This window comes from Nansenia antarctica (genome assembly GCF_963989245.1).
Source record: "Nansenia antarctica genome assembly, chromosome: 6".
NCBI classification, from domain to species: Eukaryota; Metazoa; Chordata; class Actinopteri; order Argentiniformes; family Microstomatidae; genus Nansenia; species Nansenia antarctica.
Window position 1 is genome coordinate 6,703,096 of NC_137676.1, and position 65,707 is coordinate 6,768,802.

The window sequence follows — 65,707 nt, forward strand, 5'->3', positions numbered from 1 at the left end:
CAGTGACTAATCCAAAACTATGTTGATGACAATTACATTATATTCAATCAAAGCATGTACATGTATAGAAAAATTTACAGCTGTGCTCGAAGAATTTGCATCATTATCAAAACAGATGGAAAAACACTGTGTATTATGTATTACATATGTAATTAACTACTATTTCCAATGGGAATGCAAATACATACAAATTGAGCTGAACCACATAGACAACATTTCGATTTTAAACAGGGTTTCAAGTCTCTAAGCACAGACTTGTTCGTACTGTCACATATTTTCTGAATAGAAGCAGCAACTTAGATCTTTTAATTAATGAAGCTGTCTGGAAATGTTTTGTCTTTTGTTCTACTTTAACGCGCAATAAAGTTGGTTCAAACCGGAAACAGGAAGTGGCTCTCATTGAGCTGCTAATCGATGCTGCCTGCCTCTTAAAAAACATTACATTTGTTTTTAATGTATTAAGTGTCATTGCATTTGGGATTTAACTTCATTCGGCAGAAGAATCGGTATGCTTTTCATGTATTGGTCAATTACCTAACGTCGTGGGTAGTTTTTGTTGCCGGCAGAATACTATTATAGAGTAGTGTGTACATACATGCTAGCTGCTCCTGGCTAATGACAGAGACTTGTTGTTGTGTGTTGTGCCACATCTGGACTTAAAGCAGCCATAGGTAACGGTTGGCTTTGCATGACTATAATAGTTATGTAATGCAACATAGGCCAAGGCATTTATATTATAGCTGAAGGTATAAACAGCTCTGCTAAGCAGGGAGCCTATTTGAGTAGCAGTTTTCTAGCTATCAACCTACGACATACGTGTGTTCAAGCATGAATGAATGAATGAATGAATGAATGGTCTTTATTGTCATTAATATAGTACAGGTACCAAACAACGAAATTTAGGAGGGGGGGCTCCCCTGGTGCTAGGAAAAAGACTAAAACCAAGAGAGCCAAGGGTAAAACAAAAAAGGGAAAAGAGCTGGTTTACATAAATAAAGGCTATGTACACTATCTATCTATTAATAAGCATGGGAGTTGTATCATAATGACTTGTTGTTGAATGATGCAACGGTCGCCAGTGTTAGTGTGTGTGTTTAACCTTTCTGCTGTTTTTGGTTGACCCAGAATTAAGTAGAGTAAGAAGAGTCGGATTGAACTATGGCAGATCCAGCTCGGATCAAGACTGAATGCACAGCTGAGAAGATCTTAGCCTCGGAGGAACGAACCAAAACAGAGCCTGAAGAGGACAATGAAGAAGATGGGCCCGGCACCGAGGATTCTGAATCCAAAGATCCTTCCTCGCAAGGCCAGGGCAAACATGAAAACGAACCGGTAAATTCTCCAAACGGAATAATAACAGCCAAGTTTCATTAGTCTCATGATGGTGATGATTGTGGGAAAAAGTGACCATGAAATACTTGAAGCTCTAGTCTAGCACCATCCCTCTGCAGGGCATTTTAGCTACATTAACCTTTAATAGATACTGTACGGTTGTTATCCTTGTATAAGTAAGTGTCATAGGATGTCATGTATTCCATGCTCATCACATTTCCACAACCAAGTCCTCTGTGTTAACCTTTCATGAACCTCTGAAGGAGTCAGCGGCCGGAGATGGAGATGGCGAGGAAGAGGGAACCTCGGGTGAACCTGATTCAAAGAAACTGAAAGTGGAGCCGGAAAAGAAGAAGGAGAAACGCACGCAAAAGGTTGACGAGGATGAAATACAAAAGATGCAGTAAGACAGAGATTTTTTTAAACCAAGACGTTTTTTTTTTTTTTTTTACATTAACTTCCCAAAGCCAAACGTCTGTACTTTACAAGCATTATTAACTTCATCCCCTCTCCTTACTGCCCAGGGTCCTGGTCTCCTCCTTCTCTGAAGAACAGCTGAATCGCTATGAGATGTACAGACGCTCTGCCTTCCCCAAAGCAGCCATTAAGAGGGTAAGCTTTCCAAGCATGATAAAAAACTAAAAGATGTGTGTCTGTGGCCGTGGGTGGTCCAGCGGTCTAGCACCATGGCCTACAGGGCACACACATGCCCGTGTCGGCGTGGATTTGGATCCGGCCCATGCCCTGCTGACACGCTTACTTTCCTGTCTTTCTTCATTATCTTTATCCGGTAAAAATGAAAAATATGAGAGTGGGACTGCCCCACTAAAAAAAAAAGAACCTTTAGAAGAAGAAAAAAAAAGATGTGTGTGTTTACTAAACCAATCTAAACTCACTGACGGAGCTCAGCTGTTTGAACGTCTGTGTTTCTCTGTTTAGCTGATCCAGTCCATTACAGGATCCTCGGTCTCCCAGAATGTGGTGATTGCCATGTCAGGCATATCCAAGGTCTTCGCTGGGGAAATAGTGGAAGAAGGTGAGTGATGGGTATCACTGTGTTAACTCATTCAGCGTGGAGGATGAATAAAGTCGCCCAAATTGTCAAGGGTGACTTTATTCACCAGAAATGCATAAATTACAACACTTCATTTTGTAGCCAATCAAAGTATTGTTGCTAGGTAAATAACACATAAAACACTTGGAACTCTAGGTGGTGGTTGAAGTGTTCCCGGAATCCTTTGGCAGTTAGTGAGTTAATGATGGATGATGATAATTAACAGACGATTGTTCTGGATTAGAAAATGTACTCTAGACAAAACATCTGTGTTGTTTCATATGCCAGCATGATTGTATGATTGATCTCCATCAGTGCCAACAAGGACCAGGATATTTCCTACTATTACGATAGTCTAATGTGTTTCGTCGTTTGCTACCTGCAGCACTGGATGTCTGTGAGAAGTGGGGGGAGACGCCGCCTTTGCAGCCCAAGCACATGAGGGAGGCCGTGAGGAGACTGAAGAGCAAAGAGCAGATCCCCAACACCAAACACAAGCACATCCTCTTCCACTGAGTCACACCCCATGCCATGTACCCAGATGGACATTCAAGCGAGGGTGGTGATACGCATATGTTCACCTTCCCATGCTCAGGCAATGAGTGGGTACTACTGGCTCTCCCTCCTCCAATGTTCATGATCATTGACATCAAGGTTTGGGCACGAAGGCCGCTGCAGTAACCAGGTTATTCATGATGTCCTCAACTGCACCTCTGAGGTAGCCCTACCCCACCTCCAACTTCTGTAACAAACGACGGTATTGTTTGGTTTCAGTTATATTTCATGACTTCAGATGTACTGATTTTTTTTTTTTTAAGTGTTTTTTTTCTTCCCTAACACCAGGGGAGCCACCCCTCCTAAATTTCGTTGTTTGGTACCTGTACTGTAGCAATGACAATAAAGACCATTCATTCATTCATTCATGTTCCTGTTGTAGGAACAGCATTTGCATCTATTCTGTATGTTTGTATAGTTGTTTTATTATGTTATTGGTTGACCAAGCATAGTAGCTGAAATGTGTATCCCTGACTGTTCTTGTGCCTCATGGGCAAAACAGTTTTCTGTCTCAATAAAGGTATTTTATTTCAGGCCTTGGGTTGTTACTTCTAAGCTGTAATTCAGTGATATTTTCTGGGTGACACATTTTTATGTTAATAAATAATTAATTTGTAAAAATGTGCAAGAAGTCTTTTCTTGTCAGTTTAATTCATGGTAGCTACAGTATCATCCTTCTAGTGCATTCTATATATCTATCTAGACGCCATTTCTTCTTCTAGAAGCAGTTTTCAGTACAAAGTCATTTTACATTTTAACCATTTAGCAGACGCTTTTATCCAAAGCAATTTATAATTATAATTACAGATTATAGGGACAGTCTCCCTGGAGTAATTTAGGGTTATGTTCCTTACTCTGAACTCATGACCTGATCACCAGTCCAACTCACTATCCACTAGACTAGACCACCACTACCCCAGTCATAACCCTACCACCATATTTCATACTGAGTAATACTGACATATGCAAGTCCTGCTCTCATTGGCCAAATAACTTTATAAATGAGCACACACAAGTGTCCATTTCATTCAACTTGAATAAAGACATGACGCGAGTCAACCATTTTCTTTCACTTTTTATTTTCACCTCTTGAAATATTTTCCACATACTAATCTGGTTCACAGAACCAATTTTTTTAAACGAGTCATATTCAATGATGTGATAACATTACAAAAACCTTTTTGAGGAATTCTAAGCAACGTGTTAAGAAGAAGAAGAAAAACGGAAAAAATACTGTCAAGAGGGCCTCCTGCATTTGCATAAATGAGAACGTGTTCATCTTAATTTCCAGTGAACGTACCACACGTACAAGTGCAAATATTCCACAAAGAAGCTTTAAAGCACAAAACAATCAGTTTGATTCATGCATCTATAGTCCTTTCATAAGCAATGAGGGAAAAAATCTGCAAAGTCACCCGGACGACGGGGGGGAGACGGAAGAGAGGGCAGCTCTCAGGGGCGAGGGGGTGTTGTGTCCCCGTCGCCCCGCCATCCCATCATCCCCAACCCCTCTTGCATGGCACACTATGGCTGAAGGGCTGCGTTGTCATGGTAACTCTGGCTGAGGAGCTGCTGTGCGAGTGTTACATGACAGGCGGGTGTGGAGAGGGAAGCCAGGGGGGCAACCATTTTGTCCTGGCAGAGTGGGCACCCCGCTGCGAACCGGGAGGGGGGACTTGGAGCTTTGTCGCGGTCACATAACCGCTTTCGCACTCTGGGACGTACATTTGTTCCCCCCCCCCGGTTCCACATCATTGACACTGACAGACAGACAGACAGACAAGGCCATGTGAAAAGAAAACAACAAAGATCAAAAGTAGAGGAGTAGTAGCCGGGAGGGTTGTTGTCGAGGACGTTGCTGAGGAACAGCGACAGCTCTGCTTTGTAACATTGACTTTGACCTTCAGGGCATTTTCCAAAAACCAAACATCCAGGAACAGGAACAACAACATGTAACAGACCCGACACTGCTTTTGATCAATAACCTTAGGCGTCGGTACTTAATAATATAAACAGAAAAACAGGTTACGGTTATAATTGACTTCCCCCCTATTGCGTCTCGCATTTCCACCCCTAGGCCACCAGAGAAACAGCCCCCCTGAGGCTTGATGCAGTGGCGTCGTATCGCCACCAGAGGGCTCTCACGTCCACTCATAAGACAGAGGAAAATGATGCTAAAAACTAAACAAGAGGTTAGTTAACTCGTGGGGGGACCACCACTCAAGGGACAAACAAGTTCCATGACCTCACCACTCAGAGAGAGTACCTCACCATTCACAGGAGCTGTGCAGAGTCTGAAATGTATCTTAACACCCCAATACCAATCTTCTAATACAACAGAAAAAAACATAAATATTACTTTAACAACAAAGGCTTTTGTTGAGACAACTACCCCCCCCCCCCCCACCCCCATATACTGTGACATAAACATTCTAATAAATGGAGAATAACATCCAAGACCAAGACGACATTAAAAGCAGCCTTGCTGATGTTAATAGAAAGGTACAGGTGAATACAATGGCAAATTGCCGTTAACGCACATGAAGCACACTGTTGTCAAGGTGACACCCAATTGGTATTGTACAGTGACTTAAAACATCTGAGTGATACACCACTAGTGTGTATAAATACAATACAGATTCAGTTAGTACCATTCATATTTGATCTGCTGGTTGTAGAGTGTGCTTAGTGTGACATAACTGCTTCTTCTGTCAGTTCAAATCAATAGAATAAACAACATTACTACAGCCACGCTGAGCACCGAAAGCAGACGCTCCTGGCCGTAGACGAACAGACCTCAATCCATTGCCCTCGGTCGACCGTGATATTAGTATAGACCACAGCTCATTTTCCAAGACAAAGATTCAGTGAGGTATTAATACCTATATGGTGTTTCCCAGTGCAACTAGGTGACTCGAGGAGATCGAGTTATGTACCTCCTGATTGCAGGAATCATAGCTCAAGTTTCTTTTTACCTTCGTACGAGATGCAGCTTTAGTAAGAGACTACTAACCCGGTTCAAGTACCGTGACCTCTGTGTGACCTTTCCACCACAGTGAGGACATGCCTCAGCTGAACAATTCAACATACACTCACTGAACACTTTATTAGGAACGCAAATACTAATACTGGGTAGGTAGGGCCTCCCTTTACTCTTTTAGAAGCCATTTAGAAGATGAGTACATTGTGGCCATGAAGGGACGCACATGGTCAGCAACAATACTCAAATAGGCTGTGGCATTCAAGCGATGACTGATTGGTATTAAACGGGCCCAAAAGTGTGCCAAGAAAACATTCCCCACACCGTTACACCACCTCCATGAATGAGAAGGTGTTCAGGTGTTCCTAATAAAGTGCTCAGTGAGTGTACGTCGCAAGTACAGTAACAAACGATTAATACTTCTAATATGACACGAAAGAAAAATTAACACTGGATAATGTTTTGACCTGGTGTCCAGGAAGGGACCGTTTCAGCTGAAGAGGAGAAAGCTTTCCCCTCAGACCAGCAGGACAAGGAGATGACGCGAGATTTGACACTCCATACACCCCCAGACAGGAGCTCTATGTCTACAGTGCAGTGCAGCTTCTTAAAGTCATTTTTCTTTCCCTACTCCTCTTCACCACCACAGAACGGTCCTAAAACAAATGACATGTATGCATCTAAAATAGCAGCTAATACCTACCTACACAAATACACATCCACCATATGCATGGACCGGGATCTATTCTACATTACTACCGAGTTTCTACTGATCTTTGAAGCTCGGTGGGTGTTGGTTTACTCACATTCCAAGAACACTAGTGGTTAGCATGCCAGACAAGGGAAAGGCTTCAACACGAAAAAACACAACAACATCAATCTATGGACTCCCTCAGCGACAAACTAAAAAGGACTGACTGGCAGCTGTCTGGCAGTGTCATTAGTGCATGTCAGACTCAGTTTTGGCTTGTGTTCTTCCATTCAAAACATAAACAATTGCTACGGCCACACGGCAATCAAGCCCGACTCACTGTCCACTGAGTGGACACCGAACCCTTTACGACGACGAGCTAGGTTCTACTTATTACGTCGGGTTTCTAACGGATACAAGCTGTTAATGGTGACTTTAGTACAGTAGTAACGAACATGCCATACTGCCAGATGACTGCAGTACCTGTAGTACACCTATATTTGTGTTAAGAGTGATTTTGAGAGGAGCTCCTTATTTCAGAGGCCCCCCTTTGCGTTCTCTGGAAGTGACACTGTTAGGTCGTGCAACAACGCATTGATGAGAAGACCTCGAGCTTCGGAACCCCTTCCGTCCTTCCGCGGTTCCGTCCTGGGTTCTTCGTTCTTTCTTAAAAATGTGTCAAACGTCTGCGAGACAAAGAAGCTCCGGAAGCTTCAGTTACTTTTTCTCCCTTATTGACGTAGTAGCGAGTCTCCCTCTGGTGGTCGGAGGAGGGAAGGCCGTCACAGGTGGAACGCGGGGTTGTACTTCCTGACCTCCAGGAGGAGGCACTCCCGCTCGGAGAGGGCTCGGGAGAGGGCGGACTGGGCCTCAGACAGCTGCTCCTCCATGGACGGAGTCTGGAAGGAGAGAGAGTTGATGGTTCTGTTAACCTTTAACCTCTGGATGAAGCGTCTCTGATAAGGCCAGGTGAAAACGCCAGTGGTAAACGACGTGGTCGTGTATTAACAGCTACGGTTGTATTTGATCACCTGACGCCACATGATGACCCTCTTACCCTTAATTGACAATTGTAACGGCTGACAGCAGGAGCAGAACGCATTCTGAAGGAAACAGACACATCTTGTCTGTTCGAGTACAAGAGAAATGCCTCGAAAATGTCTTGGATGGCGCTTCATCATTCGGTAAGACAATGACCCCAAACATACTGCCATAGCAACTAGGGAATCTTTCAGGGCCAAAAAAATCGGAAAGTGTTCGAGAGACGAAGTCAATCTCCACATTCTCCAGATTTAAATCCAACTGAACATGCATTTCATTTTGCTGAGGAGGGGATCGAAGGCAAAAGACCTCAAAACAAAACAACAGCTGACGATGGCTACAATCCAGGCCTGGCCACAGTATCAGTGTGTCGGTCGCAGACTTCATTAACATTTAGGCATTTAGCAGACGCCTTTATCCAAATCGACTTTACAACAAATACATCTCACTAAGTAAGTGAATCATCTATCCACCAGTCATAGCAGGAAAAAGTAATCTTTGCTCAGGCCTGGAGCCATCGGCGGTCGTCGTGCTAGAAGAAGGACGATTTTTTTTGGTTTGTTTGTTTTGTTTATACACTGGGGAACCAGTACAGTACGTGGGGGTAAGTCGATGTCTCAGGAGGGACGGTTCAGGGAGTTAACAAGAGCATCAAAGAGAAGTACTACAACTCTCTCTGCAGCAACACATCCTTCTACTGTTACATTAACTGTTACAACAACTGTGTGGTTAATGATTAACAACACAGGGTCTGTAACCCAGGTCAGCTGACAGTTAAGACGGCTGACAGCTGTGTGGTCAGTTTACCTCCGTCTAACCATCCATTATTAACCAGAACAACCGTTCAACGCCTGGGCCACACTGGATACCTCTACCTCAGCAGCACGTGTGCGTCACTTCGGCACCCATGTTAACAGGTTAGAGCAGCCACACAGCCCATGTTAACGGGTTAGAGCAGCCACACAGCCCATGTTAACAGGTTAGAGCAGCCACACAGCCCATGTTAACGGGTTAGAGCAGCCACACAGCCCATGTTAACAGGTTAGAGCAGCCACACAGCCCATGTTAACAGGTTAGAGCAGCCACACAGCCCATGTTAACTGGTTAGAGCAGCCACACAGCCCATGTTAACAGGTTAGAGCAGCCACACAGCCCATGTTAACAGGTTAGAGCAGCCACACAGCCCATGTTAACAGGTTAGAGCAGCCACATGCTCAAGTGGATTGCGTGGCTGCTCTAACCTGTTAACATGGGCGCCAAAATGAAACACACGCGCTGCTGTCGTAGAGGTATCCGGTGTGGCCCAGGCGCAGGTCCCTGTGAGTTAACCCTATCAAATGAGCTGCTTGTATATCCGCTATGCCCGATACATCTTGGGCCAGTTTCACAGAAGACGCTTAGGCCTAATCCTAGACTAAAAAGCATCTTCAATGGAGATTCTACATTGAAAGTGTCATTTAGTCCAGGACTAGGCTCAACCCTTGACTGTGAAAGCGGCCCCTTAATGTTAAAAGCCCACAAAGAGCCATACGTACAATACGACCGTTGTAGGAAATGTGCTGTCGTGACTAAAGGCGTTAAGCTCGCTACGCCTTTCATTTGACGTGACGTGACCGTGTCCACACACAGACTACACGTCCTAATAGCTGAAGCGAATCACAGGGACAACAGCGGTGACATTGTTCATCAACCGTGGGCCAATCTTGATGAGAATGGGTGAGTCAGTGCATCCAGGCTCTGGGCCTCTCCTATCTGGACCTCTCTTACCCTTACCGTTGAATAGGCGTGTGTGTGTGTGTGTGTGTGTATGTGTGTGTGTGTGTGTGTGTGTGTGTGTGTGTGTGTGTGTGTGTGCTGAAGAGTGGCATGGGTGTTGACTCTAAACTCATCACTGTAAGCTCACTCTGTCTCTGTGTGTGTGTGTGTGTGTGTATGTGTGTGTGTGTGTGTGTGTGCTGTGTGTGTGTGTGTGTGTGCGTGTGTGTGTGCGTACGTGTGTGTGTGTGTGTGTGTGTGTGTGCGCTGAAGAGTGGCATGGGTGTTGACTCTAAACTCATCACTGTAAGCTCACTCTGTCTCTGTGTGTGTGTGTGTGTGTGTGTGTGTGTGTGTGTGTCTTTGCAGAAGACTATATCAGGTCCCAGCGGGTGTGACTGTGTGTGTTTGGTAATGGCAGCCCTGGATGCTGATGTATGGGCTTCTGTACCGTGTCTAAGCAAAGCCCTGGATGTGTGGCTCAGTTGGTAGAGCATGGTGCTCACAACGCTTAGGACCGTATATACGCTGGGACGCTGGGGACCGCTGGGACCGTATATACTGAAACATTTTATGCACAATGTAAGTCACTTTGGATAAAAGCGTCCGCTAAATGGCATATACATATATATACATATACAGTATATGAACATGACACACTGTCTCATACTGTACCTGGCTCTCCTGCAGTGGGACGGGGCAGGAGGGGTCAGGTGTCTCCAGGCAGGCCACCGTACCACCAGAGGCCTGGCCCACCTCCCCTCCACCTGCTGCAAGGCAAGGTTGTGGTAAAGACGACCCATCACAACAGTAGAAAATTACTCAAGTTCTTAAATAATAATTTTAGTACACAATATATTTCATAGGATTCCACTGTTATTCAAAGCTGAGAGAAAAATAATTGTATTATTGTGATAATCATGTTTCTTTCTCCCCCCCATATTTTTCTTTTTATTTGACAGATACAGTGAAGATTTAGACAGGAAGGATGGGTGAGAGAGAGAGGAGGGATGACATGCAGGATATGTCCCCGGCCGGAATCGAACCGAGGACCCTGCGGTTACATGGTCAGCGCTTAACCCGTTACGCCACCTAAGCGTCCCCCAACCGAGACTTGTATTGACCCTCCCTCCACTACTGACCTCTGAGCCTGAAGATGCCGTCGTCGGCCCGCTCCAGGAGCAGCTGATCCAGGACGAAGGTGGCGGGGACGGGCTGGGGGGCGCTGGGGTAGATCTTTGGCCCGTCGTCCTACAGATGGAGGGAGAGCACCGCTTAGTCAACACAGAAGACTGTACTGTACTGTACTGTAGGGCACTGTGCTGTCATCCCTGTCCCAGAGGAATGGGAAAAAACGACTAGCTCTGAGAACAAGTTATAGAGAAACAAAATGGTCAGCGCTTTACACGAAGGATATTCACAGCTTTTAAAAAGCTGGCGGCGTCTTTTGAAGTCAACCTTGACTAAATCTCCTGTAAAAGCCGGCCCTTCGCGTTCCAGAGTAACGGCTTGTCTTAGCTTGCGAGACAAAACGCTGTTCTCAGGATTCCCATGAGAAAGGCCTGTCACCTGTGTCCCTGAGAGATGGAATGGTAAACGGACTGACTCATATAGCATAGCGCCTTATTCCCAAAGCGCTTTTACAACGGCCTCTCGTTCACCCGTTCACACACACATTCACACACCGAATGGCAGCAAGCTACCATGCGAGGCGCCGCCGGCCCGCTCGTTGGAAGCAATTCTGGGGTTCAGTGTGACAGTGTCTTGCCCAGAGGACACCTCGACACGTCGATCGGCACGTCGAACGGCTCAAACCTCCTGAGTCCTCCGATAGAGTGACGCCACCTCCAGCTCACAGCTCACCTTCAGAGTGACGGTGACGTCGTGCAGGTGGACCCTCATGGTGGGGGCGTCGGCGCTGAGCTCGTCCTCCAGGAAGGGCCCCAGGGTGGCCAGGGTGGAGGCCAGCAGCTCCACCCTGCAGCCCCGCACGCCCAGCTCCAGGAAGCCCACCGACTCGGCCAGGGCGGAGTGCCTCCCGGCGGACGGGCCCATCTCCGCCCGCATGTGCACCATGGGCGCCCCCCTGCCGCTGCCCGGCTTCTGGCCCGGCGTGGAGGCACCTGGAGCTGGGGGAGGTGGAGGAGAGAGAGTAACAGCTGGGTAACTAACCAGTGAGTGGGGGACCGACCGCACTGATTGATATGTGGCGGTGGTCTTAAAAAAAAGTGTCACTGAGAATCGTTGAGTGGTGACGTTTGGATGAGAAAGTGTGGCTATTACATGAGTGATTCGAATTTGCCCTTAGCACACGCTTTTAATCCAAAGGGATTTACATTTTACAGATTACAGGGACATCCCCTCTGGTGTAACTGAGGGCTAAGTGCCTTACACAAGGGCACACTAGTGGTGGTGTTCCCAGGTGGGATTTGAACTCATGATCCTTCTGATCACCAGTCCAACTCACTATCCACTAGGGCTAGGCCACCACTACCCCCGTGGAGATGTGAAGACGAGTATGACAAAGATGCACTATGTATGGTGGGAGAGAGAAGAATCGGGTGGGTGGGGAATGTTCTCTGACAAAAGGAACAGTTGTGATCGGAGCTGGAGAGAGAGAGAAAGAAAGAGAGAGAATGAGAGAGAGATAGAGAGAGAGGGGGGGGCTGAGTCCCATGTCAGTGAGACTGATGCTAGGTGAGGTGTGGTGTGGTGTGGTGTGGTGTGGTGTGGTCAGGGTGCAGGTAGACCAGGTGAGGTGTGGTCAGGGTACAGGTAGACCAGGTGAGGTGTGGTCAGGGTACAGGTAGACCAGGTGAGGTGTGGTCAGGGTACAGGTAGACCAGGTGAGGTGTGGTCAGGGTGCAGGTAGACCAGGTGAGGTGTGGTCAGGGTGCAGGTAGACCAGGTGAGGTGTGGTCAGGGTGCAGGTAGACCAGGTGAGGTGTGGTCAGGGTACAGGTAGACCAGGTGAGGTGTGGTGTGGTCAGGGTACAGGTAGACCAGGTGAGGTGTGGTCAGGGTACAGGTAGACCAGGTGAGGTGTGGTCAGGGTACAGGTAGACCAGGTGAGGTGTGGTCAGGGTACAGGTAGACCAGGTGAGGTGTGGTCAGGGTACAGGTAGACCAGGTGAGGTGTGGTCAGGGTACAGGTAGACCAGGTGAGGTGTGGTGTGGTCAGGGTACAGGTAGACCAGGTGAGGTGTGGTGTGGTCAGGGTACAGGTAGACCAGGTGAGGTGTGGTGTGGTCAGGGTACAGGTAGACCAGGTGTGGTGTGGTCAGGGTACAGGTAGACCAGGTGAGGTGTGGTCAGGGTACAGGTAGACCAGGTGAGGTGTGGTCAGGGTACAGGTAGACCAGGTGAGGTGAGGTGTGGTCAGGGTGCAGGTAGACCAGGTGAGGTGTGGTCAGGGTACAGGTAGACCAGGTGTGGTGTGGTCAGGGTACAGGTAGACCAGGTGTGGTGTGGTGTGGTCAGGGTACAGGTAGACCAGGTGAGGTGTGGTCAGGGTACAGGTAGACCAGGTGAGGTGTGGTCAGGGTACAGGTAGACCAGGTGTGGTGTGGTCAGGGTACAGGTAGACCAGGTGAGGTGTGGTCAGGGTACAGGTAGACCAGGTGAGGTGTGGTGTGGTCAGGGTACAGGTAGACCAGGTGAGGTGAGGTGTGGTCAGGGTACAGGTAGACCAGGTGTGGTGAGGTGTGGTCAGGGTACAGGTAGACCAGGTGAGGTGTGGTCAGGGTACAGGTAGACCAGGTGTGGTGTGGTCAGGGTACAGGTAGACCAGGTGAGGTGTGGTCAGGGTACAGGTAGACCAGGTGTGGTGTGGTCAGGGTACAGGTAGACCAGGTGAGGTGTGGTCAGGGTACAGGTAGACCAGGTGAGGTGTGGTCAGGGTGCAGGTAGACCAGGTGAGGTCAGGGTACAGGTAGACCAGGTGTGGTGTGGTCAGGGTACAGGTAGACCAGGTGAGGTGTGGTCAGGGTACAGGTAGACCAGGTGAGGTGTGGTGTGGTCAGGGTGCAGGTAGACCAGGTGAGGTGTGGTCAGGGTACAGGTAGACCAGGTGAGGTGTGGTGAGGTCAGGGTACAGGTAGACCAGGTGAGGTGTGGTGTGGTCAGGGTACAGGTAGACCAGGTGAGGTGTGGTCAGGGTACAGGTAGACCAGGTGTGGTGTGGTCAGGGTACAGGTAGACCAGGTGAGGTGTGGTCAGGGTACAGGTAGACCAGGTGAGGTGTGGTCAGGGTACAGGTAGACCAGGTGAGGTGTGGTGAGGTCAGGGTACAGGTAGACCAGGTGAGGTGTGGTCAGGGTACAGGTAGACCAGGTGAGGTGTGGTCAGGGTACAGGTAGACCAGGTGAGGTGTGGTCAGGGTACAGGTAGACCAGGTGTGGTGAGGTGTGGTCAGGGTACAGGTAGACCAGGTGAGGTGCGGTCAGGGTACAGGTAGACCAGGTGTGGTGAGGTGTGGTCAGGGTGCAGGTAGACCAGGTGAGGTGTGGTCAGGGTACAGGTAGACCAGGTGAGGTGTGGTCAGGGTACAGGTAGACCAGGTGAGGTGTGGTGTGGTCAGGGTACAGGTAGACCAGGTGAGGTGAGGTGAGGTGTGGTCAGGGTACAGGTAGATCAGGTTACCTGCTATCAGACCACTCAGCAGGTCGGAGATCGCCACGTTGCCAAGCTGTCGGGGGCTCAGTTCCTGGGCCTCTAGCGCCACCACCTGGTTCTCTCCCTTCATGTCCAGCACACAGGACAGCCCAGAGAGGGCCAGCAGCAGCACAGAGGCCTGCACAGCACCGTGACAACAGCACAGTTAATCAGTTACACTCTACTACGCCCTCAGCAGCTCCCTACATCCACTATCTGAAGCCCCAATACAGGGGTTCATACTGTCAGTCAATGTTTGATCTAGATGGATGGATCGATAGATCGATAGATAGATAGATAGATAGATAGATAGATAGACAGATACTTTATGATACATGAGGGGAAATTCAGGTGTTACAGCAGCTCAGACCACAAAAACAACGACAAAATAAAGAATCCAAGAGTAATTAAAACAGTAAGAAAAAGAAAAAGAAGTGTAGTGTCCGTGGTTATTTGGTTTAAACTTCGCTAAAGGTTTCAACAAACAGTATGAAAACGACAATAAACTGCTATAAATAACTGAAAGAAGATGGAGCCTGCTGTAACAGGCTGATAGTTCTATCGGCGCTTGATTATAAAGCTTTGTGAGCTAACATCTAACATTGACATGATACCATCTCACAATGCCTTTACTGGACGGTTGCTGCAGTGTGTGAGGGTGGGTGAGCGGGTCTGGAGCCTACCGTGTCCTGGCTGATGTCCTCTGTGCTCTGGGACAGGGAGCTGCTCAGGTCAGCTGACGAGCCTCCCTCCACACCCCGGCCGGCCATGTGGAGCGGGGTGCCGTTGGGCCGCATGGACTCCACACCTGACTCTGAACACACACACACACACACACACACACACACACACCAACAGTGGGACTCTGACTCATGGACCACACACCTGACTCTGAACACACACACACACACACACACACCAACAGTGGGACTCTGACTCATGGATCACACACCTGACTCTGAACACACACACAGACACAATGGGACTTTGACTCACAGACTCCACACCTGACACACACACACACACACACACACACACACACACACACACACACACACACACACACACACACACCAGGAGTGGGACTCTGACTCCACACCTGACTGACACCACAACAGGGAGGAGCCTAGATCTTCATTTCAGGAAGAAGCGTTGTGTTCCTAACACCTGACAAAAGGCTTCAACACCTGTAACCTTGACTCTTACAAGCGTGGTGTAGCGGTGAATAAAGGCAAGTGTTGGTAAATGCAAACGCCATAGTGTAGCTTTAAATGGAGGGTACACAATACGCACGGGAAGTATGTAAACAGTGTTTATATGCGTTCGTAACCCCTTTCCCTCCGTGATTCTTACAATATAATCATATCGGATCAAATGTGCAGAGCAGCGAATCCCAACGGGCCGCGAGGGTACTGCAAGTGGGCCGCCAAATCATGGGCAAAAAAAATAAATTATTGACGTTTTTTGTTGTTTTTGTTACAAAAACGTTTTAATTTTAAAAAGATAAAAAATCTTGGATTGAACAGCCTTGATCGTATTGTGTGTGGTGTGCGCCGCTGCATAGACATATTTCTAGCCGCCTCCAGCTCTGACGGTCGTATTTTCTACAAGCCTTGCACTCGGTGGATTTCTGTCATTTCTAACTGCAATTGCGGCATTGCGCCGACGTAGTGGTGAGGGCGCTGTTTCGCAAATAAGTTAGCTTTCGTGTTTGCTAGCGAAATAGCTGATAGTCGATGTTGACTGCTCAAGGAGAATACATATTTGAAAGTACAGAATGCCTGAGAGCCTTATATTGCATTATATTACATTACATTTTGAATGGTCATCTGGTGCCTGAGTATTGTGTTTTCCTTTACATAAATAATGACATTTCCACCATAAATTGATGCAGAAAGGGCACAAATTGCATCTAAATTCACCAAAATGCAAGAAATGAAGTGTTTGATGCTCGTTTAAGGACCCCCAGACAGCCCTGCTTCGGTCCCCCCGTGTATGATGAGGGTCCTCCCTCATGTATCAGACTGTAAAACTGATTATATTTCATTGACATATCACTATAGGTATAAATTCCATCCAAATTCAACTGTTTAGACTTTGTTTGCATCCACCAGTGCTCTCCTGCGCGCAATTGCTTTGCGCAACCGCCTCCATTTCACACCGTTCCATATTATTTTATGTTAGAGACCGACCCAGGCCCCCCATTACAGAAAGGAAAAATTATGTGGCCCTCACAGAAAAAAGTTTGGGGACCCCTGGTCTAAAACCTCTAATTCCACCCCAAAAAACCGAGCCCATCTGGCAACCCTGGTCAGGAGTCGGGAGTTGCCCACACACATAAGGATGTTTGGTCGTAAATATTGAACACATACAACATTTACGATCTTGGTATTTGATCACCTGCTATATAAAACATCGCCGCTCGGCTTTAATGGTTTAACCGCAATTTATTTTTTTGCCACGCTCCCTCTAGTTTTTGGTAAAATTACGTCGTTGTTTTGAGCGCTCGTGTGCGTTTCATGCGCGTGCACGCGAAAAAAAAATCGCGCTGCTGAGTGGGCCGCGAATACTGAAGAGATCTGTAAAGTGGCCCGTGAGTCCTAAAAGGTTGGGAACCGCTGGTCCAGTGTGTAATATTTGTGATATGTTATATGTGTATATGTTTGTGAATATGTGAATATGTTTTCTGTTTTTGCACCTTCAGAAGAACCACTACAATTTCATCGTATAGGCAACTGTATAAGGACAATAAAGTCTATTTTATATATATCACTGAATTGTATGGCCATTCTGTCCTGTTTGTGATGTCACACACTCACCTAAGAACATCCAACTCTGTCACGGAAACCATCACCAACGTTCTAGAACCCAGAACACTGAAGACCAGTCACACCTGTGAGAGTTCACAGACAACTGTGCCTATCTTACGTATAGCATAGCTGAGAGAACAAGAACACAACTAGTAATACTTTTGATGTTTCCTTCACTACAATGTCTTCTATCAATAGTAACCGGCGGGTCGATGGCCTCGGTAAGTCTTCTATTCTCTTCTAATTTTCATAGTTACAGATAACAAACATCTATCAGCAGGGAAATAATGAATGTTTGAGTCTGTTACAAGTACTTTTATAATAATAATAATAATAATAATAATAATAATAATTACATGAGAATGCAGCCTCACCAAATCTCTTCTTTTGTACAGAATCTCAATTTGAATTTCAGTTTATTTAAGAAAGGACAATGCATACCAATTAACTTTACCAATTAATTAATTAAGTGTAAATGAATGAATGGTCTTTATTGTCATTGCTACAGTACAGGTACCAAACAACGACATTTAGGAGGGGTGGCTCCCCTGGTGTTAGGAAAAAAGAAAAAAAAAACGTTTAAAAAAAAACACTTTAAAAAAAAACACTTTTAAAAAAAAACACAAGAAGGGAAGGAGCTGGTTTACATAAATAAAGGCTATGTACTCTATCCACTATACTATACTGTACAGATAGACGACTAGGGTTGTCATATTGCAATTGCCAGATTTAGCCAGGAGGCTCGTTTTCATCTGTGGTCCCTGGCCAAGATTGTAATGAATGTTTGAGTCTGTTTCAAGTAGGCCTACTTGTATGTACCAAGGAAGGTTAGATAGAAGAACTGTAAAATGTACTGTATGCCTAGTTAGGAAGTGCTGTTATATTATATTATATATATTAGCTACATTATATAACTATAATGTTGTCCTATTTTGTCCCAGCAGCCCGCAGACAAACACGACGACACAATCCTTTGGCGGTGCTTGGTGTACGGGGGGCTAGCGTCAGGATGTTGGCTGGACGTCCTCGAGGCATCACGACCCCTCTGATGCGGCTGAGGATGCTGCTGGGCTCAGCACGCCACGCCACCCTGGACAGCGACGGCGAGCACAGCGCTCCTGACGACGACGATGACTACGTCGATGACTACGTCTCTCCTGTCGCCGTCAGCACCAGAGGTGACGAAGAGGAGGAGGAGGAGTACAGCTGCTCCTCCTGTGCGTCCGATGACGACTCGGACTCTGACGATGACTCTGACGATGACTCTGACGATGACTCGGCACGCCACGCCGGCTCCTGGGCCCCCCCACGCCCTCCCTCTCCCTACGTCCCCTCCTCCTCTGAAGACGAGGACTCGTCTGAAGACGAGGACGACGACGACGATGACTCCGAGGAAGAGGAAGGGAAGGGCGATGCCCCTGGACGCCCTGGTGGCGCCCGTCCTCGGGCCCCTCCTCCACGCCCTCCCTCTCCCTACCCTCGCTACGTCCTCTCCTCCTCTGAAGACGAGGACTGGTCTGAAGACGAGGACGACCCTGATGGAAGCATACGGGCCAGACTGTTGGGCCTGTGTCGCCCTTCTGCTTGTGGTCCCGCTGGTCTCCCTACTGGACACTCTGCTGGTGTCTCTATTGGACACTCTGCTGGTCTCTCTACAGGACACTCTGCTGGTCTCCCTTCCGGACACTCTGCTGGTCTCCCTCCTGGACACTCTGCTGGTCTCTCTACTGGTAGGTCTGCTGTCCTCTCCATGCTTTTAAACGAGGCCTTAAAACCCACCTTTTTAATAGAGCCTTTTTTTTGCCTTTTAATTGAAAATGTGTATTGCTTTATCTTCCTGTGTTTAATTGTAGCACTCTGAGATTTCCTATGTAAAGTGCTTTTATAAATAAAATGTATTATTATTATTATTAGAGGGAGGAGACGCCATGAGGCCCCAGACGACTCCCCTCCCACACGTGTCGGCCCCTGTGAGGGTGGCCAGGGCCCCTATGACGGCGGCACCCAGGCCCAGCGGTAGAGGTAAGAGGACCAGGGACGACGCCGGCAGCTGTTCCTCAGACTCAGACTCAGAGGAGACCTCAGCCAAGAGACAGAGGAGATAAGAGCGCTATAAGGAGCGCGATTCACACGAGATGTACATCTAACGTTAGGCTGATGTGTGCATGATAGACGCGCATGACATATTTCCATGTTTTATTTACAGCTATGGCATGTATTAAACCAAAACAACCCGCAATCCTATCCGAGCAGTTGTTATTATGTAATATTGTTGATGGGTTATATAATTTAATGTTATTTCAATGCATTATAGACCTTTTCTTTACAACAAGCATGACCAAAAAAAAATCGCTTTTATGTCGGTGCTGTGTCTAACGTTACAGTAACGCAACGCTGCATGACAGTCGAGCATTTCAGAGATGTACAATCATAAATCAATTATTACCTGTGGCGTTTGACAGCGGATGATGGTACACATATGTAAAGTTATCTATCAAACGTTCGTCTGACTTGTACATGATGCGCCTTTTGACCTATTTACATGTAGCAATCTAATCCGAGCAGTTGTTATTAGGTAATATTATTAATGGGTTGTATCATTCATTTAAATGCATTATAGACCTTTTCTTTATAACAAGCACAAACAACAACAACAAAACGTTATTATGCCGATGTGCTGTGTGTCTAACGTTACCAGCTGATTTGTGCATGACAGCCGCGCATTGACATATTTCTATGTCTGATGTCTAATGTCTAATGTCTGATGTACTAATGTCATTTCAATGCATTATAGACCTTTTCTTTACACGCTTCGCACACTAGGTGGGCCGCGAATACTGTAGAGATTTGTAAAGTGGGCCGTGAGTCCAAAAAGGTTGGGAACCGCTGGTGTAGAGAACACATCCGGCTTTCTCTTGATATAACACGTGGTGTGTACGGGAGGTATGGTGGGGTTGGTGTGTAAGCTGTGTAGTGGTGCGGTACCTGCGTCCATGAGGATGACAAAGTTCTCGCTGGTGTCGCTGTCCACCGAGAGGTGGTCATCAGGCAGGCTGCCGTCCATGATGGCGCTGTCAAAGGAATGCTGGGAAGGAGAGTTCTTCATGGACTGCATCCGCAGGCTGGCTGCCAGGGAGGGGGAGGACTCCTCAGAGCGCAGGGCCGGCTCCCTACACAGACAGACAGACAGACAGACAGGACACACGGGTGGGAGGACAGGTTGTGAGTTCAAATCCCACCTGGGAACACCACCGCTTTGTTTTTGTTTGCTATGCACCGTGGATGAGAGGGAAACGCAATTTCAGCCCTCTGTATGTCTGTACATATATTGGATTGACAATAAAGCTGACTTTGACACTAGTGTGCCCTTGAGTGAGGCTCTTAGCCCTCACTCTAATTGTAAATCGCGTTTGGATTAAAAGCGTCTGAGTTAAATGGCAAATTCTAAAATTACAATTCTCGAAAAAACAGCCTTTATTTTCATATTTCTCATCAGTGAAACCACAGACCCCCCCCCCCCCCCCCCCCCATCCAGAACAAACACATTCTGGTGCTTCGAGAGTGACTGGATGGAACATTAGGAAAACATATGGTGTCGAATGCTAAACAGCCCAGCAGGAGAGCAGGGGCCAGGGGGGGGAACTCACTTTGGAGTAAACAGCTTGCTCATTCCCGACCCGCGGCTCATGAAGCTGAAGGCGTCTTTGGTGATGGAGAACGCCCCGCTGAGGGCGTCTTTGGTGGCGTCCTTGGTCACGCTGAGGGCGCTCGACAGCTCCCCTTCCAGGCTGAAGGTGGAAGGGTCTCGGGACAGAAGGGCGACGGGCCCCGGGGAGAGGGGCGGGGAGAGGACGTCGTCCCCCTGGTTTCCCTCCTCCCCCCCCTCCCCCAGGGCCTCCACGGCCTCGCACGCCTCCTCCACCGCCCCGTCCGCCTCCTGCTCGCAGACGTCGGGGACGGAGGAGGAGGTGGCCGTTCCCGTGCCGTTCCCTAACCCGCTGTCCTCCAGCGGCCCTGGGAGGGCGGGGTCCCCGGGGTCCCCCTCGGTGGCCTGGTGGGTGGGGGACGTATCCGAGTCGCTCAGGCTGCCGGAGGCGCTGTCCGTCTCCGGGGTGCGGGCCTCCTCCTCGGGCTCGTTGGCCACCGGGGGCAGCAGGAGCCCCAGCTCCACCTGGGCCACCAGCAGGGCCAGGCACAGAGTGGGCGGGTCCGGCCGCCGCTGGCCCCCCCCCGCCCGGGCCTCCGTGGCTCCCCGCGTGTCCCGGCCCAGCTCGGCCCCCAGCCGGGCCAGCGTGTCCTTCATGCGCAGCAGCGCCACCAGCTGGTAGTGGTTGAGCCACACCTTGACCGGCGTGATGGCCTGGGTCAGGAAGTGGAAGGAGGCCTGCGGGGGGGGAGGAGCCGCCGCCTCCTCCTCCTCTGGGCTGGAGGGCGGTGGAGGGAGGTGGCGCCCCTGGTGGTGGGGGTGTCTGGGACTGGTGGTGGTGGTGGTGGCAGCGGTGGGATCCGCCGGAGACTGTTCAGACGGGGGGGAGGAGGAGGAAGAGAGAGAACCGCCGTGACCCTTGAGCGCGGCGGCCGGGCAGCACATCCACACGGACACGGCGAAAGGCTCCACGAAGGGGAGGCTCCGGCCCGGGGGGCCCCGGCGGGCGCCCTCGAGGGCCAGGGCCAGGCGGGACAGAGACAGGGCCCAGACGTCCTGAGCCCGGAGCGGTCGCCTCTCGGACGACACGGGGAGGGGCGGGTCCTCCGCCTCCAGGGCGTGGCGGAGGAAGGCGGAGGGCAGGGCGTGGAAGGAGCTCTGGTCCCTGGGGAAGGGGAGGCCGGGCGGGGGGGCCTGGAAGAAGGGGCGGGAGGAGAAGCTGCCGTGGGTGGTGCGGAGGTCCGCCCGGGTGCCGTGGGGGGAGTGGCGGGTGTTGCTGAGCGCCGTCTGGGGCACGCTGACGCTCAGGGCCTGGGGCCGGTCGGGGTGGTCCCCGATGGAAGACTCCAGGGGGATGATCAGCTGCAGACAGAAGAGAGAGGAGGGAAGGAGAGAGAATGAGAGAGAGGGAGATGGAGAGGGAGAGAGAGAGAGAGAGAGAGAGAGAGAGGGAGGGAGAGGGAGAGAGAGAGAGAGAGAGAGAGAGAGAGAGAGGGAGAGGGAGAGAGAATGAGAGAGAGGGAGAGGGAGAGAGAGAGAGAGAGAGGGAGAGAGAGAGGGAGAGAGAGAGAGAGAGGGAGAGGGAGAGGGAGAGGGAGAGGGAGAGGGAGAGGGAGAGCGAGAGGGAGAGGGAGAGAGAGAGAGAGAGAGATTAATCTCAAATCCAGACAAAACCAGTGTCAGCAAAGGAAGGCCAAGACAACATCGGCATGAGGATCATCCAAAAACAAAATGTGTCCCTTTTTCCTCTCAGATGAGCAGATAGATAGCATGCAACAGATGCATTAACCAACAGTGTTACCCAATAGTGCTAACTCATCACTAAACAGAGCGTTTGTTTGTTTCTTAACAGTCCTGAGGGGGTTAGAATCTGGCGTGCTGCGCAGGTTTTTAAGCAGCCATCCATATTTAATGAGAACACTTAAGGCGACACTTCCAGTAAACTGTGTAGAACGTAAATATCCTAATCTCCATGGCCCAAAGGGACAGTGTACAGTATATAATACAGTATATATAGCCTTTATCCAAAGCGCTTCACAATGGCCTCTCATTCACCCCTCCACACACACATTCCCACACCGATGGCGTGCAAACTCATTTGGGAGCAATGGACATATCACTAAGCCACGCCCCCTTTGAAAACTCAGACAAACAAACAACGCTTCACTGACGGTGACTGACTGACCGACCGTGACTGAATGACATTCAATGACTTACAATGGCGGGAGTTGGCAAATTTCTGATTTCTGATTTACCACAGCAAGTAATAGACATGTTTTTTTAAAGATGACAAGATAGTCTAGAAGCTTTTCACCATCAGATATTAGCGAGTTGTTTGTCTGAGTTTTCTGCCTGTAGTGACTTTTGCTGTGATATGATTGGACAATTTCTATTTTGGTGGCGTGGCTTAGCGATAGGTCCGTTTGGGGTTCAGAGTCTTGCCCGGGGACACCTCGACACGTGGACAGGAGGGATCGAACCAACCGACCGCTGACCTTGCGGTCATTAGAGGTCTATCCTGTAGGGTGGCCTCACCTTGAGCTGGGAGGCGTCCATGCGTACGTCCACGTGCTCCTCGGCCTTGCTGCTGTCCTGGAGGTGGTAGAAGGCCTTCACCTGGTCCAGGGTGCACAGCAGGCCTCGGGCGAACAGGTTGACCCACAGCAGACTGGCTGGGTCCAGGCACAGCTGCAGGCCGTTCAGCTGGCCGTACAGGTTAGAGGTAGGCACTGGGAGGGGTGGGGGAGGGAGGGAGGGGGGGAGGGAGGGAGGGAAGGAGGGAGGGAGGGAGGGAGGGAGGGAAGGAGGGAAGGAGGGAAGGAGGGAGGGAGGGAGAGAGGGAAGTCATGGAGAGAGGGGAATAGTTCTTCAATGATGTGAGATGAGATGACACTTTAATAGCTAGTTTCTTTGCGGTTGTCTCATCATCATCATCACCACAAGAAATCTCCCTGAAGCGAACAACAACATCATTAACTTTGGAAGAAAAAAAAAGATCAAGGAATACTAGTCCGCAAGAGAAATGCAGTACATTCCACTTGTGTTTTGCTCATCCAGTACATACACATACCAGGTAAACCAGGGTTGTCAGGGAAGTAGTACTCTGTGAACTGCAGGTGGATGGCAGGTACGTTGTCGGCCATATGCAGGGCCTTGCGGTTACAGGACACCAGGGACTGTGTCTTCTTACTGTGACGCCCCCCTGTGGACACCTAAGACACCGACGGAGGGGATGATGACAATAATAACACACTGAACTCGTTGTCATGTTCATGAAACCAGTTTGAGACAACGAAGTGTGCCAAGAAAACATTCCCCATCATTACACTACCTCCAGCAGCTTGGACTGTTGACAGGTGTACAGGTGTAAAGTGTTCTCTGGGTGGATATTTTCTTGTGTTCTGTTTTCAGTGTGTTGTTTTGTAATAATATTTGTATTGTAAACAGACCTGCAGGCTTAGTTATCCCTGGATAAAGAAAGGTTAAATGAAAGAATCTCCATGTAATCACAGTTATTGGGGTAATTATATTTGAAAATAATTGTTATCACACCTACGACTATGTCCTACACTGAGCATCCTAGTGAGGTAACAACAGCTTGTTTTTACTCTGGACGTCAGAGTTCGAGGAGCAGTAACGACTTAATGCGCTACCGACGGCCTCCCATCACATGAGACACAACAACATTTCATGTTTTCGTTTTCGTGCTTTTTCAAAGCAAAAGGGGAACTCTGCCAGCTGCCAACTTCAAAAACTAAATAAACCCCGACGCCATGCTGCTATTTGGTGAAAGGTGTAACATTTACATAACAGATAACGACTCCTACTTCCTCTAGGGCTGTACAAGCAGAGACTGCTTTTTAATGTTAATCTGAGGTGGCAGGGGTTTCCACTGTCTCGGTTGAGCAGGCTTGGGGGCGGTGGAGTGTGTCAGTGTGTGAAGGCTGATTCTATTCTTGCTGTGGTATTGTTAAGACTATAGTGCCAGGTCAGAGGTTCAATGAACAGTTCCTAATGGGGGATTTCATTGGTTTTCCACCCCCCGTACAACTAACTCACTACATATCCTCCTGGCCCAAATGCCCAACCCCAGTGCCCGGTGAAAACCCATCACAACGATAACCTTTATAAAAAAAAGAACTCACTTTTTTTCTTCTTTTTTTTGGTTTACTGGATTCATTTCAAAAGAACTAATATCAAAGGAGACATTTCTAGAGAGCTAGTGGGGGGGGGGGGCGGCCCTCTCACCTGGTGGATGTCCAGGTCGTCCACCCTGACCACCACACAGCTGGAGCGGAGCCTCTTCAGGGGCGTTCCTGGCGGGGGGGCGGCCACTGAGCTGCGCCTGGAGGCCTGCTCCCTGTCAGGGGGGCTCGTCTTGGGGGTGGGCTGGCCGTCTGCTGGACGTCAAGAGGAGAGAGGGAGATCCAACCATTTACATTCACATTTTGGAATTGGAATAGTAGACGCCTTTATCCAAAGTATCAAATACAGTTGTCTAAGTAAGTGAATCATCTATCCTTCAGTCATTGTAAAAATAAATAAATAAAGAAATAACCTATGCTATGGGGGCCATTAGCAGTTACAATACTAGAAGAACTTTTTTGTTGTTGTTTTTTTAATAGTAGAGAACCTGTACAGGGGTGTAGTGGGGATGAGGAGGTCTTTAGGAGGGACAGTTAAGATGTAGCCTGAAGAGATGGGTCTTCAATCTACGGCGGGAACATGTCAGTCCCACTCGTTGACGAGAGCTTGTTCGAACAATTTAACACTCCACTCACACCATGTGGCCTGATACTGCCACCTAACATTCGTAATATTGACACTCTCTGCACTTTCAAATCCAGTCTTAAAACACACCTTTTCACAAGGGCTTATTTGGTTTGATCTCCTGTATTTTGTTTGTTGTTATATCGGACTTTGCTGTTTTTATCTCACTTTGTTTTGTTGATTTTATAATGTTTTGATATGTGATCTTAACTATGTAAGGTGTCCTTGAGAGCCTTGAAAGGCGCCCATAAATAAAATGTATTATTATTATTATACTGCTAACTGATCAAAACCTGCGGTGCAGCAGCTCTACTACAAGATGTTTGGTAATATTCTCTCCTCCCTGCACGTCTATAGCTGGGTTTCCGTTAACCGGCAATTGCCGGTCTTTGTCCGGTAAAATTTGGTGAAGTCCGACAAATTGAAAAGTCGTCGGACATATTGTCCGGTGAAAATAATTCCCTTTGAATACAATTCGCTAAAGCTGGCTGGGTGCGTTCGTAAACACGCTCTGGAAATCCGATCAGCACTCGCGGAACGCCTCTCGTCCAATCGAACGACTCGGTCGCTCTGTGACATCGAAGCCAGCGTGCGCTCCGGCGCTCTCAGAGCGTGTTTACGAACGCACCCCTAGAAGTTTCCAGCCAGCTAGCTGAAGCTGCTACACACACCAGAGCCATGGCGACCGAACGGCAAGTTAAACAACATACTATAAAAGTGACATTGTTTTACTCATTACTCATACGTTTGTTGTCATTCGGCGGTGCTAATAGTCGCTTTCTTTTTTTATTTATTTAATTTATTTTATTTTAGCAGTTTCCCCGAAAGTTAAGTGTTTGTTTTTATATCACTATTTGCACTTCTGGTTAGATGCTAAACTGCATTTTGTTGTCTGGTACTTGTACTCTGCAATGACAATAAAGTTGAATCTCACCTAATCTAATCTAATCTAATCTAAAATAATCTAACATAATCCCATCACTATTACTCCCTATTTTCATCAGTGTTTCAATCCTTGAATCTGTGATGGAAATCAAGCAAAGCCACTTCAAGTCTCCCCACCACTGACAGCGCTGGGTGTGCCTTTCCTTACACTCTCGGTTATTCCCTGTGGATTTAAAAAAACGGTGTTTTGGTTTCTATAATGTGGTCTATTCTCAGTGTTGACGAGCAACTCAGGGGGCTTTGAGATGGCTAACAGCTAATTAAAGGAGTAATTCCACTCAAAAGGGTAGAAGTAAGCTGACTGTCTGTCTGTCTGTCTGTCTGTCTATCTGTCTGCCTGTCTGTCTGTCTGTCTGTCTGTCTGTCTGTCTGTCTGTCTCTCTGTCAGTGTGCTGGACTACCTATGACTTCCATGGTACCTGGGAACGCGTTGTCGGAGAGAAACGCCCTCTGTACAAAGGACCTACTGACCAAAATCCCTGTTCCCCGTAGCCTACATGCTTGCACTGTTACTGTTCAATAAAATGTTATACATCTAGACATTGTGGTATTTCTTTATATACGTATCCCAGACTGCCTATCAATTGTTTCTCAATAAACAGTTATGTTCTTCCCATTGTCATACTCCCGAGCTAAACGAAATGCCTTCCCAACCAGCGAGAAATGACGTTGTTTTATTGATTTAAAAAAAAAAAAAGGGTAAAACTGTAAAGAGAAAATAGAAAACTCACATTAATCCCAAACAATTTAACAAACTTCAGTTAACGTAATGTGGAGTCCGTTCATTGATCGATGCTGTCTGTTCAGTTCCCAGTGAGGCGCCCGTTCAGCGCTGGACCCGTTCAGCGCTGGATTTGACGCATGGCATAGCGCGCATGCGTCAAATCATGTTATATTATTATATATTATATAGCTCGCATCTAATCGTATCGGATGAGAAATAGACATTAAATGGCATATATAGGCCGCTACACAACAGTAATCACCGCGACAAACATTAGATTTGGAGGAAAAAAATATATGATTTTGGAAAAAAAAAAAAAAATTATATTTTAATATGATGACCGGAATATATCACGTTTGTCCGGTAAATCGAATTCTTCCCGGACACGATGTCCGACGGCAAATTTTTCTAACGGAAACCCTGGTCTATAGGTAATATTGGTATGTCCGCCCCCCCCACGGCGTGGTTGGCAGCGGGGCTGGAGCCTCACCCTGGGCCCTCCTGGCGGGGGAGTCCTTGGCTGGGTTGGGGGTCTCTGAGTGGGGCCCGGGTAGGCCTGAGGCTTCCATGCTCTTCTGGAACTCCTGGAGCAGTTTGGCAGCCCACTGGGCCCGGGCCTCCATGGCCCCGCAGTGGCGCTCCCAGTGTCGACAGCCGTCCCCTAGGAGGTCAAAGGTCAAAGTCATAGACTAGGGTTGAGTGCATAACCATGGCGACAGTACCACTGAAGGTTTTGAATCTCTCAAACTTATGATAGCAGTAACAGTAACAATACCATCAGATAATGTTATCATACCATCAGAGGTCAGGTATCTCACCACCACATTAACATCCTTTTAGGTTTTTTTCTACCGGTCCAGACCTACATTTTCTAATGACTCAGTCATTATCTAATGACTCAGCCAGTCTTTAGAAGAGCACAGTCACCTCAGAATGCAGAAACTGTTCTGGACGGAACTCCCCCCAACTTGACCTCCATTAAAATGCGTATGACATAATCGTGTTCCATCCTAGCTTTTATCATGACGTTTTTTTTTTTTTGCCTGGCTTTTATCTAGTGTTTATCTCAACTTGCACTTTAATTTGTATGTCTTATCTCCTATTTCTTGCTTTATTCCTGGTTTTATTTTATTTATTTTTTTACTTACTCTTGTTTTTACGTTCAGCACTCGGAGTTGCATTCGATGTATGACTTGTGCTGTATAAATAAAGTTTGATTGATGAAGTGAAGTGCTCTAGAACAGATTCTAATGTTCTACATTCTACAGGCGACGAGTTCCGTTGAGAATAGCAGTGCGCATGCCTATTACCTTCCCAAGCTATTAACTTGCATGAGCTGACAAGTCTACCACCCTGGAGAATACTCTGAATGATTATCCTGAGGCCTTGGGTACTATTAGTCTGCCTTTGAATGGATGTTGAGGTTTCAGTGGGAGCAGTAAAAAGGATTGGAGGCGGACAGCGGTGAAAACATATGGGCCCTGTTTGAATACTTAAAAAAGAAATACAGCCTCGCCTGCTCCCTTCAAATAACCAGTGATCTAAGGTGATTGCATTGGCTACAGCAAGCTTTCCACATTGCATTACTTTTCCCCAATCACATCACGACAGATCAGTGGTTTTATCAAGCAAGATAGGAAGGGAAAAACACTTTTTAAGAGTATTTAAACAGGGCCATGGTCTTTCTAAGAGAAGCACACTCATCATACCCCTTTTCCACCAAGGCAGTTTGAGGGGCCGGTTCGGAGAAGGTGCCCTAATCTCGAACCAGTTCTTTCGCGTTTCGACGGCAAAAGAACCGGCTCTCGGACAGGACAACTGGTTCCAGAGTGGCACCGACACTTGGCTGGTCTAGAACAAAGAACCGCTTACGCATCGCTGGGAAAGCGGAGACGTATACAGTGATGTAACGACGTGGCTCTCTAGCCCCGTGGACAAGTAAACCGGTTCTTAGAATGTTCGCAAGTTGAACCAACTGTCGAACCGAGTATCAGGGCAGCATAGCAACAGAAGACTTACCAGGCCGGTGGATTGGGTAGTAGTCAAACCCCAGCTTGCGAAAGGTGAGCTGCATGGCACCCTGGGATCCCTGAGGCAGAGGTTCATCTGTGTGTGTGAGACATCAGGGGACAGGGGTCAAACACGTTTGTGGAACACCTCCGGGAACGAGAGCTTATTTCACCATCAAAAGGATGATCCGTAGGACGCCATTTATGTGCAATATAGTTTCAACCGTGGTACAGTACCAGGGGACACCCAGAAGCGGAGGTCCTCTGTGGCTCAGTTGGTACCGCATGGCGCTAACAACGCTTAGGTGGTGAGTTTGATTCCCACTCGGACCGTATATACTGACAAACGTATGCACTCACTGCTATGTAAGTCGCTTTGGATAAAAGCGTCAGCTTAATTGCATATATTATATATTACATTAATCAATCAATCACTTCCAACTCCAGAACCACTACCGTTTAGCGTTGAATTCTCCGTGCAAGTAAGTAAGTAAGTAAAACTTTATTTCTATTGCGCCCTTCACAGCACGAATGCACAGGGTGCTTTACATCATAAATAAGGTATAAAATGGGTGAAAAGAAAAGCGCAAACAAACATTATCAAAAGAGATTAAAAAACAAAAAGGGAGGAACACCACAAAGGGGCAACATAAACAGAACATTAACAGAACATAAACAGGAACATAAGGTGGCTATCAGTGACTACCGTGGCGTGGCAGGCACATGTTTGGGGTGTGGGTCTCACCGGGGTCCGCTGAGGAGCTGTCGTTGCAGATGTGCAGGTCCAGACGGGAGATGAAGGTGTGGTAGGAGGACTCTTTGACGTCGTGGAGGTCGAAATACTGGCCGAGGTTACTGGGCGCACCGCTGGGAGGGGAGGAGGACTCTGTCCACCACGTGTGGATGCCAGGAGACGGAGGTGCAGTCTGTTACACAGAGGAGGTATCGACAAGTCGTTCACACACAAATAATAACGATAATAGATTTAAAAATGGCGCTCAAGGACACTGTACAAAAGAGAGAAAAAAGAAAAATGAAAGAAAACAAAAAGACAGAACAAAAATACAAAAGAGAAAATCATCACGATAAAAAAAAAATGTTTTTAAATGGTAGAAGAGGTCAGGCAACTATGGGGAATAATGTTACTCAAGACCAAACACACAATCACGATACCAAGGTATATATTATGCTACAATGACCCACTTTAAAGATATATACTTTTAAGTTACATAGATTTCACAAAGAAACGGCATTATGCAAAGTAAAATGCAGAATCTAGTCGACACAAAATATTGTCTTCAGTGAGATCTGACAAAGTGCTGACACATGGCTGTTGTGGACACAGCTATGGGGGGAGCTAGGAGGTGGAGCTAGGAGGGGGAGCTATGGGGGGAGCTAGGAGGTGGAGCTAGGAGGGGGAGCTATGGGGGGAGCTAGGAGGTGGAGCTAGGAGGGGGAGCTATGGGGGGAGCTAGGAGGTGGAGCTAGGAGGGGGAGCTATGGGGGGAGCTAGGAGGTGGAGCTAGGAGGGGGAGCTATGGGGGGAGCTAGGAGGTGGAGCTAGGAGGGGGAGCTATGGGGGGAGCTAGGAGGTGGAGCTAGGAGGGGGAGCTATGGGGGGAGCTAGGAGGTGGAGCTAGGAGGGGGAGCTATGGGGGGAGCTAGGAGGTGGAGCTAGGAGGGCAAAACGTGGGTGGGGAGGTAACTGGAGAGAAGTCAATTAAAAGGAAAGGAAAAGTAAAAGGAAATTCAGCAACTTTTCCAGGACAACAGAAACTAGATTAAATTGCTTCCTTTATGGTTAAAAAACATCACGTTTGGGCCTGGAGCCCTCGACAGGGTTTTGGGGGGGGGGGGGGGGGGGTGTCTACCTGCAGAGACTCTGCGGCCATGTTCTTCCTCTGCTGGGCAGACTTCTCCATGGCCTCGCTTAAGGACTTGGCGTAGTGGATGACGGCCTTGAGCTGAGAGTCCGTCAGCACCCACAGCAGGTCGTCCAGGATGAAGAGCAGCTTGGAGGCCAGCACGTTGCAGTCCTTCACCTGGGCAAGGTCACAGGGACAGCAGCCATTTTGTCAGACTTACTCAGACCTCAAGAATCAGAATCAGAATTTTATGGCCAAGTATATTTGCACATACAAGAAATTGACTTGGTGAGGTTGGTGCATAGGACATAAAGATAAAACAACAATATAATAAAACAACAATATATAAGCAAAAATAGTTTAAAAATATGGCAAAAGGGGCAGTAGAACAATAATTATGTAGCCTGTACATAAGAGTGGTCTAAAGTACCGATGTTCCACACTATCAGTTCTGTAGATCCACCTATATGCCTCAATCTCCAAATGACAAAACACAAATTGACTTAAAAACTAGTTTGAAACACTTTTGGGGTCTGAAGAGACCTCGCAACAAATGGACCTATCGCTATGCCACGCCCCCTTTGAAAACTCGGACAAACAAACAACGCTTCACTGACAGTGACTGGCTGACTGACCGTTACTGAATGACATCCAATGACTTACAATGGCGGGAGTTGTCAAATTTCTGATTTCTGATTTACCACAGCAAGAGATAGACATGTTTTTTAAAGATATTTCCAAGAATATTTCGTCTAGAAGCTTTTCACCATCAGATATTAGCGAGTTGTTTGTCGTTGTGTGTTGACCTGTTGTGACTTTTGCTGTGATATGATTGGGCAATTTCTATTTTGGGGCGTGGCTTAGCGATAGGTCCATTGATGTTGGAGTGAAAGCCTTACCCTGCGTTTTAGGGCGATGCGGATGCGCCCCTGGTTGGTGATGAGGCGTAAGGGGGTGCTGCTCAGGTCCTGGTCCTCGCTCTCGATAGCATCTGCCTCGATACGCAGACTCTGCCAGTTAATCTCCTTAAACGTCAACACCTGGGGAGGGCAGGATAAACATAGAAATATAACTCAATTATAGGAGTAAACATACACACACACACACACACACACACACACACACACACACACACACACTCCCTGAGGAGCATCATGTCCTATTCCTAGCTATTGTCATTTAGAGGCTAACAGAGAGCAGGAGAAGGTCATCTCTGAGGCTAATACGCAACATGGATTTCCCCATAACTTGATTGCTGAACCTTCTGGACATCAAGACCAATAATTCTGGCTGAATTAAATAATTTACTGCCAGCCTGAAAAACACACTCCCACTGACTCTGCTGGCTGAGGGGGGGGGGGGGGGGGGGTAATGCAGTGTTTCCCTACCATTGAATAGACTGGACAGGCCTCGGTGTCTGTCTGGATAGTGGGGTTTCCCCCCCCCCTGCCTAAAACTTTTGGCTTACATAGAAGTCATTAAGAACATTATGGTAATAGCAACCACTGCTATATAGATCAGTCCCCTGGCCACCCTGGATGTGGATTATGGTGTGTGTGTGTGTGTGTGTGTGTGTGTGTGTGTGTGTGTGTGTGTGTATGTGTGTGTGTGTGTCAGGGTTTCCGTTAGAAAAAATTGCCGCCGGACATCGTGGCCGGGAAGATTTCGATTTACCGGACAAACGTGATATATTCCGGTCAATATTAAAATATAATAAAAAAAAAAAAAATCTAAATCATATTTTTTTTCCCTTCAAATCTAATATAGCTGTTTGTCGCGGTGATTACTGTTGTGTAGCGGCCTATATATGCCATTTAATGTCTATTTCTCATCCGATACGATTAGATGCGAGCTATAATAATATAACATGATTCGCATGCGCGCTATGCCATTATGTCCAGCGCTGAACGGGCGCCTCACTGGGAACTGAACAGACAGCATCGATCAATGAACGGACTCCACATTACGTTAACTGAAGTTTGTTAAATTGTTTGGGATTAATGTGAGTTTTCTATTTTCTCTTTCCAGTTTTACCCTTTTTTTTATCAATAAAACAACGTCATTTCTATAACCAGGGGGGTGTTCCATCGACGTCGCTGGAGGAGGGTCTGGGCTTATTTCGTTAAGTCTCGCGAGACTCTTAAAAAGATCCAGGCATACCTTGATAGATCTCGCGAGACTTGTCGGGGTGAGCCTGGATTTTCATTTGGCGACGTTGATGGAATACCCCCCAGGTCTCGCTGGTTGGGAAGGCATTTCGTTTAGCTGCCTGTCAAATCATACTGTAGCGAACGGAGACTGGTAGTGTAACTCGCCCCATGCGGGAATCGAACCCAGATCTCCCGCATAACCGACGGCCGCGCTAACCATTAGACAGCTGTTAACGGGGCCTCATACAGGATCGTTACAATACTTAGGGGATAGCCCTGTAAGCTCATACGGGTCTGTATGTCGTCCTGAAGACCGGCTGTTAGATCATATCGCTGAAGTTTGTCTCCATCTTAGTGTAAATGTTGTCCGTTTCGTTTGTTATCCTTGTTATTGTGCGATAAAGTTAAGGCGCTCCGCTTCGGTTTACATCTCGCTTTCTTGATTTCCCATCTATGGGTGCGTTCGTAAACACGCTCTGGAAATCCGATCAGCACTCGCGGAACGCCTCTCGTCCAATCGAACGACTCGGTCGCTCTGTGACATCGAAGCCAGCGTGCGCTCCGGCGCTCTCAGAGCGTGTTTACGAACGCACCCCTAGAAGTTTCTAGCCAGCTAGCTGAAGCTGCTACACACACCAGAGCCATGGCGACCGAACGGCGAGTTAAACAACATACTATAAAAGTGACATTGTTTTACTCATTACTCATACATTTGTTGTCATTCAGCGGTGCTAATAGTCGCATTCTTTTTAAATTTATTTTATTTATTTTATTTGAGCAGTTTCCCCGATATCTTCATAGAAGATAGCTTCGCTTTACTTATAGGCTGGCTGGAGGGGGCGGGTCCTTCTCTCTCAGGCGGTGTTGTGTGTGGGTGTGTGTGTGTTTGGTGCTCAGCTGAAGATGGTGGCCCGAAGCCAATTTGAATACAAAATGTGAACTTTGCGAATTGTGTTCAAATTGTGCTTAGAGGGAATTATTTTCACCGGACATTTTGTCCGACGAGTTTTCAATTTGTCGGACTTCAACTAATTTTACCGGACAAAGTCCGGGAATTACCGGTTAACGGAAACCCTGGTGTGTGTGTGTGTTTACTCCTATAATTAAATCTCCAAGGACCGTTCTGAGGGAAACAGTGCAGTAGTCAGGGTCGTAAACTGGCGATAGCCCAAAAAGGTGACACATTTATTTTTTTGTGCCTCAAAACGAAGAAAATGATCAACGCCCGCCGCGGCTAACCTCAGGGGAGGACATTCATGGGGATGGAGGTTTAGCAGACGCGAAGATGTGTAGCCCGAGCATCATGTGACTTGAATGAGACTTAGAACTACTGTATTTTACGTGGATGAGGTAAAAAGCCTGCAGGCTTTCGCAGAAAGGTGACAAGTTTGCGCTCCTCCAGAGTAGTAAAGCGTCAGGTAAATGATGTGTTATTGTTTATGATATTACCTCTCCTCTCTTGGGGTCGGTGATGCGGGTGTAGCGCAGGTCGCTCTGCTGCCACTTGGGGTTGAGGCTGTTGCCCTGGAGCTGCCAGAGCTCGAAGGAGGCGTGGAAGGCCCGGGACTGCACCTTGATGGTGATGGAGTTGATGATGACGGACATTCCCTCCACCACCTTCTCGGCGAAGCCGTACTCGCTGCACGACAAGGCCGGGAGGATACACAACGTGAATACGAGCAAAGGTGTAAGCCACTGAGGTACTGGGAAGGGGTGAAACAGGCGAGTATATTTTGCAGATAGAAATTCAATGTAAAGCAGATTTTTTTTTAATGATATAATCATGTCTGAGTTATGTCTGTTGTGCATAGTATATGCCTCGAAGAGCTCTTCATCCCCTCTACTGTAAAAAAATAATATATATATATATATATATATATATATATATATATATATATATAAAGTAATGTAATATTTCTCTCTCACCTCTGGCCTGCAGTGATGGCGATAGGGGAGGGGCCGTTTGGGGCACGTGGCTCCTCACATGTCCTCATCTCCACCTCCACCTTATCCAGGAACTGCAAACAAGAGAGAAGGGGGGAGTGGGTGGATAGCATGGGTCAGCAACACTACAGGAGAGGACAGAGAAATGGTGCTGACATTCCTGAGTGACGACCTTGAGTGAACCCGTGACTACAGTACACACCCTGATAACAGAGTAGTGAATAATCTACTGAATGAGAATCTATATATTTTTTTTATTTGGCCACGTATATTTGCACATCCAGGCAATTGACTTGGTGAGGTTGGTGCATAGGACATACAAATATAAGCATAAAAAAAAAATAAAAAAATAAAATAAGAACAATAAATTATGTAGGCTTTGGGAGGCTAAGAGGCAATGAGGATATGAAGTGGCTATGGATTGTTTCAACAGAGAGAGAGGGAAGGAGAGAGGGAGAGAGTGAGTGAGAGAAAGAGCGAGCGAGAGAGAGAGAGAGAGAGAGAGAGAGAGAGAGAGAGAGAGAGAGTGAAAGAGAGAGAAAGAGAGAGAGAGCGAGAGAGAGAGCGAGAGAGAGAGCGAGAGCGAGCGAGAGAGAGAGAGAGAGAGCGAAAGAGAGAGTGAAAGAGAGAGATATCATCAAGAGCTGGGGAACAATGGGCCGAGCTCCTACCAAGCAGATGGGGCTGGTCTTCAACTTTGTCCATTGTATCTGGAGGAGACAGAACAGCAGGGGACAGAACAGTCAGACAGACACAATCGCTCGTCTCAGCGTTCTCCCAGCCTGTTCATCACTCAGGATGCACAAGACACAGCATCTAGGCTACTTCCCCTGAGACAGAATCACTCCTGTGCCCTCTGAGAGGCAAACATCTCACTATGGTTTTGTTAATGCGAGATATCACCGCAGAGAAGTGAACTGGCACAGGAAGGGTGAGGGAGGCGTGTGTGTTTTAAGAGGCCTCTCATTACTTTTAACACTGACATTTACATTTGAAATTTTTGGCATTTAGCAGACACCTTTATCTAAAGAACAAACACATTTGACTTGAAAGGTGAATCATCTATCCTACCAGCCATAGCAGGAAAAAGTACTCTATGCTCAGGCAAGGGGCCATTGGCAGTCGGAGTGCTGTTTTTAACAGTGGAGAAACTGTACGGGGGGGGGGGGGGGGTAGAGGGGATGGTGAGGTTTCAGGAGGGATTGTTAACATGTAGCCTGAAGAGATACGTCTTCAGTCTACGGCGGAAGATAGGGAGTGATTCTGCAGTCCTGACAGCAGTGGGAAGGTCGTTCCACCAGCGGGGCGCCAGGACAGTAAGGAGTCGTGACCGAGTAGCGCCACTGCCACGGTCACAGGACTCAGGAGATGGAAGAGCTATGGGTTACAACTGGATCATCGAAGCCACTCTGATCCTCTCTCTCATCCCTCCCTCTCTCTCTTCTCTCTCTCATCCCTCTCTCTCTCATCCCTCTCTTTCTCTTTCTCTCTCTCTCTTCCCCTCTCTCTACCCCTCTCTTTACCCCTCTCTTTACCCCTCTCTCTACCCCTCTCTCTACCCCTCTCTCTACCCCTCGCTCTTCCCCTCTCTCTACCCCTCTCTCTTCCCCTCTCTCTCTCATCCCTCTCTTTCTCTTCCTCTCTCTCTCATCCCTCTTTCTCCAGGGTTCGACATTAAGGTTTTACTAAGCTTTTTCATAAGCGGATTGTGTTTGTGTTTGAGGGGGTGACCACTGCTTGCAGGTAGGAAGGAAGGGGCAGAGAACAGCCCCTTACTAGGCGAGCACCAGGGGTCTCGAATCTGATGCGAGCTGCTATCGGGAGCCAGTGAAGAATGCGAAGGAGAGGGGAGGTAACATGGGAGAATTTGGGGAGGTTGGAACACCTCAGGGGTCAGGGGTCAGACGATGGGCAGTGACCTGGGTAGGCGTTAGAACTAATATCTTAACTAACCTAGACTGGCTTCCAACAGGTGATCAGATAATATAAGACATGAATTGGGACATCTGGGCTCTACAGAACCTATCCAGCTACAGTCGTTCATCTATGATCTATATAGAATAGAATATATAGTTAGTAATATATGCCATTTAGGTGACGCTTTTATCCAAAGCGACTTACAACGCAGTGAGCGCATATATTTCTGCGGTATATCCGGTCCCAGCGGGAATCGCACCCACAACCTAAGCTAGCTGTTAGCGCCGTGCTCTACCCAACTGAGTCACAGAGGACCGTTTATCTGCCGTCACCGTCTCCCTCGTTGGTGTACCGAGGCCTGGTCTGGTCTGAGGAGCAGCCATGTCAGGACAGCCTCTGGCTCTTTGCATCCCTCTCCGCCACGCGCCTCTCTCTCTCTCTCTCTCTCCGCCTGTCTTATCTCCAGCGAGCAGCGGGTCGAGAGATTGCGCTCACGACACAGTACCCTCAGAGTTATCTGTCAGGGCTTATCTCCGAGACGCCACCACTGTTCATTTCCTCTGCGGTCGTCAGTGTGAAACCGCCATGACAGGATGCTACGGTATCAGCGACTCGGCCTGCATTTCAAGTGGCTGAACACGGAGGCCTGCATGTCTTTTTGGGTGGTGAGCGACGTACGGCATTGCGAGTGCAATATGAATTATTCTCCATCGTTTGCTTAGCGCTGTTAGTGCTTTAGTGTTGCGACTACTGAAGGCGGTTGTGGTTCTTTGTGGCTCAGTTGGGTAGAGCGTGGTGCTGACAAACGCTTAGGTTGTGGGTTCGATTCCGGCCGGGACTATATAAAAAAAAAAATTATATGCACTCACTGCAATGTAAGTTGCTTTGGATAAAAGCGTCAGCTGAATAGCATGTTAGTTAGAGGACACGGCTAGTAGACTCTGACTGTAAACCAACAACTGTTAGAGGCGCTAGTGGACCACCCGATGTTAGGCTTGACCAGATGATGTTTTTATTATGTTTTCAATACTCTTTTATTCATTTACTGTTATTCCTTGTATGTTTTTATTTCATTTTAATCCGTTACATGTTCTTTCTTTCTTGTGCACTGTATTATACAGCACTTTGCTGATGTCTTTTCGTTTCTGTTTTTAATCGGTTTTTCTTTTGAGCTGCATTCTTATGTATGAAAGGTGCTATATAAATGAAGCTTATTATTATCCTTATTATTATCCTTATTATTATCCTTATTATTATTGTTATTGTTATTATTAGATGTGAAAGACCAGGGGGGTATTCTATCAACATCGCTAAATGGAAATCGAGGTTTATTGATGATAAGTCTCACGAGATTTCTCACGAGGAGTTTCCTTTAGTTTAGAGTTTCCGACGTTGATGGAAGACCCTCCCAGAGGGGATGTCTCCATGTCTGTGTTACAGTACATGTGGGAATACGGTACATGTGGGGAAACTAGGGTTAGGGTTAGGTGCTACATCGACTTGGTACATGCTGGCATGTCTAACCCCAACCCTAACCCTAACCCTAACCGTAGCACCCTAGCACCTAACCCTAACCCTAGTTTTCCCACATGTACCATATTCCCACATGTACCGTAACATCTGTATCAGAGCTGGTGTCTCACCCGGATGGCGGCCTTGTTGCAGTACACCCGGGTCACAGCCAGCCACGTGGGCAGGTCCAGCATGTTCTGCAGAACCTCCTCGTCCAGCTCCAGGTTGGACAGCTGGCCCTCCCCCTTCAGGGTGCTCAGGTTGATCTTGTCCGGGGACAGGTTCTTGGTGAACCTAAACAAAAGGAAAACAAGATAGGAAAGAGAAAAGCCATTCAGGTTGTGTCCAGAGTTGCAGTTTAACAAGCTTTTAGTTTGGGGGTGAATGAATTTGCACATCCGGTAGAGGTTGTTCTACCTGACTGTACAACTCCTCCTCGGGCTGGCTCGATCAGGGTGATCAGAGGCAGGCTGGAGGATGTTAAATCCTACTGGATATGAGGTTTTCAGATGTCTATTATGTCTATCTTTATTTATTTTTTTGTATTCTATTTTTTATTTTAGTCTACTATTCAACTGTCACTTTATTTTGTTGTTGTTGCTGTTGTTGTTGTTGTTGCTGTTGTTGTTGTTGTTGTTGTTTGCCCTCGGGCATCAATAACGTACATCTATCTATCTATCTACTTATCTCCGTTTATCTGGTCTATGAAGCAGGCAACTGTCGTAACACCTCAGGTACTCAGGTTGAAATGAGATCTCTCTGTCCTCCGACGCAACTGAGATGGTCAGTGAAGTGCAGCAGGGAGAAGTGCGTAATTAAATGAGTCATCCTGATCCCCCCGCCAGTCCCTCTTGGCCAGACTCCCACGGCAGGACGTCCACCATCAGGCTTCACCTCGCTCTCCAGCGGTGGTAAGTGATACAACACTGAGCGGCTTGTCAGGGAGAGACCTCACACACACACACAACAGTGTCGCTGTGGACATTCTGGTGAGGGGGTGAGGATGAATGTAGCCTGAACAGATGATCATAGTGAAACAAACAGACTAGTTTGGACACACACACACGCGCAGACACACACACACACACACACACACACACACACACACACACACACACACAAGCGCAGACACACACACGCAGACACAGACACAGGCACTGACACAGGCACAGGCACAGGCACAGGCACAGGCCCAGGCCCAGGCACAGGCACACGCACACGCACACGCACACGCACACGCACACGCACACACACACACCATGACTGGAACATTTTGACCTTTACTTTACTCGTACAGGCACACTAGTCTAATCTGACATTTCCGACGACAACAAGGACTGGTGTTGGAGGCTTGGACGGGCCACACAGCTCGTTGCCAGTAGCCTACGCGAGGCTGAGAGGCTCCACTCAAGTGCCTGACTCACCCCGCAGTTGGCCTGCATACCGTGAAGCCACACACACTGTCACTCACCGTGCTTAATTGTTACTGTACTGCTCCACCGACCACTAAACCGTCTAGAAAAGCCATTTGTTAGGCCTCTATAATAATAATAATAATAATAATAATAATAAATTAGACTTATATAGCGCTTTTCTAGACACTCAAAGACGCTTTACAAACTAAAAATATCGAGTAGTGATAATAAAAAGAACAAAAAGTTAAATAGAAGAAAGTATAGGGGCCTAATTGAGGTAGTGTTGGGGACACATGGGAAGGGGGGGGGGGTTAACTGGTGAAGGCGAGCTTGATGAGGTGGGTTTTGAAGGCCTGTTTAAATGTTGGGAGGGTGTTGGCCTGTCTGATGTGGTGTGGTGTGGGGAGGGCGTTCCAGAGGGACGGGGGCTGCGGCTGAAAAGGCCCCATCACCCCCAGGCCCTATCACCCCAGGTCCGAAGCTTGGTCCTGGTGTCTGTGTCTGAAAAGCAGCCAGCCTTAGTTCACATCTAGGAACCCTATACGACCCCAACCAATGTCATTCTAATCCCATGACCCCCTTCTCCTGCGCTCCGTCTCTGTCGTCACAATGGCTGCCATTGATTAGGCTGCTCTAATGACGTTGGGCTGCATTTATATAGCCTAGCGCCTTATTCCAAAGCTCTTTACAATGGCCTCTCATTCACCCATTCTCACACACACATTCTTCACACCAATGGCGGCAAGCTACCAATGCGAGGCGCCGCCGGGGCCCGCTCGTTGGGAGCAATTTGGGGTTCAGTCAGTCAGTGTCTTGCCCAAGGACACGTCCTCGACATGTGGACACAGGAGGAGCTGGGGATCGAACCGTCCATCCTTGCGACCGTTCTTCTTCTTTCGTGTAACGTCAGAGGTCCAACTCGGTGTCGCGTAGCCATGCCCGCATCTCTGGTTCTAGGTCGAAGAGGCTGGCTTCTGAGGGTGGTCTATATAAGGGGCAGATGGTGATTATGTGGTCGGCGGTCTGCTCTGGGTCACCGCACTCGCATGCCGCACTGTCCGCCAGGCCCCACGCCTTCATTGATGTTTTAAAGCGACCGACACCAGTTCGTAGACGGTTCAGTGTGGTCCATTGCCGGCGTGGTAGGTCGTCTCCTCCAATGGCGCCATCTCCTGGGTCCCAGATGTAGCGGTGGATTCGGGAGGGCCCGGTTGACTCCCACTCCTGCTTCCAAGCTGCTGCCAGCCATGCATCTCTGGAGATGTTCTCAGAGGTGGAGTTGAGCATGGCTTGTGCTGCCTTGTTGTAAGGGTGGCGGGTCTTGAGTCGGCTTGGAGGTGCTGGTGTTATGGTGGTGTTGTGCAGGATGTGCCAATCATGCTTTTGTGCCTTCCTGGCCAGGGCGAGGGTGGCAGCCTCCCGTCGGAGGCCGGCCGGTGCTATTCCCGCGAGGACTGGCAAGAGGGACACAGGGGTAGGCTTCAAGCATCCAGTTATTATACCGTTAAACGCCCCGCTCTACCTCCTGAGCCACAGCCGCCCCACAGCCGCGCCTGCGTTCCAGCAGCTCTACTATATATGTTACGGTACATGTGGGAAAACTAGGGTTAGGATTAGGTGCTACGGTGCTAGGGTTAAGGTTAGGGCTAGGGATGGGATTAGGGTTAGGGTTAGACATGCCAGCATGTACCAAGTCGACGTAGCACCTAACCCTAACCCTAGTTTTCCTTGATTGATTGATTGAAAACCTTTATTGTCCCCAATGGGGAAATTTTGTTGTCAAACAGCTCAGTTAGGGCAGAAAACATTCAGTACAGAAAACAGAAAAACATTCAATAAAAAACATAAAACAGTGCAGGCTCAATAAGTAAAAAGTTCCAAAAGTTCCATCTCCAGGTCTCCCCCACCCTGCAGGGCCTGGTTGTAGAGTCGGAGTGCAGCTGGAATAAAGGACTGTCCAAATCTTTTTGTACTTTGACGGGGGAGAACAAATCTGTGGCTGAACTTGCTCCTCATCCCTGTCAGCTCGCAGTACATCGGGTGGGAGGGATTGGCCAGCATGGCCGCCAGTTTTTTCCCCATCCTCTGTTCTGCCACCACCTCTAGGCTGTCCAGCCCGGTCCCCACCACAGAGCTGGCCTTCTTCACCAGTTTGTTTAGCTTCGCAGCATCCCTGGCACAGATGTTTCCACCCCAGCAGGCCACGGCGAAGAACAGAACGCTGGCAACCACCGACTGGTAAAACATTTGCAGCAGCTTGTTGCAGACACCGAAAGACCTCAGCCTTCTCAGGAAAAACAGTCTGCTCTGCCCTTTCCTGAGAAGAGCCTCGGTGTTGTCAGTCCAGTCCAGTTTGTTATTAATTTGTACTCCCAGGTACCTGTAGGAGTCCACCCTCTCGACTTCCACCCCCTTGATGGTGATGGGGGCTGGGGTCCTTCTCTTCCTCCTAAAATCCACCACCAACTCCTTTGTTTTGCTGGTGTTAAGCAAAAGGTAGTTGGTGTCGCACCACTGCACGAAGCTCTCCACCAGGGCCCTGTACTCCTCATCCCTGTCGTCTGTGATGTAACCGACGATAGAGGAGTCATCCGAAAACTTCTGCAGGTGGCACTGGTCGGAGCTAAACTGGAAGTCGGAGGTATAGAGGGTGAAGAGAAAGGGTGACAGAACAGTTCCCTGGGGGGCACCGGTGTTGCACACCACCACCTCAGACTGACAGCCCTGCAGTCTCACATACTGACGCCTGTCTGTGAGGTAGTTGTGGATCCAAGCCGTCAGGGAGTCCTCCACACACATCACTGCTAGTTTGTCAGCCAGCAGTGATGGCTTGATAGTGTTAAATGCACTGGAGAAGTCGAAGAACATGGTCCTCACATGGTTCCCACATGTACCGTAACATATACACAGGACTCTGTTCAGCAGTTTACATTTTAGCTTTTTATTTGACATTTTTGGTTTACATTTGTCCAAGTAAGTGAATCCTCCACCCTCTGTCATAATAAGATGATAAAAAAAACAAAAAACAAAAAGAACATCACCTGTTAGGCTCATCGCCATGGTGATAGAACTTGGGGGGAAAAAAAAATATATATAAATAAACAGCACCTGTTAGGCTCATCACCATGGAGACAGAACTTGACACACAGCCTGGACCTGTTCCCTCTCCCCCCCCTGAGGGAGACACACACACGACTACTCACCCACCGACCTACTCAGTTAGGCAAGCGGAGGACCTGCTCATGTCTGATAATAGACCACACTTCGCCACAGACCACACACACACACTCTCCACACTGGCTTAAATGAGGGATAGGTGGGATGGGTAGGAAAAACAAGAACAACAATAACATGCTGCGTTCAAAAGAACTGGAGGCTATCATCCTGAAACAGCTTCAAACGCGTTCTCCTAAATAGCTGGGGATTCAAGCTTTGGGAAAACACTATCAGCATGTGAATAAGTTTGGCTCTCTCCTCCTTTGAAGAAGCTATGGTCTGGAACACAATACACACACTATGAGGGTATTCACAAAAACTAGGCCACGGTAATTGTCCGGATTAGCATTGCTTGAAGTACAACAACTGTTGGGCTTATTTAGCCTCTTATTTAACTCATACCCCTTATTTAAGTAGAATGGTAAATGGTCTGACTCATCTAGCGCCTTATTCCAAAGCGCTTTACAACGGCCTCTCATTCACCCATTCACACACACATTCACACACCACTGGCGGCAAGCTACCATGCAAGGTGCCGGCCCGCTCACCGGGAGCAATTTGGGGTTCAGTGTCTTGCCCAAGGACACATCGGCATGTGGCCAGCCATCGCTCACCGATTTGCAAACTTTGCAATCATTAGATGCCGGCTCTACCTCCTGCGCCACAGCCTCCCCGGTCATACTTAAGTCATACTGGCCATGAATGGAAGGAAGGAAGCTCTAATCCTAGCTAGTCTACGTGCTGGAATGTTATGAGGGGATGAGGTGCAGAGTTTAAACACTAGAACAGCCGTGGCATTTTACCTACTAAAAGAACCGCCTCGGGGGTCAAATGAGTCTTTAAAATGCTACGCTGCTATTTACACACAACAACCACTAGTTGGGCGCTTGTAAATTAGCCTGCTTCCTACACAGAAAAAAAGCAAAATAGCTTTATACTATCTTATCCTGATGTGATTTTGAAAATGTAAGGATACTGGGTGGTAGAACGCACATATCTAGGAAAAGTCATGAAAGGGGGGTCCTGAAATTTGATTGAGTACATTTTTCTTTACTCACACTGTTCTAGTGTTAAACACCTTGGGGCCGATCTCTGATTGGTTATGGAGGTGATGAGGAATGAGAGAACAGAAGGCACTTGCCCACACCTCACCTGCTTACCCAGATAGGTGACAGTGGCCTTACCAAACTCTCACTTAGCCAAGTTCAAAGTCAACGAAGCCTCAGCCAAACGTTGGATCACGTCCCTCAGTGAGCTGATACGGGCATCCATATCAGTACAACTGGGGACGTCCGCTAAAACAATATTTACAAGATGTTGGAAGGTAGCAGGTGCATTCTGGGCATTCTCACAAGACTTTCCTATATTGGAAGACTAGCATGTTAGGTTGAAAGCACACCATGGACAGCAAACTGGGTGGGTAACACACACACACACACACACACACACACACCACACACCATGGACAGCAAACTTGGTGGGTAACACGCACGCACGCGCGCACGCACACACACACACACACACACACACACACACACACACACGCACACACACACACACACACACACACACACACACACACACACACACACACACACACACGCACACACACACACACACACACACACACGTAATCCCTGCAGGGAGAAAAGGCAGCTCTTGGATACACTGTGTGTGGGAGTGTTTGGGAGTCCCCAGGCTACTACCGCATATAGACTAAACATGGAATAACAATGACTCAAACCTGGCCCTTTGCGGGAGCGAACTTACTGAATCAAGTATTTCTCGTTCATCGATTTTAGCGAATAACACAACGACAAGGCATGGCTCTGAATCAGAAACACAAGCACTTGGGGGGCGGGGATGGGGGGCTTAGTCAATGCCTAGATGCGTCAGGAGTTTCCCCATCTTTGTAATGGGTAGCCCACACTAAGGCCATGATTGATGCGTTGGTCCAACAGACTGAAGTGTCCGGGAAGACGATTAGGAGTCATCAAACATGTCAACTAGGGACACCCCAGCACAACTCAGTTTCACTGGATGCTTACAGGCCTTGTGTAAAATCCACTTAAACGTAAACTAATCCTTCTGCTCATACTCTGGGAGAGGTGGCTTGGCTGTGACAATAGTAGTAGTACAGTAGCCTCGTGTTGAACAGAACGTGAGCCAATTAATGAGGGAAGCTTAGTTAGGGATTCCACAGGTGAGCGTATGGTTACACTGCAAGATCTGAGTAGCTTAAGTGTTTACTTTGGTATCGACAGAAAGCATGCTTCGAAAGGTAGCCTAATACTATTCAGTACACCTAATATATGCAGCTGACGCTTTTATTCAAAGCGACTTACATTGCAGGGAGTGTATACTTTTCAGTATATATAGGCCTATATGAATTTGAATTAGTGCTGTCCCAAACGACTATTTTTCTAACGATTAATCTAGCGATTATTTTATCGATTATTCGATTAGTCTAACGACTAATTTATCGATAAGTCTAACGATAATTTTTGTGGTGTAAAAAAAAAAAAAATAGTATTTGTCTCCACCTCACTGCTATGTTTAGCCAACTTGAATGCCAACATGGCCATTTAGAAGTCTGTCCATCACCACAACACATAGCTAGCTAACGTTACTCTCGCTGCTATGTTATGATTAGCTAAATTGATGCTAACGTAGCATGCGAGCTACGAGCTAGATAACGTACAGTAGGTGCTCGCACCACAATGACAATAGGCTACCGTAGCTAGCCAGCTACATAGCTAACGTTACTAACACCAGAAGACAAGACATACGAACTGTGGTGAGCTACATTGCTTGTGTAACATTAGCTAGTAGCTATCCATTTTTCACTCATACACTTAATTGTCTCGCCTGGTAAAATAAAGGTTTAAAAAAAACAAAACAAAAACGCCATTTTGTTTATTTACGACTAACCGACGCATATTACGCTAACCGACGTATTGACGTAGTCGGTGACGTCGACGACGTCGAATAATCGTAACAGCCCTAATTTGAATGGATTCTAAATTCTATATATATTCCCAGCAGGAATCGAACCCACAACCTAAGCGTTGTTAGTGCTACGCTCTACCGTTTGAGCCACAGAGGACCACCTAGGCCCAAGGGCCCAAGACCTAGGCCTATATCCTGTGTATTGTAATTGCAGTCAAATTACGATATATTCCATAGACATTTCATATTTTTTGGAGCCGGTGCCATAGCAGCTGTCCTCATCATTTCTCATTGCTCTGAGACTCTCACAGAGCCAGGCCAGCTGATCTGATTTGGTTGTGCTTCTGCCCAAAGTGGAGAGCAAGATGGCGTGAGAGAGGGATGGGACTGAATGTCAGCCTATGTGAAATTGACAATGATGACTCAGAGAATTCTGCTCTGACGTTGACCTCCGCTCTGTCTGGAGAATAACGGAGTACTACAAGAATGATGAGTAGGGTGTGTGTGCGACTGTGCGTGTGTGTGTGTGGGGGGGGAAACTGAAAGTGACCCAGGACAAGCTCAACAATGGTATCTGTTGTTTCTTATATATAGCCTACTTGCAGTATTGAAACAGACAGGCAAGCTATTTTGGGAACATAAAAAAACAACGTCAAATACGCCGGCAGGCAAAATAAGTCGGCAGGACACAACAGGTCATATTGATGCAGGTCATCATGACTCACTATGAGTCACACATGCATCCAAGAAAACTGAAGACAACTCAATTCAAAGCAGCTGTCGACCTCTGCCACTTGTTCTCAACGCTTTTCCCCACTGGCACAAAAACATTCCGAGTGTCAAACTGACAACAGTTACTAGGCCAGGCCAGGGCTAGGCCAACTTTTTTTTATATTAACAAACGCCACCCACATAAACATTGTTTACCACATAAACTCTCCAGTGGATTCATACCTCTGCCCCACACAGCTGAGTGAACTCTCAAAACATTTCAACATTTTTCCAAAAACACCCCCAACTTGACAGGCGTTGCGTGGCACACAAGGCGAGTGTGCTAAACCAGTATTTCAACAACAGTGTGCTAAAGCAATATATTGGCTGTGCAACAACTCATACTGTAATACAAAGGTTATTGTTGTTATTTATTTCACACATTTTTAAGGAAAATTACAAAACAGTGAAAGAATAGATAATCAAGGACCCCAATTGAAATAAGCCAGTGGCTTTCTTGGGTTTTTATCCTGTTAGTTGACCTTGTATGTAATATGTACTTTCATGTACCTACTCCTGCAAATCTTCTAATAAAGTTTTCAATCAATCAATCAATCAATAGAACGAATTCAAAGGTGTATATGTGGGAACACGGTACATGTGGGAAAACTAGGGTTAGGGTTAGGTGCTAGGGTGCTACGGTTAAGGTTAGGGGTAGGGTTAGGGTTAGACATGCCAGCATGTACCAAGTGGACGTAGCACCTAACCCTAATCCTAGTTTTCCCACATGTAGCCTACCGTATTCCCACATGTACAGTAACATATATAGTGGCTTAGTGCCGTGGGGATGGAGTCCTCCTTGTAGCTACTGAGACATCACCAGAGCAGTAGACTACAGATCTTCTCTGATCCAACCTGATATGATAACTCCTGATTACTGATTGACACATGCCCAGCTCCTCTCCTGCAGGTTGAAGATAGAGAGAGAGAGAGAGTAGCCTAATGTCAAATGGCTTTAAGCAGGAGCTGGATTGGGCTCTAAAAGCTATATGTTCTTAAAGGACCATATTTACATCTGATTGTTTATGTTCCAATGCACTCAGCAAAGCCACACTGACACACTTGCCTAGTTAAGAGTAAAGCTAAGGCTGACAGTCAGATGTTCATCACAGACAGCATCCTAAACTCAAACGGTTCAGACTATTTCTCTGACTTTAACAAGGGAGGGCAGTGTCCTGGAGCCACCTGAGCTCAATTCCTCTCTCTAAGCACTAGTGTCTGTGCTTATTCAGTTACCTACTAAGCACAAATATGTGTCAGAGCATCACATTCACAACTTAGTGTGCCTGAACCGAAACACACCAGAGCAGAAATGTGAAAGATGCGTTTTTTGAATGGCAGTGAGTGGAATGGTTATCAGACCCTGTGAGCTCCTATTTGAAGCTTATTATTTGAGGCAAACAGAATATGTATAAGAGAATATGACAGAGGTCTGTCCCACCATGGACATTTGTCCACCACACTGTTGTCTGTTGTTCCTCGTTTCTTCCACACGAGCTGATCTCTATGAAAACCTGTCAGCTGGAAGCCCAAGGACGGTTAGAAGTAAATGTCTATCAATAATCTATGTATGGTTATGAATAAACAACCGTTATTGCTATCCTGCTAGCTACATTGATTGCTAGCTAACATTGCAATGCACGAAAAGCAGCAATGTTTCAAATAACACTTCTTTTATTGATTTCCACCATCAATGTTGAGTCCCACTAGCTTAGGCAAGGCGGGGAGAGATGCTACTCAGCTAACCGACATGAACAATCTTCTTCTTACCTGGACAAATGTTTCAAGATTTGCTTTTTGATTATCCCAGCCATAATGTCGGTTGGTTAGAAGGCTAGCTAAATCTCCTTTTTTTTTTGTTTAGCTAGCTCGGTGTCTTCAGATTGTCCAGATTCCTCCTCTCCCCTCGCATCTGTGGACGCCCAGCTGGCTGAGACTCCCTCATCCGCCGGTCGTTTCTGTGTGAATGTGAATGTGAATGTGTGGCTTCTTCCAATATCCCACAAGACACGGCGAGCAAGAAAACATGCACCAAACAAGGCGCGCTAAACATTGTATTCTAGCGCCATCTGTTGGATTTATTTGGGAATTGCTCGGGTTTAAAAAATAACGATTGATGATGATGAAGTCGAAAGAGATTAACGTGAAAATGAAAGTAACACACAAAATCAAATTAAATCACATTTTTTTTGTTTAATAGCAATAGACCGTTAAAAAACAAACTCACAGTCACAAGAAAATCACCAGTTTGATAAAAAGCAAACCACAACTGTCGATACAATGTAATTTACTGCCGATTAAAATTAAAATAAAAAAGACCCCACGAAGATGCACCTGTAGGCTGTAGGTGAATGAAAAAACACATTCAATAGCCTATTTATACATTCAGTTATATGTTATGTCCGTAGCATGTGCTTAAACATACATGTATAACAGTATTGCGCAAGGAAGTCGTACTAGGCGGAGGTCATTATCAAATCTGTAGCATAAGAAAAATTAAAAGAAAAAAAATAATTAGTGTACATACAGCAAAGGCAGGATGACAAAAAAAAGTTATTAACATTATGTGGAAATGTTTCTGTAGAGGGATTTTCCCAAGGGTAAACTGGAGGGTCCAGTCTAGCCCGATAGCATCCAACTCTAAGCAGTCATAGTCTGAAACTTTGCCATGATGTATCGACATAAAAATGACTCCACCAAGACACCGTTTGTGACGAAATCCTTCCTTCACTGACTGATGGTTCGTCGTGTGGTTGCCCCTTTTGATGGGCATCAAGCTAGCCAAGTGTGTCTTTAAAAAATGTATTCAACGCACCTTGGTGCTGGAACTACTCAAGTGGTATGCTACGAAGCGAGCCGAGGGAGATAGTGAGCTAATTAAAGCTCCAACTTGAGTTAAAGTGATCTTGTTAAGTCCCTTTACTTGCTATTCAATTCTTGTGCTTGCTAAGCTTGCTAAGTCCCTTTACTTGCTATTCAATTATTGCTATTCAATTATTATGCAAGGGACATTTGGCAAGCTTGATTCCCGTCAAAGGAGACAATCCCCCGACGACCCAGTGAAAGAAGGATTTTATCATCACAAACTCTGTCTTGGTGGGGTCATTTTTATGTCGACACATGGCAAAGCCTCAGACTCAATCTGTATGACTGCTTAGAGGAGGATACTATATACGGCTAGATCCGACCCTGCTTGCACATGCTGTGTGTGTGTGTGGGGGGGGGGGGAGGGGAGGGGTTGTAATCATGAACTACAGTGAGCTTCCACCATTACATCGTCCACCAGTCTATTCCTTTCTGTAAGAAGGATGTGGGCGAGTAGGGGTGGACTTCAGGTTGGGTCGGGCAGAGAATTGGACCATAGAGATAGTGTGTGGTTGATGGGGGTCGTGGTGATATTATCGGTCTGGTCGAATCATGCCAGGTCTCATTTGCATCATCATGGGTCGAGGAGGGCGCATCATATGAGGTCCGGGCATCATCATATGGCCGCCCATTGGAGGTCTCATACCTAAGGTTGGAGGGGAGAGGGCGGAGACATTTCATTTCATAGGGCCTTTTCAGCCGCAGCCCCGTCCCCCTGGAACGCCCTCCCCAACCACATCAGACAGGCCAACACCCTCCCAACATTTAAACAGGCCCTCAAAACTCACCGCTTCAAGCTTGCCTTCACCAGTTAGCCCTCTCCCCCTCCCCTTCCCATGTGTCCCCAGCACTACCTTAATTAGGCCCCTATACTTTCTTTTATTTATTTTTTGTATTATTACTACTTGATCTTCTCAGTTTGTAAATTGTCTTTGAGTGTCTAGAAAAGCGCTATATAAGTCTAATGTATTGTTATTATTATTATTATTATTATTATTATTATTATTATTTCAGTGCCATTTCACTCGATGGGCATCAGTGTACAGTAAGTGCCCCCAAGAAAACAAAATAATGGATCACCACAATACTTGTTTATCACAGGTCATTCATTACATGACATATTTTACATTTTAACCATTTAGCAAATGCTTTTGTCCAAAGCGACTTTTTTGAGATTACATAGGACAGTCTGCCTGGAGTAAGTTAGGGCTAAGTGCCTTACTCAAGGGCCCACTAGTGGCGGTGGTGTCCCACTAGTACTAGTTTGAGTGAACATCTTAAGACTCTTTTGATGTACAAAAATGCATCTGACTAAGTGAAGTTGTGAAGGGTGTGTGTTGACCCTCCTACCTGGTGGGCCGCCCATCATGCCATGTGGTGGTGGGCCCATCATGGGCATCATTGGAGGGTGACCCGTACCCATACCCATACCCGTACCCATAGGGGGAGTTGGCAGCATCCCTGGACGCGGAGGGCCATCTGTTGGTGACACATGATTCAATAGACAGCATGAACTAAGAGAAAAAGCACAGAAAACTTCAAATGTGGCGAAAAGTGTACAAGTTATTTGTGTAAACAGCGAGGAGGGAGGACACGAGGAATTGAGGAGGGAAGCCTGGTTGGCGTAGCTCACTAAGGCGCATGCAACGTAATGGCAGAGTCCCTGGTTCGATTCCGGACCATCGACCTATCCTGCATGTCATCCCTCCTCTCTCACCCATCCTTCGTGTCAATATTACTGTCCATCCCAACAAAGCAAAAAATGCCCTAAGTAACAACATATTTTTAAAAAAAGGAATCGAGGCTAGACTTTTAGGATTCAACCTAGCACACTTACTCATGTTTGGCGGAGGTAACATGGCCCCTCCGGGGGGCGGGGCTCCAGGGAATGCTGTCGGGGGCATCTTGCCTTGCTGGAAGGCTGCGGCTAAGAGAAACAAGATGGCAGAAGAAAGAAAGTCAATACTCCAGAGTCATTGGTAAAGAAATTCCATTATTGTACTGCAATGCAATGTAACGGGTGACGGTAGCCTAGAGGTTAGAGAGGCCGGCTAGCAATCGGAAGGTCGCTGCTGCGATCCCCGCCTCAGGAGAGAGCTGCATGAGCCCTTGAGCAAGGCAGCTAACCCCTAATTGCTCCAGTGGCGCCGACTATGGCTGACCCTGTGCCTGGAGAAAAAAAATACTACATTCCAACAAGTTGATTGCATAGCAAATAAAACATTCTTCTTCTTCGATGTACAGCTATAGTGTTATTGGAACACACAATGCATGAGGAGTAGGAAGCTGAAATCCCACACAACGTGACTTAGCATCCCCACTCTTTCACTGCTGCTCCTTACTTGTTTTATCGATGAGGCTCTGTGCTTGTTCTTCCATCCATTTCTGATAGTAGTCTTTGACATTTTCCTTGTGTTTGCGCCCGCTGCAATGAGTCTTCCTCACAGAGGGCTGCAAGCAAGCGAAGGACATTAGGCACCACAATGTTGACCCATTACTTACTCACGTAGGGCTAAAGAAGACCATATGAAGATACAGGAGCTACATAATGTGCTATTCATTACGCAGAGAACTTTATCATGTGTCAGTACAGACTTACCGAGTCATGGGTTAGGTAGGTGTCACAGTAGTCACAATAAAACCTGATGAATCAAGAAAGATGAGTGTTTTAGACTAACTATCATCACAAACTATGAAGTGTAGGTATGTTTAGTGCATGTACACCAGCTTACCAACTAGAAGTCAAACGTACTAATAACGTAGGCTACACTCAGTATAGTATAGTGGATAGTGTTAGTGTATAGCCACCCCTCCTAAATTTCGTTGTTTGGTACCTGTACTGTAGCAATGACAAATAAAGTCCATTCCATTCCATTCCATTTATGTAAACCAGCTCTTTTCCCTTCTTGTTTTTAGTATTTTTTTCCTAGCACCAGGGGAGCCCCCCCTCCTAAATTTCGTTGTATGGTACCTGTACTGTATTAATGACAATAAAGACCATTCATTCATTCATTCATTCATTCAGTAGGCAATGGGCACAATGGTTACATAGATATCCTAACCATCCTGCCATCGATTTCTTTTTCTTATGATGTCTGATGGTTAGATGATTCACTTACTTAGACAAATGTATTTGTTGTAAGTCGCTTTGAAAAAAGGCGTCTGCTAAATGCCCCAAAATGTAAATGTAATGTAAATCAAATGGCTGCTCATACAAGCCAGATCCCTGATACAGCACAGCAGAGCCAAGTCAAGAAACACCAACTTTAACATGGTAAGAGAGAGGGGTGGCTATTTTCTCAGAAATCTGCTTTTCGTATGTAGGGGTCTTTACACTCCGTTTAAACAGAACAAAAAGAAATAAACGGAATACTTACTTCGGCATGTTGAACAGCCACAAACAACATTACACACAAGACTTGGTTGAATTTTACACAGAAGACAGGAAAAGGTGACCACTTTTAACAACCGGATGTCCGAGGAAAAAACAAGAAAGCAGCTCCCTGGTGGTCCATAGCGCTGCAGCGCCACCTGCCGACCACTCGACTGAACAACAAGCCCTCTGCGCAACGCAACGCAACCCACGTGACCAAACCACTCAGGTTTGACGTAGTCTCGTAGTCGTTGTACGACTTTGTCATTGGTCATGCGCATTCGCGTTGTTGTTGAGTTTTTGTTATGACAGGTTGAGGCCTCGGACTAAATTAGGAAAGGAACCCCCTGTGTCTCTGTCCAGCAGGGAAATCCATCCGGCGATGGAGGGCATGGAGTTGGACCTGGACCCGGAGCTGATGCAGAAGTTCAGCTGCATGGGCACCACGGACAAAGACATCCTCATCTCGGAGTTCCAGAGGCTGCTGGGCTTCCAGCTCAACCCCGCGGGATGCGCCTTCTTCCTGGACATGACCAACTGGTGAGGCCGGGGACTGTTTGGGGCCTACCTCTGTGTGATTTGGCTCAGCTAAAGCTAATGCTACTTCCAACACATTGTAACACTTGTAACATTATTCGTCTCATTTGCAATATTTGTATATGCCAAGCCTAAAAATGATATGTGTATGTGTGTCGTGTGTGTTGTCAGTGTGTGGGAATGTGTTAGAACGCCGTTGATTGACAGAAACACGTTGATCCTTGCCTTTGAGGCTTTGCACTATTGCTAATTTTCCACACTGGCTACACACAGACAGAGCGAACAGGGACAGTGGTTTGTTCAGTTGACACAGAGACTGATGCTAATCAGGAGGACATTTGAATTGAATGTCATTTAATTTAATCGACACATCGTTGTGGGTTAGGGGCTAATCCTAATGTCACTCTGTCACGCTTTTCTATTGTGAAATGGGGGAAATTAAAGCGAGATCTTCTTGATTTGTTTGTTTGAGCAGTGTGGGTGAGGGTCTGTCTTTGATGATAATAATACCTCATTTTAAAACCCCGTAGGCTTCCCAACCCCAATTGATTTTTTTAAATTTTTATTAACCTTATTATGCAATGTTATCTCATCCATTGTTCTCACGAAACCATTCATTACAACCTTGCCTCGTCTCACCCAGAGTTATTATTTTACTAGGAGAGACACGCGTTTGCAGTCAAAGCTGGTGACATAACTAAGTTGGTGCAATTCAGCCTTTTAAGATAAATGTGAAAAAATGTTAGCATTTATTAGCATAATGGGTGCAATCTGACACTTCAAAATCAAATGAATAATTTAAAAAAATCTATCAATCTATTTTAGTTGATGACATTTATAATAAGGTACTAAGCGCAACAGTGTTGCAGGTGAAATGTTTCACTCGCTTGTTTTGTCCGTTTATTTATTGACAAATGTATTATTGGCACATTTCTTTTGATTAATTGCAAATGTAGTTTCAGTCGTCGCGTCTACGGTTATATTTGCGCGATTAGGAATGTTAATTTTTCCCCATGACACGAAATAATGCAACAACTTTCCTTTCCTAACGTCGCGACGCCCAGTGGTTTTGTGAAGGCCGCGGGTTGTAGTCACGTGACTCTGGTGTAATTTGCTCTTCCAGAATATGCTTTCTAAATTTAGACCTGCTGCTCTCCTGTATGGCAGGGCATGTCACTGGTAGATTGTACTGTACATGAGCGTTTTATGGCCTAATGTTGCCATCAGGAAAATGCATACAAATTAAAAAAAATGCATTTAATTAAATTAAATCTTTAAAAATGTAAGTATTCATCTCGTCAATGAGCAGGGATCCTAAATGTGTTTACTGATCACACACACACACACCAGAAGCATCACATGGGAATGATCAGGGTTTTAAATGCTAAAGCAGTCTTTAGTGATTGTGGCTTGAATGGGAGGGGTGCCTTCTAGTCCTTATCGGAGTTAGCCAGGGCGGTGTCCTGGGGTCGGCTCAGGTCAACTACTACACTATGCTGATATATTGCAAAACAGCTTGCCTATTACTAATGCATAAGGGGTATCTGTTTTGTCAGATTGACAGTCTTGTCTAGACAATTCTCAAGACAATTTCTCTCTCTCTCTCTCTCTCTCTCTCTCCCTCTCCCATTTCTCGCTGCTTTTCTAGGAACCTACAAGGAGCCATCGGAGCCTACTATGATTTTGAGAGCCCTAACATCAACGCGCCTTGCATGTCCTTTGTGGACGATGTCACGATCGGGGAGGGGGAGTCTGTTCCCCCTGACACGCCATTCACCAAGACCTGGAGGATACAGAACACAGGTTTGGTTGGAAAGACCGTTTAGGACAGTGGTCTCAAAATTGGTGTGTGTGTGTGTGTGTGTGTGGCTGTGTGTGGCTGTGTGTGTGGCTGTAATGCTCACAAGGCCCCTGTCAGGCTTTTGAACTTCCATCCAGTAGCGTTCCAGTCATCCTCCCTGATGTGATTGGCTGAATCAGTTTGAGACGCCCCTTCCTCCTCCTTCTTGACCTCCGCTGAGTTTGTCTATAAGTCTTTTGTTTGTCTTTCAGGACCCGAGTCTTGGCCTCCCGGGGTTTGTCTGAAGTACGTGGGAGGAGACCAGTTTGGCCACGTGAACATGGTGATGGTGCGCTCCTTAGACCCCCAGGAGATGACTGACGTGAGCGTGCAGATGCGGAGCCCCGTGGCGCCTGGCATGTACCAGGGCCAGTGGAGGATGTGCACCGCCACCGGACTCTTTTACGGGGGTGAGAAGCTCCACCCGTCTCTCTCTCAGTGTTGTTGTGGTTGTTGAAAATAGCACAGAGATGAACCGTGACAGACGTTGTTTATTGTTTGTTTGTACTGAACCATGGCCCAGAGAGTATCCACTTTCTCACTTCCCCACGTGTTTATTTGTCACTCCGGTTATACAAGTAGTACTATCTATCGCGTGAGATACTTTCCCTGGGGGGGGTGGAATTTAGGGTGCATTTAGGGTGCACATGAGACGACATATTGAATATAATGTTCAAATGTAAGAGGCAAAAAAAGAAATAAATTCAAAAATGAGATCAAATTATCGAATTATACCCATTTAAGGCAAGAATTTCCACTTCCATTTGAGAGAGGGTGAAAGGATTCGATTGTATGGTCCAAATTAAATGACATGTTGAAAATGGTCAGGCAAAGTGAAGACATGTGCAGGCTCATTTTGGTTTCGCCTTTCTGTCTCTGGTAGCTGCCTCATCCAGTCATGAGAGTATCCAGTAACACAGCAGCTAATGTCTGACACTGCAAGTCCATTTCGGGGGTTAATATGATTACTGTTATGTTGTGGTTTGGAACTTCAAACTGAATTTGCTACTTTTTTTGGTCCCAATCCAATGCACACACGCCCTGAATGTCAATCTCTCAGGAGGGTTGGGCAGTATCCAATTTTTCACACTGTTAAAACCCGCCCACAAATTTAACCGCGATATACGGTATTACCACAGGATTAAAAATCACATTGTCGGGCTTTGAGGGAGCCGCCAATTTCAAATGATGAAGTCGTGACAGCGGCTGAGGAAAGGTGGACCAAAGCCCTAACTCCGGCCTGTACGTGAACCTGCTTGAACACAAAAAGAAAAGAAACAGCAAATACTTGCGGTTTGTAATAAGTCTATGGCATGACGAATTAGACTATGTATGGGAAACACTGCCAACGCTGAGTACAAAGCTCAAAACGTGTCACTGCGCGTGCTGCGAACCGCATATCCCTTTTCTGAGGACAAGCGGTCCCGTGACACGCGATTACTGAGCACTTCTAAATAGTCTTTTTTGACAGGTTATTACTTTGACAAAAAGTTCTGTCATCACTTTCATTGTGTCTTCAACCACACAGACAGTGGTGCTGGACAAACACTCTTACGGCGTTTATTATACACATGGCGCAGCAGGATTTTCTTTTATGACTGTATTGAAACTGCCCAACCGCCCAACCCTAACCCTCATTGTAATAATGCATGATAAATAGCTTACAAAGTTACATTCAATGGAAATGTTGCTACCAAGCCACAGCAACCAGAAGCCAATAGAACTATATATTTAGAAATACAGATTTTTCAAAACGATGTAGGCTAACTTCACACAGTTAGGCACAATGTTGGCGTAAGACTTCCATACTTAAAGAGCCAGGTAATAACGACCCAGACATTTCTCCCAATCAGATCACTCAGTTTAAGGCTCACATTTAAATGGAAGATATGATGTCTTTTGATCAATGAATCAGTGGGTAGCCCATCGCATCTGGTGACAATATTACCTCACAAGCAACCGCCACTCTGCATGGACCCACCATCCCTCATCCTTCTTGCAATTAGTGTTCAGATCAGGCGACGTAGCCTACTACAGCCTTTTAGGGAATAAATCTTAGCACCGGGGACGCATTCTGATCTGGGGTCAGGCTAATAATAATAATAATAATAGATTTAATTTAAATGCCCCTTTCTCAAACTCAAGGACACTGTACAGAAAACAAAAGAGAAGCGGAACAAAAAACAACAACAACAAAAACAGAACAAAGATGCAAAAGATAAGGCTAGCGCTGGGTTGTAGCTCCATGGGTTGTGTTCTGTAAGAGCTGTCCCTGGTGTTGAGGTACGGCGCTGTCTCTCTCCTCCACAGACGTGGTCTGGGGGTCAGGCTAGTCCAGGGCTCAGTGGGTTGTGTTCTGTAAGAGCTGTCCCTGGTGTTGAGGTACGGCGCTGTCTCTCTCTCTGTCCACAGATGTGATCTGGGTGATCCTCAGCGTGGAGGTGGGAGGCCTCCTGGGCGTGACGCAGCAGCTGTCCTCCTTCCAGGCCGAGTTCAACACCCAGCCTCACCGCCGCCTGGAGGGGGACTACAACCCCTTCGCCTCGCCACAGAAGAGCAAGCATGACGGCGGTCGCCACGACGACAGCGGCCTGCGGGACCCCGGCGACTCGTGGGAGGGCGACCCGGACCAAATGCAGCCAGAGCAGAACGGACTTTCACACAGCTCTGTGAATATAGCAACAAACGGTCTCCAAAGCAACCTATCAGTAGTCACTTACAGCCAGGTAAGGCCGATTCTCCTTCTCCTTCTCTTCTTCTTCTTCTCCTTCTTCTCCTTCTTCTCCTTCTCCTTCTCCTTCTCTTCTTCTTCTTCTCCTTCTTCTTCTTCTTCTCCTTCTCCTTCTTCTTCTCCTCCTTCTTCTTCTCCTTCTCCTTCTTCTTCTTCTTCTTCTTCTTCTTCTCCTCCTCCTCCTCCTCCTCCTTCTCCTTCTCCTTCTTCTTCTTCTCCTTCTTCTTCTCCTTCTTTTCCTTTTCCTTTTCCTTCTCCTTCTTCGTCTCCTTCTCCTTCTCCTTCTTCTTGTCCTTGTCCTTCTTCTTCTCCTTCTCCTTCTCCTTCTCCTTCTTCTTCTTCTTCTTCTTCTTATTATTATTATTATGTTGCAAAGGACTAGGAGCAACAACAAATTATCATTATCCATACCTATATCACTGCTTAAATGAACCAGAGGTCATGATCTACTGTACCAGGTAAACAACTTTCTCTCTCTTTCTCTTTCTCTGTATACATTTGCTAAATATTTCTATATATATATATATATTTCCCCACACAGGGTATTCACGGACCATATCCTTTTGGGCAGTCTTAAAACATGGTCATGGTCACAGCCAGCAGCACTGTGTCCCAACAGTCACACCAACTAGTGAGAGGGAGGAGGCTTTACCAGTGGCTGGTGGAGTATCCTGAGATTCATACAAACACTTATGCAAACTAAGTCTTCCCCCCCCTCTACTCAACCGCATCAGAAAAAGGAAAAATCAGAAGACAATGCTGCTCTGTGCCCAGCATACAACTCAACCAACATCCCACATCCAGTGTATGCATGTGTGAATGCTAAGTTAAAAAAAAAAGAGTGCTATAAATCTTTTTAAAGAGATGAGATCCTTTTTTTTTTTTTTTGATCTTTCTTTTGTTTTTTAGTTGTTGTGTCAGAATGCAGTTGTGACTACAGACTACAGTGATGAAAGGTGTGTGTGTGTGTGTGTGTGTGTGTGTGCGCATGCGCATGCGCCTGCGTACGTGTGTGTGTGTGTGTGTGTGTGTGTGTGTGTGTGTGTGCGTGTGCGTGCGTGCGTGTGTGTGTGTGCGTGTGTGCGAGTGCTTGTGTGTGCGTGTGTGCGTCGTGCAACCTGAAAGAGACATACTAGGGAGGAAAAGCCATTTCTTTTGCCTACTGATCCTCTAGTCCCTGAAGCTGTCTTTTAAACATCTGACCCTTTGTTCCCTTTTTTCTTTTTATCCTAATTTCATGGTGTATACTTTTTAGGGAGAGGAGATATATGCATGTGTAACTTCCAAGTTGAGATATAGTATTTTTCTTTCATCCACTAGAGGGAGTCATTTAATACGAATAAGATAGGTATTTCGATTCAGACTATACATGGGGGGGGGGATTGCTTGCTGGAAAAACAGAGCCTAGTCCTGGACTAAAATTCATATTTTCAAAGTTCACGTATTGTTGTCTCAAAGCAGTACTAAGGTAGTATCTCGCTTTTATCGTTCTGAGTTGAATGTATTTTTGATGAATGTAGAGTAATGTTGTTGTTGTAAAGAATTTATGTTAAAATCTACCCAAAGATCTTATGCAGTTGCCTTGAAACTGACACAGTGACTATGTTTTCAGTTTTGTTACGTCACCTGGTAAAGATAGTGTATTTACTTTGAAGGAAAAAAAATTCTGAAATGAAAACGATCTTGTCGCACCAGACCATTACAGGTGTATAATAACTCATTTGTATAAACAAGAACGTGGTTCACTGATCCCTCAATTCTCTTGTGAATGTGTTAAGTTACTTAACGCACTAACTGGCTGGTCTCTATGCACTGAGTAGTTTGGCCTGAAGGCCTAACATGACAAGTTTTATCACTTCCAATGATAGCTAGTTGTTCCAACGCTCACGCCCGGAGGGCTACACTTTTCTCTTGGTTTCGTTGTCTCGAGATCTACAACCAACTGACTCTGACTACTCAGTGAGAAGGGGGTCCCTTTGGGATATATCCACTTCATTAGATTTGAGCACCAAGCAACAGCAGACTAAGAGACTAAGAGCCCCAGCCAGGGATGACTGCACTAGACAATAATACAGTATCACCCCAAAAACCACAACCTTCTGTCATGGTTTACTATGTTTCATGTCTATTTAAGGCTTTTTGGTATGTCTCGGATCAGATCGATTTTTTGATTCTCCTTGTTCCTAAAAGGTATACACTGCCCTCTTCTCAGTTTCTGATCTTTTTCAGTTTACAGTCTGATGTCCTGTATGGAGTGATGTGTGCTTCCTTCTTGGTGTGGTAGTTTGATTTATTTGAGTGCTGAATGGATGAGATCTACACCAGACTTCTACAACTGCACATTTATTGTGCAATAACGAGTTAGAGCAATGAAATGAAAGCCTTTTTTTTTCCCCTGTATGTTTGAATGAAAGTTTGTATGATTAAATTATCACTGAAAACAAAAAAGTTGGGTTGTTTTGTCATGGTCTTTTGTCTTGTCCATTTTATACATAATAGACTTGGTAAAGAAGTTCCACTGATAATTCAAACACAAAGATCTGTTATAAAGATCTCTTTTTAAATTAATTCTTTTACCAAGAAAAAAAGAGTGATAGATTTAGCCAGGATAGTTTTTTCGTCAACCGGTCCACTTCCTTTGATCGTGTTCTAAAGACGCATGAGGGCCAAAGGGATCTTTTCAATGTACGTACCAGTTATGGAAATGAACTTCTAGCATTTACTGAACAGCTTAAGAATGAATACTTGGGCTTGGCATCCATCAGCTCATGCATTTACTAATGTCAATAAGGTCTTAAAAGGTCTCAACTCAGGTTGTGAGGATTTATGTCAGTGTTTTTTGTTCAGGCTCCAACTCCACCATAACTGATTATGTTGCCTGTACTAAATGTAACAGTGGCTCTTTCATGGAATAATCCAAGTCATTAGTCATGCAGTAGTTGATTAGATATCATTGATCTACCTCAGATCTTTTCATGACAGAGCAAAATGAAATACTGAAAGGTTGGAAAATCTTACGAAAGTCCTGTGAATATCCATTTAGACAGGGATAAAAGTAATTATTAGAATTTAAGGCTGTATCTTTTTTAATTTAATCTTTATTTTAGCAGGAAGTCCCATTGAGACCAAAGTCTCTTTTTCAAGGGAGCCCTGCGACAGTTTACAACAATACATAATAGACATACACAATTCCAACATATTAAAACACAATTCCAACATGATAAAACTACACTTGAACACATTAAACTACATTTAAAAATACATTTCACCAAAGAGGTCCTCAATCAAAATCACTTTAAATTTCCCTGGTGGCACCAGAGCAACCAATTGAAACGTTCTAGTCTTTTGGTCCTCATGTCGGCAACCAATCTAAATGTTCTGACTTTTCTTTTGAAACACAGAACTACGTTTCAACATTGTTGAGAATCACAATACAGACTCGCTAGTCAAGCCAAACTACTGCAACGCAATGGATTCGGTGAGTAAACCCCACTGCTACCTAGTTAACTACTTAACACTACTTTACATTGTTAGCAGGCTCACAAAACAAGCTGTGTTAGTTGACTAGCGATGTGTCATTGATTTTCAACAACGCGGAAATGTATTTACAATTTTCGAAAGAAAAGTCAGATCCCGACATGAGGATCAAATGGTCGGACTGTGTCACAATTGAAATCTTCTCTGCAGATTGTTCCAGTTCTGTGGAGACCCGAGGAACCTCAAGAGTTAACCAACTGTGAGAACAACTTAGGTAATTGATGTTCTTGAATTTCAATAATGACATTAGGTAAGGTGGGAGTTTATGCACTAAGGCAAAGGGAGTAATGAAGAGATCTACAGGACTTTAACGAGGTCCAGACAACTTTTTGATAAAGTGTGCAATGATGAGTATTAAAACTATCACCTGTGATGAAGTGAAGGGTGCTATGGTAGATGTCATCCAAAGGTTTGAGAATAGTGGCTGCTGCACTTGGGTAGATGACATCACCATAATACATGTTGTTTACACAGTCCTCTGTCGGCTGTTCAGGGAAAGGGCAGATCTACTCCTATAAAAGAAGCCCACCTTAAATCTTGGCACCTACGAAGGTTTTCTGAACACCAAGTCCAAATGCCCAGGTATTTATAATACATGTTCCATGGAGGCACCACCACCTAAAGTAGGCCGACATATGCATAAATCAGATACATTTTCTATAATTTGGTAAATAACATATCTTTTTTTCCAGCAGTACAGTGCACCTTACACCTGCAGGACAGTGAATACAGACTGTAGCTCAGAAAGAGGCTGGTTAATCGTGGTGGCAATAGCATATTAGCAATAGCATATACGTATGCAAGTATAATAGCATAACAGGGGGGCACTTAGGTGGCGTAGTGGATTAAGCGCTGACCACGTACCGCGGGGTTCCCGGTTCGATTCCAGCCGCGGACATATCCTGCATGTCATCCCTTCTCTCTCTCTCACCCATCCTTCCTGTCATAATCTCTACTATATCTGTCATTAAAAAAAAGTAAAATGTGAGTGGGACTGCCCCACTTTAAAAAAAAAGAAAAAAAAAAAAGAAGCATAACAGTGTCATCGGCATATAGATGCAGGTTACAGTTATTTGGGTAAATGGGGATAGCCTACAGCACCTGAGAAATTAAACAGTGGCAGTGCTTAAAGCCTCGCAGACTAAGTGTAGGCGGACAGGATGGTTCAATCATTCATTCCAAGGCGGTTTTTGGCATTTAAAGAGGGATTAGGATCCTACAGGCCCTAAGGGGTTACTGGCCAAATGTTACACCTCCCTAGTCAGCCCCCCACCGCCCCCCCTGTCTCTCTGGAGCTGCTGTCCATGTATCTACTGAACACTTCTGTAGGGAGCACCGCTAATTACGTCGTTAGCTTGAGTAGTATGTAAATATTCTATCTTGAGTAGGATCTAAATATTCTAGAGCTCATTTGAGCAGACAAGTTGAGTCTGGTGGAGCAGGCAAAAAGAGTGTAAGAAGGCAAATCATTAAAAGACAGAAATACAGGATAAATGATTGAATGACCCATATCAACCATGAATACAACATATATTATACACACAGTCTACATTGCATTTTTTAAACGAATGGAGCATTCGTTTAATGAGATCCCTCTTTGGCACAACCAACCAGATAGGTTCCAACAATTCTTTAAATATCTGCTGGTTATGGTAGGTGTTTTTATGTCCTATGCACCAACCACACCAAGTCAATTTTCTGTATGTGCAAATATACTTGGCAATAAAAAGAACTCTGATTCAGATTCTGAAAGTTAGGCAAAGATAACAATCTTTAGTAGCAAAATTCTCTTTTTAAATACTGTCAACTCTCTCGCTTGAAAGATGATTCATCTGTGCTTGCGCATGGTAGCTCATTAGAATATTTCAACAGAGCTGCACAAACATTGCTCTTTTCTTTAAGCAAACATTTGCACTCACGCACTCTTACCATATGGATGTTACACAAGTGTTTCTGACCATTTTGAATGAGGCCCACCTTTTCAGTGACATTGATCTGTCATCACTGTCCCAGTCTTTTTAGTCCAGCACTCATATACAGCCAGGTTAGATCCTTTCCTTCGCCAGACTGTTTCATAGTTTTCCCGAGACTTCTCATACCTGTGACCTCTTAAGCACTGTGTAATAATTAATAATAATAATTCATTGTATTTATATAGCGCTTTTCCGGGGCTCAAAGACGCTGGTGTAAGCCACAATAGCATTATTTGCTTCCAGGATCAAGTGTTGGTGGCCCTGTTACCATGGTAACTTCCTAGCCAGCTGAAATTAGACAAAATGCTTATTGATGACAGTGAGATACCGCAAAGGTGTGTCTATGAGGTTCATGACAGTTTAGAGTTTTTTTTGGGTTTTCCAAGAAAAAAACATTTGCATTGATGACTTTCCTGCAGAAAGGAAAAAGGGGGGGGGGTTGGGGTGGCTTAACACCAGATCTTATCTGCAGAGGGGACATCACAAAACAGGTTGAGTCCCACGAAGATTTGATTGTATTCAGAGGTGAATGGAGTTTGAAGATCATGTTTCGAAAGATCAATAGCAGCTACCTTCTTCATACGGTTAATCTGAAGTCATGCAAATATTTGGAATCTTAGAGATTTAAGTTGTGACTGGTGCAGTCGACTTCACAGGCTGCAATGCATTACACTGTATTATAACAGCATTACGACTGCACCTGTCCTGATCCAGAATACACTCCAGAGGTTGGGAGACTTAATCCGCTAAGAACTTGATTGACACTAATGGGCCTAAAAGCGTATTGCATAATTTTGGCAAAATACATTTAAAATGCAAACGTAAAACCAGTAACGGTTGAGTGAGAAAAAGATGACACCATGTAATCTGCACCATGTATCTATGAAGGAAGAGGTTTTTGAAGAATTATTTGGGGGAATTCCCTGACCCATGCCTATACCTGTGGGTTGTTTATCTTAGAGTAGGTGTCTCTGTCTCTTGAAAGGGACCCAAAATAAAACGTATAATTGCTAATACTGCTTTTGGCTTTAATAGCTCATTATGTCATTTCTTTTGCTGATATTCAAATTCCTGCGTGTTTACAGAGTTGATAAGTAAGTTGATTACATACCCGAGACAATTCACCCATTTAAAGTCTTCTTGAATATGAATGCAGTTTCTTCTACAGTAAGTTCTACATTTCTCCTGTGTATCTCTCACCACAGTTACACCGCATCCATGTTCCAGTGAACCATCTATTTCCAGGTTCACAGAGTATAGCATGAAAATATCATCTGATGTTTTCTTATATTCTATCTGTTGGATCAAAGCCAGTATTTCTGTGGAGGATAGAATGATCCAACAATAGTCCCCCAAGTGGTTCTTGGAACACAGTTTCCTGCTAAGCTCACGACAGCTTACACCTGAGTTGTACCTAATAGAAATATATCCGTCTCAATGCAAATGTCTTTGACCGAGATCATCTTACATTTCCTTATAAAGGCACCTGTGTTTTGAGCTATCACATATGCTCAACGGTCAGTTTAAACATTTTTTTTTTAATCTCTCTTCTGTAAACAGGCTGACTGTGCTTCCCTTCACGCTACAATTCCCGGCTCATTTACTGAGGTTCCAGTCACTTGTCCTTTTCCTCATTCTCTAGGGTTTATCTGGTAAACAATCACCTGTCTACCACCTGAGACAGAATAGTGGTTGAATTATTATTACCGTATCTTAGAATCTTTTCGCCAGTTTGAATAACTGGCAGTGTCAGTGATTAAATAAATATAAATACTGCCTATTTTGGAGTGCGTCCCATTTTCTTTCAGGAAGTTCATTTATGATGCTCCACACACTAATATGAAAGGGGTACATTTTGATATTGCAGGTGGAGGAATGGTCCTATTACTTTTACACCTATTCATTATGCGATCAACTGTTTTCAAAACCAGGTGTCCTGTATGTGTCGCAATTGTTCACGTCGTAAAAGTTCAAGTCGCTGGGGCAGCTCTGGCTCAGGAGATAAGAGCCGGCGTCTAATGATCGCAAGGACGAAAGATCAGCAGTTCGAAACCCGGTTGACCACATGTGAAGTGTCCTTGGGCAAGATACTGAACCCCAAATTGCTCCCAATGAGCTGGCCGGCACCTTGCATGGTAACTTGCCGT

The 65,707-nt window shown here is 46.2% G+C and overlaps 4 protein-coding genes across 5 annotated transcripts; 2 read left to right on the forward strand and 2 right to left on the reverse strand.

Annotated features, from left to right (window-relative positions):
- Positions 1-383: 383 nt before the first annotated feature.
- Positions 384-3,168, forward strand: taf11 (TAF11 RNA polymerase II, TATA box binding protein (TBP)-associated factor). 2 transcript variants are annotated; one of them, XM_080533150.1, is made up of 6 exons: positions 384-506; positions 1,126-1,332; positions 1,596-1,735; positions 1,857-1,944; positions 2,272-2,368; positions 2,772-3,168. In XM_080533150.1, exons 2-6 carry the CDS (start codon positions 1,159-1,161, stop codon positions 2,900-2,902), a joined length of 630 nt encoding a protein of 209 aa, XP_080389276.1. In that variant the 5' UTR covers positions 384-506; positions 1,126-1,158; the 3' UTR covers positions 2,903-3,168. The 2 variants fall into 2 exon arrangements, with proteins under 2 accessions (XP_080389276.1, XP_080389277.1); XM_080533151.1 differs by having other exon boundaries at positions 483-542.
- A 4,226-nt stretch (positions 3,169-7,394) lies between these two features.
- Positions 7,395-48,518, reverse strand: bltp3a (bridge-like lipid transfer protein family member 3A; the record flags this gene model as incomplete). The annotated part of the gene is made up of 21 exons (XM_080533549.1): positions 7,395-7,511; positions 10,084-10,178; positions 10,551-10,659; positions 11,272-11,531; positions 14,050-14,200; positions 14,745-14,875; positions 19,857-20,041; positions 20,519-21,879; positions 23,053-23,246; positions 23,588-23,729; positions 24,766-24,914; positions 27,447-27,617; positions 28,976-29,062; positions 29,711-29,891; positions 30,837-31,007; positions 31,730-31,870; positions 34,430-34,619; positions 34,907-34,998; positions 35,596-35,634; positions 38,485-38,647; positions 48,475-48,518. The coding sequence occupies 21 exons, from the start codon at positions 48,516-48,518 to the stop codon at positions 7,395-7,397; spliced, it is 4,173 nt and encodes a 1,390-aa protein (XP_080389675.1).
- A 439-nt stretch (positions 48,519-48,957) lies between these two features.
- LOC308159376 (U1 small nuclear ribonucleoprotein C-like) lies at positions 48,958-53,010 on the reverse strand. Its single transcript, XM_080533154.1, has 6 exons — positions 52,947-53,010; positions 52,169-52,211; positions 51,912-52,020; positions 51,407-51,496; positions 50,920-51,048; positions 48,958-50,215 (listed from the first exon to the last, which is right to left on the reverse strand). The coding sequence occupies exons 1-6, from the start codon at positions 52,952-52,954 to the stop codon at positions 50,103-50,105; spliced, it is 492 nt and encodes a 163-aa protein (XP_080389280.1). The 5' UTR covers positions 52,955-53,010; the 3' UTR covers positions 48,958-50,102.
- A 232-nt stretch (positions 53,011-53,242) lies between these two features.
- On the forward strand, positions 53,243-60,486 carry LOC308159369 (protein ILRUN). The gene is made up of 5 exons (XM_080533142.1): positions 53,243-53,482; positions 55,128-55,282; positions 55,532-55,729; positions 57,732-58,045; positions 58,592-60,486. Exons 1-5 carry the CDS (start codon positions 53,325-53,327, stop codon positions 58,625-58,627), a joined length of 861 nt encoding a protein of 286 aa, XP_080389268.1. The 5' UTR covers positions 53,243-53,324; the 3' UTR covers positions 58,628-60,486.
- The last annotated feature ends 5,221 nt before the right edge of the window (positions 60,487-65,707 follow it).

Bases quoted from the DNA above. Each gene is read 5' to 3' on its own strand.
- LOC308159369 (XM_080533142.1), top strand. From the start codon at position 53,325: ATGGAGGGCATGGAGTTGGACCTGGACCCGGAGCTGATGCAGAAGTTC. The intron at 53,483-55,127 runs GTGAGGCCGGGG...CTGCTTTTCTAG, and splicing joins TTCCTGGACATGACCAACTG to GAACCTACAAGGAGCCATCG. The intron at 55,730-57,731 runs GTGAGAAGCTCC...CTCTGTCCACAG, and splicing joins CACCGGACTCTTTTACGGGG to ATGTGATCTGGGTGATCCTC.
- taf11 (XM_080533150.1), top strand. From the start codon at position 1,159: ATGGCAGATCCAGCTCGGATCAAGACTGAATGCACAGCTGAGAAGATC. The intron at 1,333-1,595 runs GTAAATTCTCCA...GAACCTCTGAAG, and splicing joins GCAAACATGAAAACGAACCG to GAGTCAGCGGCCGGAGATGG. The intron at 1,945-2,271 runs GTAAGCTTTCCA...TTCTCTGTTTAG, and splicing joins CCAAAGCAGCCATTAAGAGG to CTGATCCAGTCCATTACAGG.
- LOC308159376 (XM_080533154.1), bottom strand. The intron at 51,497-51,911 runs GTAAGGAGCAGC...TGTTTCTCTTAG, and splicing joins GAGCCTCATCGATAAAACAA to CCGCAGCCTTCCAGCAAGGC. The intron at 50,216-50,919 runs GTAGGAGGGTCA...CTCCAACCTTAG, and splicing joins CATGATGGGCGGCCCACCAG to GTATGAGACCTCCAATGGGC.